Source organism: Trachypithecus francoisi, unplaced genomic scaffold, assembly GCF_009764315.1.
Source record: "Trachypithecus francoisi isolate TF-2019V2 unplaced genomic scaffold, Tfra_2.0 Lachesis_group9, whole genome shotgun sequence".
Taxonomy (NCBI): domain Eukaryota; kingdom Metazoa; phylum Chordata; class Mammalia; order Primates; family Cercopithecidae; genus Trachypithecus; species Trachypithecus francoisi.
In genome coordinates, this window is record NW_022681474.1 from 1,746,786 (window position 1) to 1,818,158 (window position 71,373).

The window sequence follows — 71,373 nt, forward strand, 5'->3', positions numbered from 1 at the left end:
GGAAAGGAGATGAAATGCCTGTTGGTAGACTGGCCCCAACTCACTATGGCTTTGTTTGGCTTTAGCTATGACAAATGCCAAAGATGAAAGGCTTGATGAATATTATTTCAGAGGATAGTATCAAATGAACCATCATTGCTGTCAAATTATGTTTAAATATGCTCTGTTTACAAAATCAATTATGCCATACAGAAAGTAAATAATGTCCCGAGTGGGCAAAGCTAAAAGTAATCATCCAATCAATTATTAATAAAAATTCTTCAAGTACGGAATCTCTAAATATGGCCCCTTGGATGCTAACAATAAGGTCTCATGTTTATAAAGCACTATACGTTTGTGTATATATATATATGTGTGCATATATACACATATATACATACACTATACGTGTGTGTGTATATATATACACGTGTGTGTATATATATAGTGTGTGCATATATATATACGTGTGTGTGTGTATATGTTGTGGAGGTTGCAGTGAGCCAAGATTGCACTACCACATTCCAGCCTGGGCGACAGAGGGAGACCCTGTCTCAAACCACAACAACAGCAAACAAAACAATGAAATGACAAATGCTTATCTGTCAAAGGTCTTGTATCCAGAATATACAAAGAACACCAAAACGCAGCAGTAAGAAACTATACCTGTGTGTGTGTATATATATCTATTCCTAAGGGTCGGGGAGAGGGTATCAAGTACTGCGCTCTCTCCTTACTTCACAGGGAGGTTTTCAGAATTGCCGCTGGAATCCAAGGTGGGCTTCAGGGACTATGGCTCTCATCTCTGTCTTTATGTAACCCTTCTCAGGCAATTGTCAAGATCAGATGAAAGAGGGTCTTTTTCCTTAAGCCACAAAGCATGGTGCACTTACAGAGCTTTTCTGATATGAGATGTATCCTGCCTGCCATCCAAACTTCTGCAACACAGAGAATGTGGGAATTTTACAGCTACTGTTTATTGGGCACTTACTTTGAGATTCCCATGTGCTGAGCATTTATATACAACATGTGACGTGGCCATCACTGCCACACTAAGCACACAGGCTGTTCAATACGAAGGCCCTGTGTGCCATGGTGTGGAACAACTGGATACCTAGATGCAAGAAAAAGAAAACTCTCCACCCAGTCCCTGCACAATAAACAACAATAAATAAACAATAAATAAAAAATAAATAAACCCAAAATGGATCATAGACTGAAATGTGAAACCCACAGCTATAAATCTTCCTGGAGAATGTATGAGATGATTTTTACAAGCTTGGGTTAGGCAAGGGATCTTAGAGGTAACGTGAAACAAAACACTCCTTGATGGAATTTTATCAAAATTAAAAGTTTTGCTTTTCAAAATACATTTCTAAGCTGGGCATGGTGGCTCACACCTGAAATCCCAGCACTTTGGGAGGCTGAGGTGGGCAGATCACTTGAGGTCAGGAGTTCGAGACCAGCCTGATCAACATGCCAAAACCCTGTCTCTACTAAAATTATAAAAATTAGCCAGGCTTGTTGGCGGGCGCCTGTAGTTCCAGCTACTCGGGAGGCTGAGGCAGGAGAATCGCTGAACCTGGGAGGCAGAGCTTGCAGTGAGCTGAGATTGAGCCATTGCACTCCAGCCTGGGCAACAGAGGGAGACCCTGTCTCAAACCACAACAGCAAACAAAATAATGAAATGACAAGTGCTTATCTGTCTAAGGGCTTCGGTCCAGAATACACAAAGAACACCAAAACTCGACAGTAAGAAAACAAAAGCCCCATTTTAAAATTGGGCCAGAAATTTGGACAGACCCTTCACTAAAGCGAATGTCCAGATGGTAAATAAGCACATAGAAAAAAAAATGCTGCGCGTCATTAGTCATCAGGAAAATGCAAATAACAGCTGCATGAAAACATCACGTCACACCTACTGAAAAGGCTAAAAAGGATATAAAACAACACCCACAGACAATGCGGCCCGCCCCAGGCCGGCACTGGCAGGTGCCTCATGAACCCCAGCTGCAGGTGCTGCCGAGCTGGGCCCTGGGTGGCCCAGGTGTGACTGTGGGAACCTGGCTATCGAAGCTCTCGCATCACTGGTGGGAACGCAATATGGTGCGGCAGCCAAGGCAGAAAAGCAGTGTGGGGGTTTCTCATACAGTTAAACACACTCTTGCCCAATGATCCAGCAATGGCTCTATGGGGCGTTCACCCAAGGGAAATGGAAACTCAGGTTCACACAAAGACCTCCCTGTGAATGTTTCTAGTAACTTTATTGATAATTGCCCCAACGTGGAGACCATCCAGATATCCACCAACTGGCAAATGGATAAAGAAAGTGGGATACTTTCCTGCAACGGGAAACGTTCGAGGCATGAATTGCGGGAATAATCCCCAGGGGCCTTATTCTAAGGGCAAAAAGCTGGGCTCAGAAGGCTGAGTCCTGCATGATTCTATTTCCATCACATTCTAGAAAAGGCAACACTCCAGGGAGGGGAACAGATGCGGGGCTTCCAGGGGCTGCGCAGCGGGCACAGGAGTGGAGTTTTGGGGATCATGGACCTGGTCTATTGATTGTGTTGTTGGTTACATGACTTTATACACTTGCCCAAACTTATAGAGCCACACGCCAAATAGTATGTTTTACTGTAGTTTCAAACAAACAAGCAAACAAACAACAGATGAACAGACAATAAACCAACAAGCCTCCAACTGGGCAGAGGCTCACCTGTGTGGATTCTGCTCCCATCTCTGTCCGGTCCCAGTGGCCCTCTCAGGTCCTGAGTTAGTGGGTTTGCCCTTGGAGTGCTGGGGTCTTCCTTACATTTGGGGTGAAGCAGAGTGGCTGGGGTGCGGTGTGGTGGGGGAAGCAGGCAGCATCTCAGAGCCACGTGTCCGGCATCCTTTGGCCTCCGGCAGCCTCTGGTTTGCCCAGGACCATGGCACAAAGCACGTTTGTTCCTGCCTTTTGTGCACACGCTGTTTGCAGGTCAGTCTCCCCCTCAGGACTGGGAGCAGCTCTCCCCTCAGCAGGAACCTCTGTCACCTAGAACCCCAATGCCTCATGCAATCCGGGCAGTGTGGGGAATGAATGAGCTAGGACTTTTCTCCTGTACGACACTTTCCTTTTGCTTTCCTCACATTTCCAGGGACACTGTAAGGTAGACGCAGCCTGTGCTCTAATTCCAGTCCCAAGAACAGGTGTCCCCTCGTGCTGGACACCTCATGCTGGAGACTGGTGGGTGTTGGCATTCAGACCAACCGGCCATGATCATTTCACATCATGCGACAGGGGCTGGAGCTGCCGCCCGACTCACAGACGATGGCCTCGCGGGAGGGTGTTGCTGCCTCTGTCTTAGGCCCATCCTCACTGCAGTTTGGATGGTTTGATGTTCATTCATCTGGAACAGTCTCAGAAAGAGAAAGGAGTGACTCCCTGGATCCTGGGGGGCACAAAGCTGAAGTGAGTAAATAAAAGTGACTTTCGTAAGTGAAATTTATGCTGATGGTTTTTAATCGCCCAGTGTGGCAGCCTAGGATAACTCTGTTCCCAGGGTTTTGCCTGCACCGTGGTGACCTTTCCCAGGTATCACTTGGCCTGCATTTTATTTGCTTTAAAAAGATCAAATCAGTATTGTACACACGAAATGTGGCCATTCCCAAATCGTACATCATTCAGACTTTTCCAAAGGTAAGGCCTTACATCTTTGGGATGGAGTCGAGTCACTGGTTCTGCTTGTTGAAATCCGTGGGGTGGGGCCATCAGGGCACTGGTGATGGTAGCTTGGCAGTGTGAGCTAGGAGGGGCAGCGTGCCACCACTGGACTGCTGTCCTGGTGGGCAGGTCCCAAGGGGCGTCACTGAGAACAGCCTGGGGGCCAGGAAAGCACACGTTCTCAGATGCACCTGCAGAGAGAGTCCTCCTGCTCGGGAGTTACCCATGTGGGCCTCCTCCAGCCAGAGGGAGAGGCCCAGGGACTGCCTGTTCGCTGGTGAGAGAAGGGGTTGACAGAGTCTGCATCCATGTCTCTACCCACATCTCATGTTGAAATGTCATCCCCAGTGTTGGAGGTTGTCTCTACCCACATCTCATGTTGAAATGTCATCCCCAGTGTTGGAGGTGACGCCTGGTGGGAGATGTTTGGGTCACGGGGTGGGTCCTCAGGCCTCGGTGCTGTTTTTACAACAGTGAGTGAGTTCTCTTGAGAGGTGGTGGTTTAAAGTGTGCAGCACCTCCCCCTTCTCTCTCTTGCTCCCGTTCTGGTCACGTGATGCACCTGCTTCCCCTTCACCTTCACCAGCACCGAAATCTTCCTGCAGCCTCCCCAGAAGCCAGGCAGATGCCAGCTTCCTGCACAGCCTGCAGAATGTGAGCCAATTAAACCTCTCTTCTTTATAAATTACCCAGTCTCAAGTATTCTTTACAGCATTTTGGGAACAGCCTAACAGGGGCTGTGGCTCAGATATGATAAACAAACTCACCTGTCCAAACCCAAAAAATGGACTCAGAGACCCAGAGAACAGCGAAAGTGAGACTTTTAAAGACGGTTTTGCAAGATCGGGTGTCTGGTGGGCAGGCACACCCAGCAGGGTTACAACAAGCCCTTTAACCCCTATTGTGCAGGTCCTGCCCCAGTTCCTCATAGGCTGAGTACTGTGGGGTCACAGTCTTCTCCGACTTTGCCTATTGGTTGTCGGGTAGGGGCTGTAGGGTGCAGGTCCCTCCCCCAGATCCTCATAGGCTGAGTACTATGGGGGGGCTCACAACCTTCCTGGACTTTGCCTATTGGTTGTTGGGTAGGGGCTGTAGGGTGCAGGTCCCTCCCCTGGTTCCTCATAGGCTGAGTACTGTGGGGGTCACAGTCTTCCTGGACGTCGCCTATTGGTTGTTGGGCAGGGGCTGTAAGTGTTTTCCTTAGGGTTGTCCTGCTGCATTTTGTTGCGGCCCACAATGCATTGCAATCCCAGTCAGCTCAGGGGCTCTTCAGGTTTTTGACTTATGACCTAAGTAGCTGGGCAGGCTGATAAGAACAGACAAAACAAGATATTTTTAGGCTAGTAAACTTTCATCTTAGACTAAATCTCTTTGGTTCGGGTGAGGGCAACTAAGGGGTGGGGGGTGCCTAGAAGCAGGCATTGGCTATCCAAGCAGGGGCCTAGTACATCCTGTTTCTTCTGTAGTTTGCTGACCTAAGCCAATTCAAGGCACTTTGTCCTGGAAATGGACCACTGTATACATTATTTCCTTCATCAGAAACAGGAAGCCTGCATGGGGCCTCTGCGCCGCTCTCGCAGGCATCCATTCATTTCCTCATTCTTTGCCTCAGCACGTGTTCACCGAGGGCCCACTGTGAATGCAAGTGTGCGGTGCCCATCCCTCACCTCCCGCCTCGCATCCACAATGGGGCGCCGTGCCGTGCCGCTGCTGCTGGGGAACGGGTTCCGCGGTTTGGCCGTGGTGGCCCTGCCTGCAGGCTCTGTCACTCGGGTGCAGCAGGGAGACCGGGCCACAGTGAAGGGGGGGATGGGGGTGACCCCTTCCTTCTGCCTGTTGCATCGGCATCACCCAGAGGTGGCTCCTCTCTGGCAGTGACTGGGACCCCATTTCTCCTGTACCTTTGGAGCCACCGACCAGCATAGTCCTGCCAAGACCCTCCTCTGCAGCCTGAATCTTACTCCTCGGGGATGCCTCTCTGAGCTCCTGGGTTCTGGGAACCCCAACTTCTCTCCTTTGTTTTCCGGTTGCTGGGGTAGAAGCTGCTTCCTGCAGTGTGTTGTGTCTTCAGTCCTCTGACACCATTGAACCAATCCCCTGTGTTACATTCACTCTGTTAGAACAGCTAGGGTGGCTTCTGCTCTCTGGACTGGACCCTGAGACCCACGGTTTTAGGGATGCAACACTGAAGTCAGAGGGTAACAACACTATGGGGTGATAGGAGGAAAGACTTGGAGGTTCCAGGAAGGTGTGTGGGGAGGGGCCGGGAAGATCAAGGTCATCCCAGGCTGCCTGGGAATGGTTGATCAAGGCAGGGGCCACCAAGAGAACAGCACGACAGGGAGATGGTGGCTACCGGGGGCTGAGTGCCTCTAACACCCGGTGGAAATTCTGCCAAGGGTCCTGGGTCTGGGACTCAGGAGGGGGGAGTCATTTGCATTTGGGCTAACTGGAGCCCTGGGAGTTGGGTCAGAAAGCAGCTGTGGGTGGAATCTTTCATGGGCTGAAAAGGGTCCCTCCAAATGTATAGGTGGAACACCTACTCCCAGCACCCGAGTGTGATTGCATTTGGAAGCAGTGTCTTTAAAATGGCAATGAAGGTTAAATGTCAGTAGACAGGGCCCTAATCCTGTAGGACTGGTATGCCCGTAAGAAGCGATGAGGTCCCAGGTATGCACAAAGAAAAGGCGCTGTAAGGACACAGGGAGGAGATGCTGTCTATAGGCCCAGGACAGGGGCCTTGGGAGGAGCCAGTCCTGCCCATATCTTGATCTTGGACCTCCGGCCTCCAGAGCTGTGAGGACATAAAGTCCTGTTGTTTAAGCCACCCGGTCTGTGGTGCTGTCATGGCAGCCGGAGCCAGTGTTCAGGATCCTAGGAAGGAGCGAGGAAGAGTCCACCCAGGAGTGTGGCCCAAGTGCCTGGGAGGGGAGCAAGCAGGAGTCCGAGGCCTCCTGGGGTCGCTGACACACATGGCAGGTCTGAGAAGAGGAGGACAGGGAGGGACCATACTGTGGAGCTGGGGGTGAGGGCGGCGAGGAAGAGGGGGGCTCAGTGGGGACCCCCACTCGTGTCTCTGTCTTCAGCCCTCTGACACTGTTGAACCAATCCCCTGTGTTAAATTCTCTCTGTTAAAATAGCTGGGGTGCCTTCCGCTCTCTGGACTGGGCCCTGAGACTCACGGTTTTAGGGATGCAACACTGAAGTCAGAGGGTAACAACACCATGGTGTGATAGAGGAGAGACGTGGAGGCTCCAGGAAGGTGTGTGGGGAGGGTGGCACAGCCACCCTCGAGAGGTGAGACCTGGCAGGTGGAGGCAAGTGAGGGTTTCCCTGCTTTCACAATATTCTTTTAATAGTATTAAATCTTTAAAAAATTGAATGTATGATGTGTGCACGCAGTAACACACACCTGAACAGCATCAGAAGGCACACAGTGAAAAGTGGAGACCGTACCTCATTCACATTCACGTGTCTGCTCTGGCCCCACTTCCCGCCTGAAATTCCAGACACATGTAAGTATTTTTCTGTGTGTGCGTATCCTTTTAGCTCAGATGGGTAAATGGTAGTGTATTATTTATATTGTTCTGCTCTTTGGTCTTTTAACTTATGAAATATTTAAAGTATATAAACATACAGAATACTGTGCCAAACACCTACATGCCCCCGGCTGGGCGTCAGAAGTGGAGCCTGACCAGTGACCCTGAAGTCCGCACGAAGCCCACCCTCCCCGCAGAGGAGCCCAGATTCTGAATTTGGCCCCCGTTATTCCCATGCACAGGTACAAACACTGTAAATAATGTGTGTGTATTCATAAACAGCATGGAGATTTGTTTAGCATTTTTTCTGAAGTTTATATGCCCATCATCCTACAACTGGCTTCTTTTGCTCAGTGTCCACTCTGTTTCTGAGACCCATGCATGCCGTCTGTGTCTCTCTGTGCTGGTGTTGTTTCTGAGACCTGTCTGTGGCTCTGCCTCACTGAATTCACTGGCTGTGTATAGTTCCAGGGCAGGAAATGCACCACTCGTGGCCTGTGTCTCCTGTTGTACACTCAGGTTGGTTATTTTTCCACCCACTGCAAATTCTGCCTCCAGGATGTTAGGATGCCTGTGATCCCAGCTTCCATGAACAATTCACTTTTGCCAGAGGTTGCAGCTTTTCTTATGGTAATCTTCTCTGCAGAATGATTCTCATCTACACACAGACACATGGTCTCATGGTGCTATTTGTAAAGACAGCTGCGTGCTGGGCAGGAGGAGTTGAGATTTGTCCTCCCCAGATCAAAAAATCCAACTTATCCCACACTGAGCCTGTGTGCTGTACTGAGCCTGCACAGTGTACTGAGCCTGCATGCTGTACTGAGCCTGTGCAGTGTACTGAGCCTGTGCAGTGTACTGAGCCTGTGCACTGTACTGACCCTGTGCAGTGCACTGAGCCTGTGCGCTGTACTGAGCCTGTGCGCTATACTGAGCCTGTGCAGTGTACTGAGCCTGTGTGCTGTACTGAGCCTGTGCGCTGTACTGAGCCTGTGCGCCATACTGAGCCTGCACAGTGTACTGAGCCTGTGCGCTGTACTGAGCCTGCACAGTGTACTGAGCCTGCATGCTGTACTGAGCCTGTGCGCTGTACTGAGCCTGTGCGCTATACTGAGCCTGTGCAGTCACACTCTTCCTGGACACCACCAAGGTGTTTTCCACACTACAACTCAGACTTTTTGAGAATGTCATGTAAATGACGCCCTGCAGGGTCTCATTCCACGGGCCGGCTTCCAGGTCCATCTGAGGTGATGCATGTGTCCACACAGGTTCCCCTTGATTGCCAGTGGTGTCCTCATGCAGAGGCACCTCAATTTGTCCATCCATTCACCTGGGGAGGGCTTTGGGTTGCTTCCACTTTGGCCGTCGTGAGCTGTGCTGCTGTGAGCCCTCATGCAGTTTCCTGGGAAAATGGGCCTTCACTTCTCCGGAAGGAATCTCCAGGAGTGGGGTTGCTGCCTCATGTGCGAAGTGTGTGTTTCTCCTACAGGAAACTGACAGACCATTCTCTGGAGAAGCTGCACCTGCCCCGAAGCCGCTTGCTTGCTCGCCAGACACCTGGAGGCTTCAGCACCCAGGAGAATGCAAGGACAGATGTGTGATCAACCTGGGCCAGGGCCGCCACCCTCCACAGGGCACAGGGATGCTGGGGCCGGGCTGGTCTGGTGTCCCAGAGCCACAGGCTTCCCAGGGCCATTCACGCTCTGACAGCAGGCATCTCTGGGGCACCTACTGGGAGGAGGGCTGGGTGGGCCTCTCTATCCCCTCTCATTTGTAGGACAGCAGATGGGAAATCCCTGATAATGGCTGAGGTTGACTCTTCAGCCAGCCTGGTAGGGTGGGGCTCTGAGCCAGACGTAACTTAAAGTAGGAAAGTAAAGTAATTCCACACTCTGAGCACACCTGGGTTTGTGGCTGTGAGTTCCCAGGTCTGCCCATGCACCAGCAGCCACCGGGCGAGGGGGTGGGACATCACCACAGTGATCCGGGTGAGGGGGTGGGACACCATTGCAGTGATCACCTGACATCCCCTGATAGGATTATTTGGTACATAGACTTTATTTTTAGGACAGTTCTGGGGAAATTGGAGGCAGGCACAGCGATTTCCTACACAGGTCCTGCTGCACAGATGCACAGCCTGGCATTGTCAGGTCCTGCCACACAGATGCATAGCCTGGCATGGTCAGGTCCTGCCACACAGATGCACAGCCTGGCATGGTCAGGTCCTGCCACACAGATGCACAGCCTGGCATGGTCAGGTCCTGCCGCACAGATGCACAGCCTGGCATTGTCAGGTCCTGCCAGACAGAGGCACGGCCTGGTGTTGTCAACATCCCCACCCACAGGGGGCCATTTGATGTAACTATGAACTCACATTGACCCAGCCTCACCCACAGTCCACAGTTCACACTGGGGTCCACTCTTGCTGTTGGGTGCTCCGTGGGTTCGGACAAATGTGTCCACCACACAGAGCAGCTTCCATGGACCCCCAAATCCTCTGTGCTCCAACTACCATCCCTTCCTCCCCTCAACTCCTGAAACCCACAGATGTTTTGCTATCTATCACCATAATTTTGCCTTTTAGAGAATGTCACAGAATTGGAATCCTACAGTCTGTAGCCATTTCAGATCGGCTTCTTTTGCTTAGTAATATGCACTTAAGTTTCCTCCATGCCTTTGCATAGCTTGACATCTCATTTATTTATTTACTTATTCTTAGAGATAGGGTCTTGCTCTGTCGCCCAGGCCAGAGTGCAGTGTCACAACCATAGCTCACTGCAGCCTCAAACTCCTGGGCTCAAGTGATCCTCCCAACTCAACCTCCCAAGTAGTTGAGATGACAGGTGTATGTTGCAGTACCAAAAAACAAGTATTCTGTTTCTATATAAACATTTTACTTACAACAATGACATCACACTTGGCTGACTTTTAAACATTTTCTGTCAGAGGCGGGGTCTCACTTTTTTGTCCAGGCTGGTCTTGAACTTCTGGGCTCAAGCAGCCCTCCTGCCTCAGCCTCCCAAAGTGTCGGAATTACAGGTGTGAGCCACAGGCAGAGAGCTCATTTCTTGTTAGTGTGGAATAATCTTCCAATATTGGGATATACCACAGTTCATTTATCTGTTCACCCACTGTAGGGCATCTCAGTTGCTTCCAAGTTTTGGCAGCTATGAGAAGGTCTGCATAAACATCTGCCTGTGGGTTTTGGTGCAGATGTGCCACATAGGATTTTTATGAAAGGCAGTAAGTGTTGTAGGTAATTTTAGGCTAAATATGGGGCAGTAAGCATTGCAGGTAATTTTAGGCTAAATACGGCCCCATACTTAACATCCAAGATGGCTGCGAATAGGAACAGCTCCAGTTTGCAGCTCCCAGAGAGAACGATGCAGAAGACGGGTGATTTCTGCGTTTCCAACTGAGGTACATGGTTCATCTCATTGGGACTGGTTGGACAGTGGGTGCAGCCCATGGAAGGTGAGTGAAGCAGGATGGGGCATCACCTCACCTGAGAAGCACAAGGGGTCGGGGGATTTCCCTTTCCTAGCCAAGGGAAGCCGTGACAGACTACCTGGAAAAACGGGGCACTCCCCCCAAATACTGTGCTTTTCCTAAGGTCTTAGCAACCAGCAGACAGGGTGATTCTCTCCTCCGCCTGGCTCGGTGGGTCCCACACCCATGGAGCCTTGCTCACTGCTGGCGCGGCAGTCTGAGATCGACTTGCAAGGTGGCAGCCTGGCTGGGGGAGGGGCATTTGCCATTGCTGAGCCTTGAGTAGGTAAACAAAGTGGTCAGGAAGCTCGAATTGGGCAGAGCCCACAGCAACTCAACAAGACCTGCTGCCTCTAAACTCCACCTCATGGGCAGGGCATAGCTGAACAAAAGGCAGCAGACAGCCTCTGCAGACTTAAATGTCTCTGTCTGACAGCTCTGAAGAGAGCAGTGGTTTTCCCAGCATGGCATTTGAGCTCTGAGAATGGACAGACTGCCTCTCCAAGTGGGTCCCTGATCCCTGTGTAGGCAGCTGGGAGACACCTCCCAGTAGGGGCTGACAGACACCTCGTATAGGTGGCTGCCTGTCTGGGATGATGCTTCCAGAGGAAGGATCAGGCAGCAATATTTGCTGTTCTGCAAAATTTGCTGTTCTGCAGCCTCAGATGGTGATACCCAGGCAAACATGGTCTGGAATGGAACTCCAGAAAACTTCAACAGACCTGCAGCTTAGGGACCTGACTGTCAGAAGGAAAATTAACATACAAAAAGGAATAGTATCAACATCAACAAAAAGGTCATCTACACCAAAACCCCATCTGTAGGTCACCAACATCACAGTCCAAAGGTAGACAAAACCACAAAGATAGGGAGAAACGAGAGCAGAAAAACGGAAAATTCTACAAATCAGAGCACCTCTTCTCCTTCAAAGGATTGCAGCTCCTCACCAGCAATGGAACAAAGCTGGATGGAGAATGACTTTCATGAGTTGACAGAAGTAGGCTTCAGGAGGTTGGTAACAACAAACTTCTGCAAACTAAAGGAGGATATTCGAACCCATCGCAAAGAAGCTAAAAACCTTGAAAAAAGATTAGACGAATGGCTAACTAGAATAAACAGTGTAGAGAAGACCTTAAGTGACCTGATGGAGCTGAAAACCATGGCATGAAAACTTCGTGATGCATGCACAAGCTTCAACAGCCGATTTGATCAAATGGAGGAAAGGGTATCAGTGATTGAAGATCAAATTAATGAAATAAAGTGAGAAGAGTTTAGCGAAGAAAGAGTAAAAAGAAATGAACAAAGTCTCCAAGACATATGGGACTATGTGAAAAGACCAAATCTACGTTTGATTGGTGTACCTGAAAGTGATGGGGAACCAAGTTGGAGAACACTCTTTAGGATGTTATCCAGGAGAACTTCCCCAACCTAGCAAGGGAGGCCAACATTCAAATTCAGGAAATAGAGAACACCACAAAGATACTCCTCGAGAAGAGCAACCCCAAGACACATAATTGTCAGATTCACCAAGGTCGAAATGAAGGAAAAAGTGTTAAGGGGCAGTGGAGAGAAAGGTCGGGTTACCCACAAAGGGAAGCCCATCAGACTAACAGCAGACCTCTCAGCAGAAACCCCACAAACCAGAAGAGAGTGGGGGCCAATATTCAACATTCTTTTTTTTTTTTTTTTTTTTAGAGACGGAGTCTCGCTCTGTCACCCGGGCTGGAGTGCAGTGGCCGGATCTCAGCTCACTGCAAGCTCCGCCTCCCGGGTTCACGCCATTCTCCTGCCTCAGCCTCCCAAGTAGCTGGGACTACAGGCAGCCGCCCCCTCGCCCGGCTAGTTTTTTGTATTTTTTAGTAGAGACGGGGTTTCACCATGTTAGCCAGGATGGTCTTGATCTCCTGACCTCGTGATCTGCCCGTCTCGGCCTCCCAAAGTGCTGGGATTACAGGCTTGAGCCACCGCGCCCGGCCTCAACATTCTTAAAGAAAAGAATTTCCAAACCAGAATTTCATCTCCAGCCAAACTAAGCTTCATAAGTGAGGGAGAACTAAAATCCTTTACAGACAAGCAAATGCTGAGAGATTTTGTCACCACCAGACCTTTCTTACAAACACTCCTAAAGGAAGTACTAAATGTGGAAAGAAAGAACTGGTACCAGCCACTGCAAAAACATGCCAAATTGTAAAGACCATCGATGCTATGAAGAAACTACGTCAATTAACAGGCAAGATAACCAGCAAACATCAGAATGACAGGATCAAATTCACACATAATAATATTAACCTTAAATGTAAATGGACTAAATGCCCGAATTAAAAGATACAGACTGGCAAATTGGATAAAGAGTCAAGACCTATCAGTGTGCTGCATTCAGCTAACGGTCTATCAATTTTGTTGATCTTTTCAAAAAACCAGCTCCTGGATTCATTGATTTTGTGAAGGGTTTTTCATGTCTCTGTCTCTTTCAGTTCTACCCTGATGTTAGTTATTTCTTGCCTTCTGCTAGCTTTTGAATGTGTTTGCTCTTGCTTCTCTAGTTCTTTTAATTGTGATGTTAGGGTGTCGAATCTAGATCTTTACTGCTTTCTCTTGTGGGCATTTAGTGCTATAAATTTCCCTCTACACACTGCTTTAAATGTGTCCCAGAGATTCTGGTACATTGTGTCTTTGTTCTCATTGGTTTCAAAGAACATCTTTATTTTTGCCTTCATTTCATTATTTACCCAGTAGTCATTCAGGTGCCTATTGAGGGGTGGGGGCCTGGGGGAGGGATAGCGTTAGGAGAAATACCTAATGTAAATGATGAGTTGATGGGTGCAGCAAACCAACATGGCACATGTATATCTATGTATCAAACCTGAACGTTGTGCACACGTACCCTAGAACTTAAAGTAAAATAAAAAAAAAAAAAAAGCCCCTGACTTCATCACTTCACCTCCAAGTGCATTTCCCTACTCCTGTCCTGGTTACAGTTTAAATGCAAACACGTATTCCTGGAGTAGGCAGAATTCAGCTACTTCTGTGGGAAATGCTTTTGTAGGTTATGCAGAAATGGAATGGAGGGACATTTTTTTGTTAGTAAGCATAACTTGTGCCTGCAGAAGAAAAACAGGATGTGGGAAGAAGCCTGTGACTTGGGGATTCTGTCTCCTCCTGCTGCAGCTGAGGAAACCTGCAGGCCTGGGAGCTCATGTGTCTGGCACATGAATGGAGGGGAGAGGATGCCCTTCCCTCCTGTTCCGATGGAGGAGCAAGGGCAGGAGGGGGAGGTGCACATAGAGCACTGGGTCCTGGTCCTTAGAGCTGTGCTTCATAGAGCATCGTGGATACCCAGTGAATAGAAAAAGGCAGCCACACCCGTGCATGCTTCAAGTTGGGCTGCCATGCTGGAAGAGCAACGAGATGTCTCCGGAACTTGTCCTGGAGGCCCAGCACAGGCTGGGGCCGGGAGCCCTGTCTGCAGAGCCATCAGGAGAGGCTGCAGTGGAGCCTAGTGATGCCCCCAGTGGGCTCAGCTTCCTGGTCAAGCTTCCACTGTATCAGTGGACATTTTTATTTGGGAGCAACTTGCCTTACAAACCGGCCATCAGGGGATGTGCAAAGAAACATCTTTAAGAAAACCTTCTGTGACACCTACTCAAAGAGATCGATGCTTTCTGTTTGCTTTAGGATCAGACCTATTTTTATTTGCTTGAGGGGCCAGTCACCTGGGGAGAGGATTGGAACGCTGAACTGGGCGTAGGAAGCCATCCAGAGAGCTGGCAGCTCTGATGCATAGTTCATGTTTCTCCACTGATTAAAAAAAATCCATACTAATATTAAAAATAGAACCAAAAAGGATGTTAAATTCAGTGACTTCATTTGTGGAATACATTGTATAGTTATTTACCTTAAAGTAAACTATTTTTGTGACTATTTATAGAATTTATTCTTTCAGGGAACACATTCATACATTCAGACATTTCAAAAAAGATGAGCTTCAAATGATTAAAAACTCAAAGGATCGCAAGTTCCAATGGAATCGTTGAAAGTTACCCTCCAGTTCTGAGAACTCTGGGTCTCTGTCTCCCGAGTCAGAGTCATGCAGAGCGGGTGCTGGAGGAAACGTCCCACTAAAACATTCCCAGCAAGTACAAAGGGACGCGGCTGGCTCTCCGTACACACTTCGGGGCTGCCTCGTAATAAGACTAGAGGGGAATCTCTGCCCCAAAGTGTTGGAATCTTTCATTAAGGGTTCCAGCCCTATGTGCACACACACCAGTAACCTGAATTCTGATATCTAGCACAGGGTGAAGAACACAGCTGTTTTCTAATGTTTGACATGCTGATGTAATCACAACGTCCACTGTTTGATTTTGTTTTTCTAGTGTCATTAACATTGTGTGTTTCTTTTCTCCCTGGAATGTGTCTGGAGAAACTGAATAAAATCCAGGGAGGCTACCTTAGAGTGGCTTCAGCTCAGCCGAGCAGGTCTGATCGACTGTGTCCCCTAAGCTTGCGGAATGGGACTGGAAACCTGGCACGTGGTCTGTGGGTGGGGTCTGATGGTGGAAGTGGTCTAGGAAAGGCAGGAAAGCTGCTGAAGGAAGAGGCCAAGGAGCAACAGGGGGCAAGTGAAGGCCCTTGATGCCATGTGTGCTGCGTTCGTGTCTGGGGACACAGGAGTAGGGGGACCTCACTGCTGGCTCCCCTCTCCCTCTGCTCCTGAGGACAGGGGCCCTCAGCCACACAGCCCAGCCTGTCATCCCTGATCAAAGGCTCCGGCTCCCTGCTGGTCCACAGGGTGATTCACAGCAGCTCACTCCATCCCTCCACAGGGCCCACGGGCACCACCTTCTTGTTCCTGCACCATCCACCCCCGCAGCCCTGCAGCTCACTCTGTCCTGAGAGCTTCCTCCCCGTGACCCTGTGTGGCCTGAGGTTTCCTCCCCTGGGTGGTGAGCCCGTGGGACTGAGAAATTGCTGCCCCCTCGTCTGTCAAGTGCTGGGCACCCTGTGTCTGGCCATCCCTCGAGCCCTAGGTGGGAATCCCTTCCTTACCAGCCCCGTGAAGAGAACTCGGCTAAAACACAAGTTGCCTCCCACGTTGCCCTCTGAGCTCTGCCAGAGCCCTGGGCGGGAATACCCTACTCATACTTCCTCCTCCTCAGGAGGTCCTCACTGGCCTCTCGGGGCTTCGTCTGGCCTGCACAGGTCTCTGGGGCACACACTCTCGCTTCCTGGGCAGTCCTTTGGGTGCAAATGACAGATGGCACCTGTGGGCCACTTGCCTCCCACTGCTAGCAGAGGAGCCTCCCAGGCAGCCACCAGTCTAGCCACTGTCCACCCGTGGCCCGAGGGTTCTCTCCCAACCCATGGCTCCCCTCTTCACCCTGGAGGCTGAGCTGTCTGGGCTAAAGCCACCACAGGCAAGACCTCAGTGGCCTTGTTGGGCTCAGTAGGGAGAAAGGGAGGGAGCTGAGTGACGCGGGGGCTTGACTCCTTCAGCTCCTGCCCTGCCCAGCAGTGCAGGTGGCTCCCTATCTGGGGGATGCGTCTGCTGAGGGGGTGCAGGCAGACTCCCTATCTGGCAGTTCCCCTGGGCTCCACTTTGCTGGCCGCTCCCTCCACCTGCGTGATAGGAGCCATTGCCAGCCCAGGCACCGCGCTGACCTCGCCCTGGGGGCCCCACCCGCTGCCCTACTCTCACCTGCACAGAGTAGTCTCTGGATCACTATGTATTGGCTGTGTTCATTTGCCTCAGACTGAAGCCTGATCTTCCCTTCTGGCTGGGCGCAAAGGGAGGATATATGAGGGTTGATTTGGAGAAGGCCCGAGCTCGGTCCTTTCATCAAGGGAAATGGAGATTAGTACTTCAAATAAGCTTGGAAGCCTGGGTGGAGAAGGCCCATTTCTGTGCAGATCTGAGCTTGCAGATCCACGTTACCAGCTCCTTGTTCCTGGGAAGACCTGTTTGGGGTCTGTGGGCTCCACGTGGCTGCTCCAGCCTCCTCTCCAGTGCCCGGCTGCTGTGCCTCTGGCCATGATGGACCGTTTATCATTTCTTGCCACTTCTGGGCCCTGCACCTGCAGGCAGTCCTGAGCTGGAAGAATTTTTCTAGATCCCTATCTCCCCTTCTCTGACCAAGGCCTGCTGGTTTCTCCTGACGACCCCAGCTGCTCTGGCTCTGGGAAGGGTGACCTCGTCCCCGCTGACTGTCTGTGGAGATGGCTGTGTCCCTCGTAGCTCAGACTTTCCTCCATCGTGAATTTCTTTGGGCTTCATACCCTAGCATCTGGTCTCCTCTCTGTAGGAGGCCTCGAGGGCAGGGGCTGTGTTCCTTTCATCCTGAGTCCTGGCCCCAGTCCCTGCACCCTCTGCTGCCTGGCAAAGGGGCTTCCTGGACGCTGGAGATGGGCGTGGTAGGGCGCACACGCTCCTGTGCACACCATCGCCACTCTTCTGTCTCTCTCCAGCAAAATACCGGACATGTCCAAGGCCATAGAATGGACCCATTCAACCCTTCCAGTCTGGCGAAAAGGACAACTTTGCAGACTCTTTTGGGAAGTCTTGCTCATGCAACATGACTTTCAACTCTGAAAGAAGTCCCGAGAGGCCGCCTGGAGCACTGAGAACTCGACAGCCTTGCTGTGGGTGTTTCCGCTCGTGGACTGTCCACGTGGTTACTCCCAACCTGATGACTTTACCCACATGGGTAGAGGTCAGAAATATTGATTGATTCTTGTTGAATTTTGAAATCTGTGTGACCTAGAGTTTCTTTTCTTAAACTTTTTTTTTTGAGACAGGGTCTCGCTCTGTGCTCACTGCAGGTAGGAGACACCACTAGCTTGGCCCAGGATGTATGATGTGGGCTGGGGGTTTGCCTCTGACACCTCCCGCAGTCTAACCCACCATCCCCGAGGGGTGTGGGGCCGCTGGCTCGCTTTCTGAGCATCCATGTGCCCCACGCTGCCCACATCTCTAGCTTCTAGTATTGCTGCCGTGAAATTCATTTGGTTTCATATATCTGCATAAATAATTTAATTTAAATGACTTTCATCACTGAGACCTGCCTGTTACTGTGAAATTTACAAAGATTAATCTACCTCCTTAGAATATTGATGAGCATGGTAGAAATTTTTTTTTTTTAAAGACTTAACAGTGGCATAATTGTGGCTAGGGAAAAAAAATCTAGTGAACTCTAAGCAAAATGGCTTCAGATAATTCCCAGGGTTCTGACTGCTAACATGAACCACTTAAAAAGTGTCAGAAAGGAGACTTTTAAATAATGGAGTAAAGTGAAGGTACCAGCTGCCTTTTACTGCTGCAACAAATGATCACAAACTTAAAAAAACACTCATTTATTCTTTGATAGTTCTGGGAGTCAGAAGTCTGAAATGGGTCTTACTGGGCTAAAATCAAGGTATTGGCAGGGCTGGTTCCTTCCGGAGGCTCCAGGGAGGATTAGTTCCCTCACTTTCTCTGGCTTCCACAGGCCACCCTGTGCCTTGGCTCACAGCCGCTCCCTGCATCTTCAAGGCCAGCCTCTCTCCTGCCCTGACCCTCCTGCCTCTCTGGCATAAGGCCCCTTACAATGCCAAGGACCCATCCAGCAAGCCCAGGGGACTCTTCCTGTCTCAAAACCTTCAATTTAATCCCCTCTGCAAAGCCCCCTTTGCCCCATAAAATAATATATTCCTTCCTTTCAGGGTTGAGACATGGACACATTTTTTGGGGCAGAGTTATCCTGAGGACCACAGGCTGGGTGTTCAGATCCATCAGGAATCATCACTTTTGAGACAGTCTCTGTCTCAAAAGAGACATATAAATTATTTTCCTATGGGTGGAAAATGAGGCAGATGGAAGGAATGTGGGGTGCACGCCTTCCTTGTGATGCCATCCAGCCCGGTTTCTTTAGAGAACATTTCTAATTAGGAACATATTTATTGAAATCTTTGCAACCTAGAGATTTGTTGTTGTTGTTGTTGTTATTTAAATTAATGGCATCCCCAGCGACCTGGATGGGACTGGAGACTATGATTCTAAGGTAAGTAACTCAGGAATGGAACACCAAACATCATGTGTTCTCACTCATAAGTGGGAGCTAAGCTATAAGGATGACACAATGGACTTTGGGGACTCAGGGGTAAGGGGTAGGAAGCGGGTGGGAGGTGAAATACTACGAACTGGGTGCAGTGTGTACTGCTTGGGTGACGGGTGCACCAAAATCTCACAAATCACCACTAAAGAACTTACTCATGTAAGCAAACACCACCTGTTCCCGAATAATTTAAAAAATTCTTAACGTTTTTTTTTTGGGGGGGACAGTCTCCCTCTATCAGCCAGGCTGGAGTGCAGTGGCATGATTATGGCTCACTGCAGCCTGGACCTCCTGGGCTCAAGTGATCCTCCCTGCTCAGCCTCCGGAGTAGCTGGCTTACAGGTGTGAGCCACTGCACTGGACCCTTTTAAAAAACTTTTTATTTGGACATAATTGTAGGTTTATATGCAGTTGTAAGAAATGATAGAGAGAGACCCTGTGAGCCCTTCACCCAGTTCCCCCACGGAGCATCTTGCCAAACTCCAGTCCAGGGTCACAGCCCTTCCTTCACCCAGTTCCCTCATGGAGCATCTTGCTGAACTCCAGTCCAGGGTCACAGCCCTTCACCCAGTTCCCCCATGGAGCATCTTGCCGAACTCCAGTCCAGGGTCACAGCCCTTCCTTCACCCAGTTCCCCCACGGAGCATCTTGCCGAACTCCAGTCCAGGGTCACAACCCTTCACCCAGTTCCCCCATGGAGCATCTTGCTGAACTCCAGTCCAGGGTCACAACCCTTCACCCAGTTCCCCCATGGAGCATCTTGCCGAACTCCAGTCCAGGGTCACAACCCTTCACCCAGTTCCCCCATGGAGCATCTTGTGGAACTCCAGTCCGGGGTCGCAGCTGGGAAGTTGGCTTGATGAAGGCCAGCATGCTCATGTGATTTCACCAGTTTTATGTGCATCTGCACAATTTTATCACAAGTGCACAGTCATGTAACCACCGCCACAGTCAGGTACACAGCAGTTCCACCACACAGACCTACCCCCCACCCGTTACGACCATAGCCACCCCCGCAGCACACCCAGCACCGTCCTTTGATGCAGGCTGCTTCTGGGGAAACCTGAGTTGGCCCATGAGTGGAGGTAGCGCTGCCTGGTGGGCTGCGCCTGCAGAACCTGGGGTCAGTTGTGATCGTTCTGCCCCTTGGCCTTGCACCCTCCATGGGGGACATGTGGTCACAGCGGATTTAACCCACGAACCCCTGCTGTGACGCCACGCGGCCTGAAAGAGAGAGTCCTGCCATGTGGAGACGCCGTGCAGAGGGCAGTGTAGAAATCTGGCACACATTCAATTGCAGAGGGGGCCGCACGACTCTGTGGCTCTTGCTCTGGTGTCCAGTGGTTTTTGTTTTTAGAGGACTAGACCCTCTTTAGTGGAAAGCTGGTTGAAAAGGAAGAGCCACCAGCCTGGGGCTCCTGGAGCGTGAGGTCACTGCTCCGTCCCGGGTCTGGCTCCAAAAGGGTGTGGTCACTGCTCTGCTCCTGGGTCTGGCTCCAGAAAGCCGATATTGAGAAGGTTTGGGTGGTGTCACCTGAGCTGGTGCTGCCAAAGGTGTTTCATTCCGAATATAACCTGGGGGGACCATCCTGCCTCCTCTTTGCTTGGTGCCAGGATGTTGTTCCTTTGAAGGCTCTCGGTCGTCCATGGAGGGTGGAGTGCCAGGTGCATCCCGTGGTCTGGGGCTGGGGCGTGTGAGCAGCTGACCCCTGCAGTGTTCCTGCGGTTGTGATGCATGCATGAAGTTTCATACAGAGACCCCAGAGCTCTCAGGAACTCACCTTTTTGCCCAGCCCCAGCCTCCTCACATCTGGCATCTGCAGGTGAATTAGCCCAGGATCCAAACTGTTTAATCCCTACACACTGTGTTCTCCAAAGGGAATGGAAAGGGACTGTCTTCACTGTTGCTTTCTTCACACTGGAGTTCTCGGAAAGTGTGGTAGAGAGGCCATGTGATCAAGCACCTGATGGAGGACAGCCTGGTTCATGCCAGAGGGCGTCGGGGTCTCCTGGCACCTAGGCCACTCTCCCCCGGCTTGTTGTACTCCCACGGTGGGGCTCTGCACCAGCCTCTTTCCCTCTGTGGGTTTGCGTATGCTGTTCCCTCTGCTTGGCATGCTGTTCCTGCCACACTTCACCTGGCCTGTGCCTGTGTGTCCTTGGAGTTCCTGCCCGAATGCTCATGGGAGACCTTTCCCAGGTGCACCACATCTGAAGTCATCCTCCTGGTCATTCTCTACTTCAGCTCCTTGCTAGTTTCTATCCAACCAAGCAATTACTTAATTCATGGACTTTGAGGGTGGTTTCTCCCACTAGACACACACACTGTTGGGGAGACGGCATCCTCTCTGCACACTGCGGCAGACAAGAGGCGAATAAACAAGCAAAGGGAGGGATGCACACCCTCCCCACCCTACCACACACCGGAGGGATACATAGCAAGAAAGTCACTTCGCTGACCCTCCAGACTGCAGGGGAGCAGAGCTGGCCAGAGGCACCCGAGGCAGGCAGGAGTCCGTGTCCTCTATGGTCAGAGCACCTGGCCGAGGGTCCAGCCAGCATCTCAGCTGGGGGCCCTGCCTCTTCTGCTGTTCTCCATCTGCCCCTCTATCTTTATCTTACTCACCTTCCTTCTTCCTGCTCCCCTTGCTTCCTTTCTTCCTGCTTGCCTGGCCTGAGCCCCTCAGGGAGGGGTGGGAACGGCCTGGCCAGGTGCTCTGTTCAGTTTCATAAACTTCAAGGCAGAGGGTGCATAGTGGGAAGTGAGCGGTCTCCACCAGCCCGTCTGCAAAATGTGCATTAGTATGGACAACAGAAATCAACGCATGGATCAGTTGTGCATCTGTTGGACATGTAGGATTTGGGTCTTTTCCCACTGAATTACATAGCGGCAAAGCTGCTCTGTTCCTAACAAAAAACACCTTTTTGACAGATTCCGGCTTTATCAGCAGGGATGTTTTGTAGAAGCCGAATCAGTTTTATAACTCGTGCATCTGCGAGGAAAACTCAGCTTCAGGTGACTTCCGGTCTTCCCCCTTTCCTCCCATCTGCTCATTTCCTTGTCCCAAATGCACACATACGCACACACTCAGACACGCTTGTGCATAAACACACACACAGATAAACACATGGACACACCATCCTCCCCTGTGGTCAGACACACTCCCCCACACCCCCACACTCACTCTCTAACCCCCTCCATCTCTGAGTCACCACGTGGACATCTTCTGATGAAGATTTGCACAAGTGAGAGCTTCACTTTAAGGGCTGACATCCACTGGGATGTGGGAGTTGTTGGTTTTTGCAGCTTAGCTGGTGTTTTCCTGCATGATGCCCACCCACACTCCCTGCATCTTTGACCTGGCATGCTTGTGTCTGCCTTGCACACCCAGGACTGTGGGAGATCCCACAACTGGTAGCAAGGAGCACCGGGTAAGAGGATGATTTATGAGACACTCGTGTGAAGGAACCACTGTCTGTGAAGATGTCCTTTACTAAAAACAGAAAGAGAGAGAGAGAGCGCTCAAGAGTGTGCCAACTGGAAACAGCCAAGCATAGCTCTGTCTTGAACTGTGAGTAGCCTTCAGGGGCTGCAGTTTCTGGACTAACGGACATGGTCAAGAGGTCACTCCTGACCCCCTTGTTTGTGAGCTTGGAGTGATGCTCCCGACGATGACCAGGCATTGCTTCAGCTGAGACTAACGTGAGCCGTGCTGGTCGTCTGTCTTAAACTTTTGTGTGTACCTAGTCACACCCTCAACCCATCTTTCTGATTACCATCATCCGTCTTTGCCAGCCTGTAGCCCACAGAAACATCTTCAGTGTGTCCCTTCACTTTGTTTCCTGTCTTTGGCATGTTTCTCATCCAGCGAAAATTCCTCTCACTCCTGAGGCCTCAATGTTGAGCCGCTTTATCTTTTCCTTTAATCACCAGGGATAGAAAGTGCCCAGTGGATCATTTATTCCAATTGACATCTGAGTTTTCCCTGCCCTGTAGGGCTGGGTGATCCTCACAGGACAGCAGTGAGGGACCTGGTGATGCCCCCACCCGGACCCCTCAAGGAAGGACCTGTTCCTGGTTGTGGGTAGATGGGAGTCCCCCCGCTCCCCATGTGTGGTGTGCAGGTCTCTGCCTACTTTGGCCCAAAGTGGGACGACTCCGGTGGCCATGGCCCTGTCAGCCCCAGAGCTCCGGGGGTGACTGGCTGCTGTTGGGGTTTGGGGCGCAGCTTCTCTCCTCCCTCTGCTGACTGCATTCTTCCCTCCCTTCCCGGGAGCTTCCTCACAAACATCCCGGCACCTGACCCCACCACAGCGTCCGCTTCCCAGAGAACCCGACCTGCAGCCAGGGATGACCGTTGAAGCAGTGGTGGGCGTGCGTGCCTGTTGGACATCTGTGGGGTCCAGGCGCTCTGCAGGGCACTTGGAACACGTCACCGGCTTAGTGCTTCATCCCAGTAATCACACTAACCTTAGGAACTATTTCCACCCCTGTGTTTTGATGAGAAGTGAAAGTTTAGGAACGGGTGAGGCCGCATGGCGGGGCCAGGGCCATGGGGAGCAAGGTTGGCTCCCCGGCTCCAAGGCCCTGCTGTTAGGGGATGGGCCAGCAACCGCTTCTTCCTGTTGATGCATCCTCTGCCTCTCCACGGGTGCTGCTGCCCCATCTCCCCCTGCCCCATGGGCTCTCTGACATCCTGGCCCCTTCTCGTGGGTGACTCTCATGCCTGTAACATCAGTGGACGCCCCTCCCTGGCTCATTCCTGGCCTGCTGCTGCCCAGACCCCTCCTGGTGCTCCTGGGCTCTGCTCACTTCTCTCCCACGTGCTCACTCATCTTGGCCACCCCATCCCATCTCGGAATTAGGGGGCATCTCCTGTGGATGCCTGGGGCTCTTCATCCCCGTTCTTTCTAAAATTAAAAATAAATTATAAAATACATCAAACAGGAAGAGAGTGTGAAAATGTGTAGGTTCACTTCAAGAAAAATAATAAAATGAAGGGCCATGTAGCCACCGCTCATCCTGAGGAAGAGAACACCCTGGGAAGCCTGGGCCCCTGTCCCATGGCAGCTCCCTCCCTCTCTTCTCACCCCCGAGGAAACGCTACCTCCAGTTTCCTGATGATTCTTCCTTGTTTCTCTGTACAGTTTGTTGCATCTCCGTGTTTCTTTAAAGAACGAATGGTTCTGCTTTGTTTGCTGCTGGCCGCGTGTGTGTGTATCTGTGTGTGTGTGTGTGTCTGTGTGTGTGTGTGTTTGTGTCTGCCCCCGAGTTTCTGTGTTTGCTGACACTGGATTCTGAGATTCATCCCTGGTGAGGGCGTTGCCAGGCTCCCCTGGCCCCATGCAGGACTGTGCCATTTCACTTGGGTGGTGGTGAGGGGGCTGCCTCCAGCCTGTGGCTACGGTGGCCATTTGCCTGATGTCCACGTGCACAATTGCCTCAGCACCATGGGGTGGCAAACGGTGTCGCTCCACCTGCCTCTGGGCAACAAGTTTAATTGGAGAGGGGTCGCACCCACCCACTTCACATTGTCAACTGCTAGGCGTGGCAGAGACCACATGGACTCAAAAGCGTAAATGATGACCTGGCCCTGTAGAGAAGTTGCTGACCCAGCTCCTGCTGACGTGACTTAGCAGGGAAACGCAGGGCCCAGCACTTGTGTGTGCTCCGCGCAGGGGAAGGGGCCTGCGCCTTGCAAATAGGGCACTGGCAGTGATGCTGAGCCCCCGTCTGTGCCTAGGATTTGCTGACCTTTACACTTTGCCAGCCTGATGCTGTGGAACAATTTCTCACTTTGTTTTAAACGTTCTATCTCCTGATTACACAAGAGGCCAGGCAGCTTTTTACAGACATGTTGGCCATTCTTGTCCCCTCCTTGGTGAAACGACTCTTCGAGTCTTTGCCATTTTCACATTGTGTCATTTGTCTTTTTCTTACTGGTTTGTGCCTTCCTTAAGTATTCGGAATACTGACTGACTGTTCACTGGTTTTACAAGTTCCTGCTTTACATCTTTGTAATCACATCCAGAGCTCAGATCCTGTGACTTCAGGTCCGGATGTGGCATTTATGTGCCTGTGAGTGTCTGCTCAGTGTTTGTGTGTAGGTTTGTAGGTAGCCATACTCTACTCATTTCCAAAATATCTGAAGTCTCTTAGTATAATGCATAGAAGTAGAAAAGCATAATGACAAATAAAAATAAAGTGGCACAGAGAAACCATTTACATCCTGAAGAAAGTAAGAGTGCAGATGCAGGATGCAGAGGGCTTTTGAGATTGAGAACATGTGTTTCCTAGGGACCCACATGAAAAGGGCAACGTGATCAGCTACATGATCTAATCTGTCCATAAAGAAACAGCAAAGCTCATTTTACACCATTTGTTTGAAGGGAGTAGTGGGTGTGCGTGAAGTGGGGGTGAAGGTTGACGTGGCATCTGGGGAGCAAACACAGCAGAAACTTCAGATTTCTTCCACTGATTTATCTTGAAAACTGAAAATGTGTCAGTAAAGACCCTCTCCATGGGCCAATCCCAGAAGCAGGACAACACCTGCCTGTCTCTGATCTTGTGTCCTGAGCCGCTGCCATCCATGTCACGTTCTCTGAGGTGGTTTTGCCATCTCACCTGGCCTGGGGCAGAGGTGGGATTCCTCTGAAGAAGGAGACAGGGGTTAACTTTGGGCAATCCGTGCTTTCTTCATAATTTTCTGGTTTGAGGCTGCTTTATTTTAAAAGTTACAATCTTGCTGCTACTTGAGATGACTCTTCCATTTCCAAATACAAGCCAGAGCATACAGGGCAGGAGGACGTGCGCTGTACATCACTGAAATAAACAGGAGCAGATTCTGCGACAGGGACTGCATGTAAGCACGTTTTTCAGGAGCCAGTTCCAGGAAATAGCAGTGGGGGAGTGGAGGGGGGACGTGGGCTGGGGAGAATGCAGTCAACCAAAGGCTCAGGACCTAGCGGGTTCCCAGTGCTGGCAACTGGGGCTCCATCCTCCTGGGGGATTCTGAGACTGGGCAGAACATGCCTCTCAAAGGCCTCCCCATCCTGAGGAGGTGGGGGCTAGGGACGTTACCCACTACTCCCATCCCCAAGGGTGGATGGCCACGCCTGGCACTTTCCGGCTGCCATATGCGTGGGCAGAGCAGGCTCTGCTGCCAGAGACAGTCCTTGGCAGAGGCGCTCAGGGCTGCCTGAGAGGTGGGGCCCGCAGGCCTCCAGGTGGCTCCCGCTAAGCAGCCTGGGAAGTGCTGGTGGTGTCTATGAAGGGCACAGTCTCAGGGAGATCGGGGCAATGACATTGCTTTTTCAAATTATTTGGAGATTTACCTCCAATTGTTTCATCCGAGCCTTTAATAAATTAAATGTATTACTTATATGAGTCTTAATGAAGCTGGGAATGATTATTATATGGGTCTTGATTAAGTTGGAAGTAATTATTCATAATTAAGATTCTGATAACCTCCACTATGTAGAAAATACATTTCAAAATAAAACCAAACAAATGTAAAGGCGTGACCATTATCGCATGATGGTAGGGTTCCCACATGGATGGTGGGGTTCCCACATGGATGGTAGGGTTCCCACATGGACGGTGGGGTTCCCACATGGACGGTAGGGTTCCCACATGGACAGTGGGGTTCCCACATGGACGGTGGGGTTCCCACATGGATGGTGGGGTTCCCACTTGGATGGTGGGGTTCTCACATGATTGTTTATGCTGCTTCAGGGTCTATGTTAATGGCAAGGCCACCCTCCCACGCCACCTCGGCTGTGCCCTCTGACCTCCCCTTCCACCTACCAGGGCAAGGTCCCAGTCATCACCAGGACTTTTCTGATGGTTGGCTGATGGTCACCTCTGCAGGTGGCAGTGTTGAATCTGCTGGGCATGTCTGTCCTGATATGCTTGGCCATTCGTTTCTTCTGGGAAATTCATGTCCAGTCTTGAGTTACAGCCCAAGTTCCCCTGGATCCCTGTAAGAACCCATAGAGGGCCACTGGTGCAGGGCGTCGGTTGGGGGGGCGGCCCCTCAGACCTCATCTCCCCCACCTGCCAGCCCACCCTGGCCCCCAGATCACTCCTCTGTGGCTCAGCATCATTCTGAGATCCTGAGATGCCAAGAGCCAGGCTCCTGGAGCATCGGTCCCAGCAGCCAACGATTCTGTCACTATTTTTAGATACTTTGCAATTAAAATGCTGTCAACAATTTCCCAATGCCCTAGTGACAGAACCCAGATTCATCTTTTTTTTTTTTTTTAGATGGAGTCTCGCTGTGTCGCCCAGGCTGGAGTGCAGTGGCACGATGTCGGCTCACTGCAAGCTCCGCCTCGTGGGTTCACAACATTCTCCTGCCTCAGCCTCCGAGTAGCTGGGACTACAGGTGCCCGGCACTGCGCCTGGTTAATTTTTTGTATTTTTAGTAGAGACAGGGTTTCACCCTGTTAGCCAGGATGGTCTCGATCTCCTGACCTCGTGATCTGTCTGCCTCGGCCTCCCAACCATCTTATTTTAATATAAAACCCACCTTTGGGCATTTTGCAACTTCTAGCTCACCTTTCTAAACAGACAGAAGACAAGCAGTACCGCGAGGGAGAATGCAAGGCCACCCCATCCTCAGAATCAGGAGGGATGTCGGCTCTGAGGTGTCAGGAGGCCCCGGGTACCCATCAGACAAGGCGCGCCTGCCCAAGAGCTGCTGGCCATGGTCCCTGAAGCACAGCTGTGCTCTGAGCCCATCCTGCAGATCTCTGCTGCCTGGTCACTCTGCAGGCGCAGGCAGGGCGTATGATGAACTTGGCAAGCGGACAGCGATCTACAGGGCTGGGGGGAGCTGAACCTTGGGGATCCCAGAGGTGGTCTGGGCCACACATCCTTGCTGAAAATCCTCCCCCTTGAGCTTTTTCACAGTCCTAGAATCCCACGGGTGCCCCGACTGGGCTGGGAGGTGGCGTCTCCCAGCCACCTGCTCTGCTGGTGTGCAGCCTTCCCATATGTGCCCTCCATCCTGGAAGGACCCCTGAGTCCCTGCTGGTCTCAGAGTGGCCTCTGCCTCAGACACCAGGAACTGGAGTGGCTTCTCCACCATGCTGGACCCGTCTGGATGGTCCCCGAACCTTGCCACGTGCAGCTGTACCCAGGAGGCTTTGCTGAGGATCTGATGGACAGGGTGGGAGGAAGGCCCTGGGCCAGGGGTTCCTCTGGGTCTTTGGAGCCAGCAGCTCACCTGTGAGGTTGATGCCATCGTGGGGTTCAGTAGCAAGGCCGCCAGAAGGCAGGCGGAGGGCCCGGGGGGCCAGAGTCCTCCTGCAGTCGTGTGACCGGCCAGCTCTTCCAGTTGCTTCAGTCCAGTGGGTCTGGGTTGGCTGAGTGCACCACTCTCCCCAGGGGAGATGGGGGATCCAGTGCTTGGCTGCCATCAGCAGGGGATATCTGGGAGAGTTCTGCACGCTCCTGAGAGCCCTGAGGAATGAGCCCCTCGGCACACAGCAGCCATTGCACAGCACAGCCTCACACTATGCTCCCTCTGCCCCTGAAAACTCACCTGCCCCTCACTCCTACTTCCTGCATCACCTCCCTAGAAGCTACCTACACCCCAGTCCCTGCTGAAAGTGTGCATTGGGGGATTCAACTGAAACAGACCCCAGCAGCAGCAGCAACAGGGTCCCAGAGCCATGTGGGGAGGCCTTGCTCAGGCCAAATTTTGCCCAACATGGGTGAAATTCAAGGGCCTCTTTACTCAGGACATTCTGAGGACACAGGTGGGGCCCGGGTGTGCCACTGACCGAGTGGTTTATTCTCAGTGAACGCAGCTCCCTGTGGTCCTGTGACCCAGGACGACACACACCTGTGCAGGCATGTACAGCTTACAGCCACGCCACCCATGCCACTGCTGTGCTGTCTGCCTCCCAGGGCCTTTGCCATCACCCTCCACCGTCCCCTTCCCTGAAACTCATAGTGGTCTGAGCCCGCTGTGGTTTTGGGGACCGCCACTCCTCCATCGTCCTCCTTCTCCTCCTGCCTGTCTTGTCTTTCTCTGAGGGGAACAGGAAGCCAGGCCCTGGTGCCAGCAGGCCTGGGTGCTGAGTGAGGATTTGCAGTCTCTGCAGGTGCCGCCCCTGAAAAGCTGTGGCTCCCTCCTGTGCAGGGCAGACACACCACACCTGTCAGGAAATGACGCCACAGTTCTCCTCCTCATCTGAGGGCGCCTATTGAAAATTCGTTTGATGTGCAGATTCCTTGGAAAACAGAGAAAATCTAGCTAGTTGGTGCTTTCTAGGTGAAAGCAAAGGCAAATATGAAACGCTGTCCCAAACCAGACTGTGAGCTCTTTGATGGTGGAGGCGTCTGTCTTTTACTGAGTGCCTGGAAGGTCTGTTGCCCAGGCCCAGCAAGATGTTGCTTAATTATAAAATGTGCTTGGCCATGGGGAAGACGGCATTTGTTGAATAAGCAGATGCTTTAACCAATGCTTCCAAGCATATTCTGTGCCAGGAACTCTTGCTGGGAACCGGCAAGGCACAAGGCAGAGGGTAGCTCCCCTCAGAGGGCACATCTTCCAGTGGGCTGTTGGTGAGGGTGCGACCATAAATACATGTTGGGGAGGGGGACGAAGAAAAGGCAGAGGGAAGGGAAGTGAAGGTTGACATGAGCTGGTTGCACTGATGGATCATTTGAAACGGGGAAGAAAAACACATTTTGTCATGGGAGCAAATCTTTTCAACCTGGCTTGGTTTTCAGAGACTGGTGGTGCTTCCTGGATCTCCTGGGCACTGGGGGTGAATGACAGATGGAGGCTCCCCAGATCTCCTGGGCACTGGGAATGAATGGTGGATGGGGGTCCTCTGGATCTCCTGGGCACTGGGGGTGAATGGCAGATGGAGGCTCCCCGGGTCTCCTGAGCCCTGAGAATACTGGGAATGAGTGGTAGATGGAGGCTCCCCAGGTCTCCTGAGCCCTGAGAATACTGGGAATGAGTGGTAGATGGAGGCTCCCCAGGTCTCCTGGGCACTGGGAATGATTGGTGGATGGAGGCTCTCTGGATCTCCTGGGCACTGGGGGTGAATTGTGGATGGAGGCTTCCCTGATCTCCTGAGCCCTGAGAATACTGGGAATGAATGGTGGATGGAGGCTCCCTGGATCTCCTGGGCACTGGAATGAATGTTGGATGGAGGCTCCCTGGATCTCCTGGGCACTGGGAATGAATGGTGGATGGAGGCTCCCTGGATCTCCTGGGCACTGGGAATGAATGGTGGATGGAGGCTCCTGGATCTCCTGGGCACTGGAATGAATGGTGGATGGAGGCTCCCTGATTTCCTGGGCACTGGGAATGATTGGTGGATGGAGGCTCTCTAGATCTCCTGGGCACTGGGGGTGAATGGCAGATGGAGGATCCCCGGGTCTCCTGAGCCCTGAGAATACTGGGAATGAGTGGCAGATGGAGGCTCCCTGGATCTCTGGGCACTGGGAATGAATGGTGGATGGAGGCTCCTGGATTTCCTGGGCACTGGAATGAATGGTGGATGGAGGCTCCCTGGATTTCCTGGGCACTGGGAATGAATGGAGGATGAAGACTCCCTGGATTTCCTGGGCACTGGAATGAATGATGGATGGAGGCTCCCTGGATTTCCTGGGCACTGGAATGAATGGAGGATGAAGGCTCCCTGGATTTCCTGGGCACTGGAATGAATGGTGGATGGAGGCTCCTGGATTTCCTGGCACTGGGAATGAATGAAGGATGAAGGCTCCTGGATTTCCTGGGCACTGGAATGAATGTTGGATGGAGTCTCCCTGGATCTCCTGGCACTGGAATGAATGTTGGATGGAGGCTCCCTGGATCTCCTGGGCACTGGGAATGAATGGTGGATGGAGGCTCCCTGGATCTCCTGGGCACTGGGAATGAATGGTGGATGGAGGCTCCCTGGATCTCCTGGGCACTGGAATGAATGGTGGATGGAGGCTCCCTGGATTTCCTGGGCACTGGGAATGATTGGTGGATGGAGGCTCTCTAGATCTCCTGGGCACTGGGGGTGAATGGCAGATGGAGGATCCCCGGGTCTCCTGAGCCCTGAGAATACTGGGAATGAGTGGCAGATGGAGGCTCCCCAGGTCTCCTGGGCACTGGGAATGAATGGTGGATAGAGGCTTCCTGGATTTCCTGGGCACTGGAATGAATGGTGGATGGAGGCTCCCTGGATTTCCTGGGCACTGGGAATGAATGGAGGATGAAGACTCCCTGGATTTCCTGGGCACTGGAATGAATGATGGATGGAGGCTCCCTGGATTTCCTGGGCACTGGGAATGAATGGAGGATGAAGGCTCCCTGGATTTCCTGGGCACTGGAATGAATGGTGGATGGAGGCTCCCTGGATTTCCTGGGCACTGGGAATGAATGAAGGATGAAGGCTCCCTGGATTTCCTGGGCACTGGAATGAATGTTGGATGGAGGCTCCCTGGATCTCTGGGCACTGGGAATGAATGGTGGATGGAGGCTCCCTGGATTTCCTGGGCACTGGGAATGAATGGTGGATGGAGGCTCCCTGGATCTCCTGGGCACTGGAATGAATGGCGGATGGAGGCTCCCTGGATCTCCTGGGCACTGGGGGTGAATGGCAGATGGAAGCTCCCCAGATCTCCTGAGCCCTGAGAATACTGGGAATGAATAGCAGATGGAGGCTCCCCAGGTCTCCTGGGCACTGGGAATGAATGGCAGATGGAGGCTCCCTGGATTTCCTGGGCACTGGAATGAATGGTGGATGAAGCCTCCCCCGATCTCCTGGGCACTGGAATGAATGGAGGATGGAGTCTCCCTGTCATAGTCTGAATTATGTACCCTCAGAAAGACGTGTCCAAGTCCTAAACCCCAGGATCTGTGACCTTTTATGGAAACCCTGCAGGGTCTGTCAGATGGAATTAGCTAAGACGAGGTCACGCTGGATCAGGGTGGCCCTAGTCCAGTGCTGGTAGACTTAGAATAGCTCCTTTTAAAGAGACGGTGATTTGGAGACACAGAGGCACAGATAGAGGGAGGATGGTCACAGAAAGACAGCATGGAGACTGGAGAGACACAGCTGGGAAGTTAAGGGGGTGGTGACTGCTGGGAGCTGCCAGGATGTGTAGGAGGCAGGGAAGTGCTCCTCTGGAATTTCTGGTTGGAGTGCAGCTCTGCTGATGCCGTCATTTCAGACTTCTGGCCTCCAGAACTGGGAGAGTGTAAAAGTCTGTTGTTTCAGATCCCTTAGTCTGTGGTTATTTGGCAACCCCAGGACGGGATGTGAATAGACTCCCTGGCCCTTTGCTCTCTAAGGCTGGGCACAGATCTCGGGCAATGCCCAGGGAAGAGCCACTGGCTGCAGGCAGGTGAGGCTGGTGTGGAAGCTCCATTGGCTGCAGACAGGTGAGGCTGATGTGGAAGGTCCCTTGGGTGCAGACAGGTGAAGCTGGTTTGGACGATCCATTGGCTGCAGGCAGGTGAGGCTGATGTGGAAGGGCCATTGGGTGCAGGCAGGTGAAGCTGGTTTGGAAGATCCATTGGCTGCAGACAAGTGAGCCTGGTGTGGAAGAGCCATTGGCTGCAGGCAGGTGAGTCTGGTGTGGAAGGTCCATTCGGTGGAGGCAGCTGAGTCTGGTGTGGAAGGTCCATTGGCTGCAGGCAGCTGAGTCTGGTGTGGAAGGTCCATTCGGTGGAGGCAGGTGAGTCTGGTGTGGAAGAGCCATTGGCTGCAGGCAGGTGAGTCTGGTGTGGAAGGTCCATTTTCTGCAGGCAGGTGAGTCTGGTGTGGAGAGTCTGTTGGCTGCAGGTAGGAGAGTCTGGTGTGGCACATGTGGTTATTTGTCTCCTCTTTCTTCCTGGCTGAACCTCAAGTGTGTCGAGGCATCAAAATGCTCATTAAATACCCCCTTTCCAGACAGTCCTGCAGCTGGAGTTGGCCAGCCCGGAGCTGGCCTGAGACAGATCCGTGGTCTCATCTTTCCCTCCTCTCCCTTATCCGTTTCTGGAAACTGGGCCTGATGCCTCCACCACCTCCCAGCCAACAGACTGATGTTGCGTGCTATGCATTAGGATTTGTGTTCTCCATTTCACTGGTGGAGAAACGGAGGCCTGGAGAGCTCTGTTCATCTGTGTCAGCTCACACAGGGTGGATGGCATGGCTCTGTCCTCTGCCTGCTGCACTGGCTTTCTCTCGCCCACATGGGTTTGCCAGGCCACTCTGGGCGAGAGGACAGCACCCTACTCTCGATTTCCAAGACAGTTTTGGAGACCAGGCTGCTGAAGCTGCACACTTCTGTGGCTACAGTGTGTCATACGCCCTGCGTTTTCCAAGACACCTCAGGAGAGCAGAAATCAATGCCGGATGGTTGCTCTAAACGTCTGTCTCTCGCTCAGAAGCACTTTGTCTGGACACCTTCCCCTTTGCTGTCAACGCAATTTGTCGTCGACACTGTGGGCTGTGAGTCATTTTGAAAACATAAAGGGCAGCTGCAGGCCATGAGGCCCCGGCTTCTCGTGTCCTCTGTCTGTGCTATTTCGGGAAGGTTGGCAGGTCTCTGAAGGCCCAGCCCACGTGTCAGAGGTGGCCGAGCAGAACCTTGATGGTGGAGTCACAGCCGGAGAGCACGGAAGGCTGCGCTGACTGCCTAACATACCAGCATCCACAGCAAGACCAATTCATCCAAAGCATCAGGCTTAGGTCAGCAAGCAACACACTCCTTGGCCTGTGGACAAATTGCCCTTCAAAGGAAAAGAGCTAAACACCGTATTTTCCGTCTCTTTCCAGCTCTGCGCAGTGTCTCTGCGGGCAGGAGGGTGAGCTTAGACTTCCCTTTGGTCTCACGTGGTGGTTTTCACAAAGCATTTTGCCTCTGGCACCAGCTTTGTAGTTCTGCTGTTACTTTAAGGTAGAAAAGGTGGGGGTGGGGGCACATCAGGATTAACAACAACCAGCTCCACCTGCGGGGCAGAGAGGCCCCAGAGTGGGGGCTCAGGGACAACCCTGGTGTCAGGCCTACAATCCCCGACGGCCGCCTTGCCCGTCAGCGCTCACTGCAACCGGGGGTGCAGAGACGTCTTGCGGAGTGGGGGCAGCTCTAGGGGGTGTCCGGTTCCTTGGTGGGGACAGGTGCTGGGGGAGGGGTCCTGCGGTTTGTGGGTTTCCTGGGAGAAGGTCGCAAAAAGGATTTGTGTCATGGCGGTGTTGCTTCCTGCGCGGGTCAGTGGTGTGGTCATCGCAGGGCACTCGTGGGGTGTGGGGTCCCCATCTGGGAGATGGGGCAGGGTCCCTGTTGTGCCGGGCAGGTGTGAGGACTGCCTGGCCTGTGTATTGCTCATGAACTGCTGGGGATGTGTGGACTGCGTGTGTCTCCTGCACACTGAGCTCCAATCAATGCCCAGTGAAAGAATGGATGGGTGAGGGAAAGAGGGGGTGCTGGATCCGTGCTCCTATCACCCCCACTCCTCTTGCCCTGGCAGGGTGCCCTCGGCCCAGCACACACCCGGTCGGTCATACGTCATAGCCCTGTGGCCATCAGTACGTTCCCACTCACGCAGAGCAACTTCTGCTGTATGAGAAAACGGATGTAAAGGTGAATATCACATTAAAAGGCCATATGAGACCCTGAAGCCAATGACATTTTTCACTAAGGCCTATTTTGTTTATTTTTATTTTTTGACAGAATTTCAAACTCAAGTTTCCCCTTTTGTTTTCTAATCAGCACTGAGCTCTCCTCTTTGGAGAAGGAAGCTTTGTTATTCAGAGACAGCCACGGGAAAAGGAATAAAATTAACATGAAAGTCCAGGTGATTCGATGAATATTCATATGAACAATTTAATCAGTGTCTGTTCATTATCCACATTTCCATGAGAAGCAGGTTCCTAGAATATAAATAAAGATTGCAGAGCAATTGTATTGACTTTCATTTTGCTCTGAGATACTCAAGTCTCTATCTGCAGCTTCAGGACGTGGGCTCTGTGTAACCGGAGAGAGAGGCAATGTGGAAACCTCAGGATTCATTACCTGAGGAGTGAATACCCTGAGAATTCCAGTTGCAGCTTGCAGGTACCCGGTATTCTTATCTTGTTACATTTAAGTGGGTGAGACAGCACCATTTTCCAGAAAGTTGTCCTTAATAATAACAAAAAAGTCCAAAGTGGTGTGGGTGGTTGGAAACACGACTTTGGAGACCTGCGACCTGCGCGGGGCCCGTGGGACCTCGGCACTCACTTCTGTGATCCTTGGCCCCGGCTTCCGGGACTCCCGGTGACAGCTGTGAGGGTGACGATGAGTGTCCTGTAAGTGGTAGCCTTGGTGACGGCTGTTTCCTGGCTGACGGAGACGAGCGGGGCCACGATAAGGAGGGCTCCGTCACAGAGAGGAGAGAGGAGCTGAGAACTTGACTGAGGTGCTTGTGCTTCATCTCCTCCAGCTCCTAAGGGCTTACCTTGAACTAGGCCTGAGCCAAAGACACACAGACATACACATGAGGAAATGCTTGACTTCAGTGGCAGTCAAACACGACGCGAAAGGATGTAATGGTGACCATCATGACACAGGAGAAACCCCAGGATGGGTGAGAGGCTGCGGCCACGTGGCAGTGGTGGTGCTTCTAGAGGGCAAAGTGTCAGCATCATTGTCAGAAATGTAAACAGGGCTCAGACCCCCTAACCCATCGGGCCACTTCCAGAAATTGATCCTGGAGGCAGTATCGGAAATAATTTTTGTATAAGATGTTAATTAAAAGACTTAATGATAATGAGAATTAGGAACATCGTAATGTTAGCACTGGGAGATTGGTTAAGCACTAGTACGATCTCTCAAAAGATGAGCTAACCGTGCAGACATTCAAAATCACGCTAAGCCTTTCTGGCAGGACCGGTGAATATCCGAAGGGTGGAGTCTGACTCAGCAGTTCTAATTTTAGGTGCCTATTCGACAGCTTTGTGGTTTACTGTGGAAGGGGCGGGGAGGTTGGGTATGGATGTGAAAACAGCAGCAGGCAGAAAGCCCACCACAGCCAGCCACAGGGCAGGGTACACGTGGTCTGGCTTAGCCTCCGTGTCCGGGGAGCACAGGTGAAGGGACAAGTCCGGGGGCTTTGGGGGCCTGGAAATGCTAAGGGGGGATCCACAGACAGCAGGTGGGCTGACTCGGCCCCAGGCGAGTTTGCTAACCCTGCACTGGAAGGCAGGTGCCCTGTGGTGGCAGGCCAGGTCTCGCTAACGCAGGCCTCCATGACAACTGTCCCAGCACTGGCTGGGTAACTAGGTTAAACATCAAAAGCTGAAAGAGCTAGTGCCTTTATACAAGGGCTGGAATGTAACAAAAGCCCACCAAGAGTTTTGCCTAGGCTTTTCCTGGGCCTTGAAGCATGACAAGATAACAAAAGAATTCTTAACAGGACCCTTTCAGGATTAAACAAGTCGCATTGGGGGTCTGAAGAAACTCCCCAGGGCTCCACAGACAAGTTTTTTGGGGTCTAAAGGAACTCCCCAAACCTTTATGATTTAGCGGGAGACAAAGGCAATCCCCCAGCACCTGGAGCCATCTAGCTGAAGTAAACTTACTGAGGTTCCAGAGGAAGGTCTTCAGGACTCAGACCCCAGTTATAGATTAGAAGAAATTCATCACTTCTGTCTTTAGGTGAATGCACTCTTACATGTAGACACGTAGCTCAGAAGGATACAAGCTCTGGAAGACTTGTAATTTTGAGTCGGTCTGGTGATAATTTCCAGGCCTTCTCCCTGTAACCAGTTGCAGAAATAAACACTCTCTTCCTCCTCAATTCATCTGCATCTTGTTATTGGGCTGCGAGAAATAGCAAAATGACCCTCAGTTTGTTCCAGGAACAAAATAAGCCTTTAGAGATTTTGCCATCTTCTTTGGACTCTTCTGATTCTTTGGGGGTTTCTCCAATGAGCATTGTTCCCTTTTGTAATCCCAGGATACATACAATAAATGTTCTATTAAAGAAACAGCCTTAGTGCTTTTCTCTTTCCTTTCTTCTGTTTGTCTCTTCCATGTGCTGTGCTGCTCTGGCCCCACTCCAGGCTCCTCTGCGCTGAGGCATCTTCCAGCTGCCTCTAGGGTGCAGCCTGCGTGCCTGACCACCTTCAGAGTGTCACATCCAAGCTGTATCGTCTTTACCTTGCCTGAACTGGCCCCTCCTGGCTTTAAGAAAGATGAAGCCCTCTTGGAGCCCGTGCATTGGAGATTATAAAAGAGTAATGATTCAGTGACTTAAAAGATTTAGTAGCCAGGTTGTTACAGTCTTAGAGCAGAAAGAAGATTAATGAGGTACTAGCTTAACATATGTCTCAGAGAAGGAACAGTCATTTAATTTCTAACTTTGTAGAACTTGTATCTGCTCCCATTTTGCAGGAATAGAAATTTTGCAACATGATTTTTTTGCTCTCAAATTAGCTGGTTAAAAGAAACCAATGAAATTATGCCAGGGTTAAAGAAGGTGGCTCAGAGACAGTGTCCTGGTTTCTGGAAGGGCCTGGAAACCCAGGTGTCTGCCTCCAGGGCTGGACACTTGGCACTTAGCTGGAAGTGGGGCCCTCCCCTAGGCGCCTGTTGGATGTCTTCCTCCTCACTGTGGACAAGGTCAGTTTCCTTGGGCGATGATTTTAAACTATGCCCACAAAGCCATTGAGGCTCCTTCCTTCAGAAGGTGGAGCCTCATTCAACACACCTTGACCGCGATGGGCTTAGTGACTGCTTCAAAACCAAAAGGATGTGGTGACCTGTGGGTCCTTCTCACCTTCTCTTATAGAGGCCTGTAGGTGATGATTTTTCCTTCAAGAAGGGAAGCCCCATCTCTTTACCTTAGGAGGCACCACCCAGAGGCACCCCCGAGTGCTCTCAGAGCAGTTTACCCATTCACGCCCCCACAGCAGCCTACGGAGCCTCAAGCCCCACTTTCGAGCCATCAGTGGATACTGACACTTGCTTCAGTTCTGGCCAAACTTATGGGCGTGAAATGATATCTTACTGTTTTGATGTGCGTTTCCCTAGTGTTTTGTTGTTGTTTGTTGGATGGTCAGTCTGTCTTTTCTGTGAACAGCCTCAACAGAGCCTTGGTGCATTTTATCCGTTGGGCTCTTTGTCTTTCCTTACGGGTTTGTAGGAAAATCATGCTTTCTAGCTGACAATCATTTATGGGTTACATAAATTGCAAATAATTTCTTCCAGTCTGTGCTTTAGTCATTTAAATTTGTTTATGGTGTCTGCTGGTATACGAAAGCTTTAAATTTTGTTCTAGTCATATTTGTGATGCTTTTCCTTCAAGATGTACGTTTTTATCCCTTGTCCACCACCACAGTTCATTAGAATACTTTTGTACATTTTTTTTTTCTAATTTGTTTTTGACCGTGTGATCTTTGATCCATTTAGAATTCACAGTTTACTCTTGTTGAGAAGGAAGGGTCTACGATTTTCCCAATGCAGCAAGCACTGAATAGTCATTCTACTCTCTCTGACCTGCAATGCTTCCTCTATTAAATGACAAAGTCCTCCGCGCATGTAGATGTGTGGTCTATGGGTCTGTATCCGTGGATACAGAGAGGCCTGTGGGGCTTTCTCCTCTGTTCTATTGACCTGGTTGCTCATCCTGGACCCTGAAAACACGCATCTAAATTCCCGGAGCTCATACGAAGCCTGGTTAATCTCGGAAGGAAAGTCCCCCTGCTGTCCTCTTGTTTCCCAGAATTTCTTGACTACTCTTGGACTTTCATATGAATTTTAAAATGTGTCTTACGGCCGGGCACGGTGGCTCACGCCTGTAATCCCAGCACTTTGGGAGGCGGAGGCGGGTGGATCGCCTGAGGTCAGGAGTTTGAGACCAGCCTGATGAATGTAGTGAAACACTGTCTCTGCTAAAAAATACAAAAAATTAGCCGGGCGTGGGGGCAGGAGCCTGTAATCCTAGCTACTCGGGAAGCTGAAGCAGGAGAATCGCTTGAACCTGGGAGGCGGAGGTTGCAGTGAGCTGAAATTGCGCCATTGCACTCCAGGCTGGGCAACGAGTGAAACTCCGTCTCAAAAAAAAAAAAAAAAGTCTTACAAGTTCTACAAAAATAATCTCTTTGGTATTTTGATTGGAATTGCTTTGAATTTACAGATTAACTCAAAGAGCGTCAACATCTGCATGAACTTAGGTCTTCTTACTCACCTGCTTCCCCACTCGCTCACTGTTTTCATGTCCTTGAGTAATATTTATAGCTTTCTCTATCAGTATCTTGGACATCTTGTGTTATGTTAGATTTAGTTTTAGATACCTTATGGTTTATTTTTTCTCCTCCCGTTGCGAATGGGATCTTTTATAAATCACATTTTGTAATCAGTTATTGGTGATGTGTAACAATGCTTTGATTTTTGTGTGTTGAGCTTGTGAGCAGTAGCCTTGCTGAACTTTATTAGTTCTAATTGTAAATGTTCTTTCATCTATTTTTGCATGCAGCTATAAAGATCTGTTAATAATTACCTTATCTTTTATAATCCGTATGCTTCATTTTTCTCAAATTAACATACTGCCTCGGCAGGAACTCTGGCAATGCAGTGCTGACTGGTGTGGGAGGTATCAAGCATCCTTGCCTCATTCCCTGGGTAAACCCTACTTAGTGGCCATTGAAAACACTTCTGGCTGGGTCTTAAGGAATAGCAGAGTTTACCAGTCAACGGAAGAAGAATAAAAAGGAAAATGTTCTATGCAAAGTAATTGGTATATAGAGGACACGGAAGCAGGAAGCACATGGATATAAGGATTTGGAAGTGTTTATTACAGCTGCAATATAGGGTGTGCTATTTTGGGGAGGGAAGAGATTGAAGAGATTGCACCCAGAGATGAAGTTGGAGAGATAACCAGGGTCCAGATCATGTAGGGCCGTGACTTTCTCACAGGCCATGGGGGGCCATTACAGGGTTTTTAGTTGCGAGTGGCAAGTTAAGTTTGTTTGTTTGTTTATTTATTTGTTTGTTATTTATTTATTTATTTTTGTGACTGATTCTCACTCTGTTGCCCAGGTTGAAGTGCAGTGGCGTGATCTCAGCTCACTGAAACCTCTGCTTCCCGGGTTCCAGTGATTCTCATGCCTCAGCATTCCGAGTAGCTGGGATTTAGTAGAGGTGGGGTTTCACCATGTTGGCCAGGCTGGTCTCAAACTCCTGACCTCAAGTGGTCCACCTGCCCCAGCCTCCCAAAGTGCTGGCATTAATGCCTGGCCAAGGGAACTATGTTTAAATCAGCCTTATTAAGGCAACATTTCCATGAATAAAATCCACAGATTTAAAGTGTACAATTCAACGAGTTCCAACAACTGTGCACAGTTGTGCAGCCCTCCCCACAATCAAGCCACAGACCAGTTCCGCAACCCCAAGGTGCTGCTGAGTAATTTTGCTGTTAGCTTCTTGATGCTCTAGCAGCCCCTGGAATTTTGCCTTTTTTAGACTTTCTTCTAAATGGAATTCTATTGTATGTAGTCTTTTATGTCTGGCTTCTTCCACCTAACATGATACTTTTGGGGTTAACCCATGTTGTTGCCTGTATCCATCATTCATTCCTTTTTCTTGCTGAGTAGTATTCCATCATATGGACATACCACAATTTATTTAGGTACTCACCAGTTGATGAGAGTTTGGGTTACTTTCAGTTTTTGATGATGGCAAATAAAGCCATTATGGCCATTTGCAAGTCCATCTTCCTGGGGACTCATGTTTCATCTCTCTTGGGTAAATACCTAGGAATGAGATGGCTGAATTACTTGTCAAGTGGATGTTCAACTTTATAAAAACCTGCCAAGCTATTTTCTGAAGTACCTATGTCATATCGCATTCCCCGGTGGTGTATTTGAGTTCCAGTTGGTGCAAGTTCTGACTGACACTTGGTATTGTCAGTCTTTTTTCTTTTTTTTTGAGATGGAGTCTCGCTCTGTCGCCCAGGTTGGAGTGAGTGGCGTGATCTCAGCTCACTGCAACCTCCACCTCCCGGTTTACGCCATTCTCCTGCCTCAGCCTCCCGAGCAGCTGGAACTACAGGTGCCCGCCACCACGCCCGGCTAATTTTTTTGTATTTTTAGTAGAGACGGGGTTTTTTAGTAGGTGTGTAGTGGTATCTTATTGCAGTTTTAACTTGCATTTCCCTAATGACGAATACTGTTGAGCATCTTTTCATACTCTATTGACTATTTGTACGTGTTATTTTGTGAAGTATCTGTTTAACTCTTTTGTTTTGCACAACTAAAACTTTTTTTTTCTTATTTTTGAGCTATACTCTATTTTATATATTCTGGTTACAAGTCTTTATTAGACACATATTTTACAAATAGTTTCTCCCAGTCTGTGGCTTGCCTGTTAGTTTTCTTATTGTAGTTTTTAAGAAGTAAAAGTTTAAAATTTTTATAAGTCCACTTTGTCAATTATTTCTTTTATGGTTGTACTTTTTGTGTCCTATCTAAGAAATATTTACTAACCCAAGATCATACATATTTTTCTATGCGTTTTATAATTTTAGCTCTTACATTTAGGTCTATGGTTCTTTTTGAGTTAGTTTTTGTATATGGGAAGGAGATAGGGGTTGAGATTCTTTTAATACCCCCTCATTGATCTTCAATTGTTGTGGCATTGTTTGTTGTACATTAACCCTTATTTTGGGTCTTTTTTTTTTTTTTATCTCTTTCTGCTTTAGTTTAGATTGTCCATATTTCTAGTGCTCAAGTTCACTGACCATTTCTTCTGCAGTGTCTAATCTGCTGTTGATCCCATCTAGTGTACCTTTAAAATAAATTGGTAATTTTAGACCATCTAGTGTACTTTTAAAATGGTGATTTTAGAGTAGTTTTAGATTGATAGAATTATTGCAAAGATAGTACAGAGGGTTTCCACCTACCCAACACTCCGTTTCCCCTCTTACTAGCATGTTATGTTCGTATGACACATTTGTCCCAATAAAATGCACCAATATTAATAGGTGATTAATTAAAGCCCACATTCTGCTCAGATTTCCTCAGCATTTCCTTAATATCTTAGAATTTTTGATAGGGGCTTTCATCTACATTCATAACTGAGATTGGGTTGTCATCTTTCTGCTTTGTATGGTTTCGGTGTCAATACATGTGGTGTTTCCCCTCCTTTTCTGCTCTGAAATACTGTATACATGTGGCAACATCTGTCCCTCTGTCTAGAACGCCTTTCCTCTTGAGTTTGGACCAGATGGTCTCTCCTTGGCATTCAAGCTTCAGTTGATGATCACACACTATGACTGCCCGGCGGAGGTCACTGCCTGGCAACTATCACAGCATCCCATTGGTGTTTTTGTGTTCAGTGGTCTCTAAGAGAAGAAAATGGTGGCTAGGAAGGAGAGGCACATCTCTCCTGCTTCCTTCCCTCAGAATGTTTTCTAGAGGAGAATATTCTCTTTAATAGCATATGTTAATTTCTTATTGTCAAAACTCAAGTTCTGTGAAATGGGGTTCTGAAGACTCAGCCCTTGGGTTGACTACAGGCCAGTGAGGATGTGGGTGCACACTGTTTGCTTTAGGATCTGGGGAGCCAAAGCACACCGGTGGAGCTTCAGGATCCAGTGCAGAGAGGTCTGGCCCCTGGGAGAGGTGTTCTCTCCATTCTGATCTGCCTTAGATCATATGGTCAGAGTATGTTTAGTTTTGTAACCCACTGAAAAATTGTCTTCCCTGCTGTGGAACTCTGGGGCCAGCGGCTGAGAGTGTGGGAATGACAGAGACCTCAATGAAGAACATGTATCTGGTGGGTGTCAGCGCAGAGATGGGGCACAGGACAGTACTTCCTTTTCCTATAGTCCTCAGAGGCTCTGTGGTGCGGTAGGGCTGAGTCTCAGTGGGATGGAGCTAAGACCCGGACTTGGGGGGATTCAGGCTGTCATGCTGGTGTAACCCTTTGTGTTAAAACTGCAACACTGGTTCCACTTTCCAAGGAAAGTCCTGGTACAGGACCTATGAAAGGCTTCAGGTTCTTTCAAATGAAATATTATTATTTCCTCAAAAACAAAATCAGCCGTATCTACTCTTTATGTAATTCCATGGCATTTCTGAAATTGTATGTTACTCAAAAGGACTAACTAAGACAAGTTAATTTTAAAAAGGGAAATACAATAAGAGAAAACTCCCACTGAAAGCATGGTGGTCAGGAACAAGGCAAAGATGTTCCCTCTCACCAGTGCTTTTCAATGCTATGCTGAAATCTCAGCTAACTCAGTAAGACGAGAAAAGGAAATAAAAGGTGTATACATTGGGAAGGAAGAAGCAAAACTGCCTTTATTTGTGGATGGCATTCTCATCTAAGTAGAAAATCCAGAAGAACTGACAAACTGGAACTAATGAGAAATTCTAGAAAGGCTTCAGGGTACAAGGCTAATATATAAAAGTCAATCACTTTTCTATACGCCAGTAATAAACAAGTGAACTTTGAGATTTGAGACACATTATTACTTATGCTAGCACTCAAGAAACAAAATATTTAGATATAAATATGAGAAAATATGTACAAATATATGAGGAAAACTGCCAAAGTGATGAAAGATATTACAGAATAACTAAATGAATTAAAGGATATTCCACGTTCATGGATAGCAAGACTCAATGTTGTCAAGATATCAGTTCTTCCCAACTTTTTCTATAAATTCAATACAATTCCAATCAAAACTTCAGCAAGTTGTTTTGTGGATGTCAACAAACTGGTTCTAAAGTTTATATAGAAAGGCAAAAAACACATAACAGCTAACATAATACCCAGGAAGAATAAAGCTGAGGACTGACGCTCCCTGACTTCAAGACTTACTATAAAGCTGTGATAGTCAAGACCATGTGGTATTGGTGGAATAGTAGACAAATAAATAAATGGAACAGAATACAAAGCCCAGAAATAGGCCCACACAAATATCCTGAATGAATCTTTGACAAAATAACAAAAGCAATTAAATGGAAAAGGATAGTCTTCTCAACACATGGTGTTGGAACAATTGAATATCTACATAAAAAATGAATCTAGACACAGACTTTACACCCTTCACAGATATTAATTCAAAATGGATCAGAGACCCAAACATAAATGCAAAAGTATGAAATTGTTAGAAGATAACACAGGACAAAATTAAATGACCTTCAGTATAGTGATGACTTTTAGATATAACATCAAAGTCACAATCCTTGAAAGAAATAATTGATAAACTGAATTTCATTAAAATTAAAAACTTCTACTCTGTGAAAGACAATGTCAAGAGAATGAGGAGAGAAGCCACAGATGGGGAGAAAATATTTGCAAAAGATGCATCTGATAATGGACTAGTATCTGAAATATAGAAAGACCTTTTAAAACTCAACAATAAGAAAACAAGCAACACAATTAAAAAATGGGCCAAATATATGAACAGACATTTCACCGTAGAAGAAAACAGATGGCAAATAGGCACATGGACATATGGAGAGACCCTCTGCATTGTGTGGCATCATGGAAAGGAACATAGAAACAGCAGTGAGATATCACTACACACCTATCAGAATGGTCAAAGTCCAAAGTGCTGATAATATTAAATGGGGTAGCAGGAGCCCTTCCTCATTCACTGCTGGTGGGAACGCACAATGGTATGGCTTTTTTGGAAGACAGTTTGGCAGTGGGTTACAAAACTAAACATACTCTGACCATATGATCCAGTGCTGTGGTTTGGATGTGGTTTGTTCCCACCAAAATGCATGTTGAAATTGGATCCCCCACGTGGCAATGTTGTCATGGGAGTGGATCCCTCATGACTAGATTAATGCCCTTCCATGGTGGTGAGTGAGTCCTCACTCTCACAGGAATAGATTAATTCCCAAGGGAGCAGGTTGTTATTAAGAGTGGCTTCCTTGGTTTTCCTCTCTCACTTCCTCTCTTAACATGTAATCTCTTTGCACACACCGTCTCTCCTTCTGCTTTCTCCCATGTGTTGAAGCACTGTGAGGCCCTTACCAGGAACAACTGCCCAATCTTGAACCTTCCAGCCATGAGAATTGTGAGCCAAATAAACCTCTTTTTTAAAAAAATAAATTATCGAGCCTCAGGTATTCTGTTACAGCAACACTAAATGAACCAAGATATTCAGCAATCACACCTCTTGGTATTTATCCAAGGGAGTTAAAGACTCAGGTCCACACAGAAAACCTGCACATGGATGTTTATAGTAGCTTTACTGACAGTTGCCAGAACTTGAAAACAACCAAAATGTCCTTTACTAGATAAATTTATAAATAATTTGTGGCACATCCAGACACTGGAACATTATTTAGCACTAAAAGGAAATGAGCAATCAAGCCACGAGAAGACATGGAGGAACCTTAAATGAATATTACCAGTAAAAGAAGCCAATTGGAAAAGGCTAGAGACTGAATGAATCCAACCATATGACATTCTGGACAAAACAAAACTATGGAGAGAGTAAAAAGATCAATGGTTGCCAGGGGTTAGGGGGTAGGAAGGATGAATAGGTGGAGCACAGGGAGTTTTTAGGACAGTGAAATGATTCTGTATGACGTTATAGTGGTGGATGCACGCTTTTCTGCATTTGCCAAAACCCATAGAATGTGCAACACCAAGAGAGGTCCCTAATGTACACTGTGGATGTTGAGTGACGATGGCGCGTCAATGTAGCCTAATCAGTTTTAATAAGTGCAACACTGTGGCCAGGGATGTTGATAGTGGAGGAGGCTCTGAGTGTGTGGGGCTGGGAGGTACATGGGCACTCTTGGTACTTTCTGCTCAATTTTGCTGTAAACCTAAAATTGTTTCAAATGTTAAACTTTAGAAAGTCTCAGAAAAAGCATGCTGAATTTTTAGATTGGATAATATTGTAAAATAACTTAAAAAATCACCCATATTTAAGCAATTGTTCTCTAATAGCTATTTCTGGGAGTGTTTTGTCTAGCCCACTTCTTCTCCTAGTGGAAAGGTCTTCCTCCCATAAATCTGCATAGACGGATAGTGAGTTAACTGAGTCGCTTTATTTTTACTCTCATTTTCACTTGATGACTGCCCTGTATATTTTTTTAGAACTCCTGAAATAATACGGACAAATTAATGAAGATGACAAGTTGAGTATGAATATTACATTTCCTTTTTAGTATCATGATTTGGAGAGACTGTAATTTGAATTTACTGCATTTTAATCCCTAAAATACCTATTCAGTCTTTGGGGCGAGGAGAAAAGAATGTTTTTGGGACACATTTTGCTTTAGGCAAATGGACCTTCTGTCTTGGTAGAGGCTCCCAAGGAGCGTGGGGAGGAAACCTCTAGATGCACCCAGGTGCTCAGCAGCTCCAACTCATGCAACTACCGTGCCTTCTCTTTGCTGGTTCCTGAGCTTGGCCACCCCTTCCTACAAGAAAAAAATGTGACAGAGCAGTCAGCCTTCAGGCCTGACACAGACCTGGCCCCCAACCCAGGGCCTCCAGAAGGCGAAGGGGCATCATCAAATGCTTTTTCAGGTTTCAACAAGAGTCATGGAAATGATTTCTTTCCACCAGGGAACTCAGAGGTCATGGTGTTTTCAGTGAAGTTTGTCTGGAATAAAAGGTGTGAAGAGGGAAAAGGATCCTTTTGCTGTAGGAGCTTTTGAGGCTCACGTGCATTTACTTCTATCTTTTTTCATAGAGATGACGTCCAAACACCATCTAAAGGCAATCGTCAGATGGTGAGGTTAAGATGAAGATATTTCCTTGCTACAGTTCTACCCAAGGGACAAGATGAATTTTATTCTCTGCGTCCTTGCCCCATCTTGTCCAGGATGTCCAGCTGGGCTAAACTAATAAAATCAAACCCGGCATCTGGCCAGAATCAGCCTTGAGTGAATGACCTCATCCAGTGACGATGTCCTGGGTGGGGAGCGGCTCTCAAAACATGCACCACTGCAGGGCGCGGTGGCTCAAGCCTGTCATCCCAGCACTTTGGGAGGCCGAGGCAGGCAGATCACCTGAGGTCGGGAGTTCGAGACCAGCCTGACCAACACGGAGAGACCCCAACTCTGCTAAAAGTACAAAATTGGCCCGGCATGGTGGTGCACGCCTGTAATCCCAGCTACTCAGGAGGTTGAGGCAGGAGAGTCACTTGGACCCGGCAGGCGGAGGTTGTGGTGTGCTGAGATTGCACCACTGCACCCCAGCCTGGGCAACAAGAGTGAAACTCCTTCTCAAAACAAACAAAAACAAAAACAAAATCAAAAAACAAAACCATGCACCAGCTTTCTCCTGTTATCACCACCTCCCAATCCTCCTCTGATCCAACAGACCAAGTTGGGTCCCTGCTCATGCTGCCCTGCAGCTGTGCACACCTTCATCTGCTCATGCTTTCAAGTAGAGAGTGCTTTGGTGATGTGGCGGGCAGCCCCGCAGGCTTAGGTGAACCTGAGGGGACGTGGTCAGCAGCTCCGCTGGCTTAGGTGTCCCTGGGGCAGGGGCTGATTCTTGCTCGTCACTGACCCCAGTACCCAGGCCCGCTTGCTCAAGGAGGGGTGCTGGGCATCATGGCCAGAGGGCTGCAGGCCTGCCCAGCTGCTCCTTATCACAGTCTCTGGGCTCCTGGCTTCTTCGGAAATTTCTGTTTTGGTTTTCAAAGCATATCCCTTCTTGCTGACAAGCGGTTGTTTTTTTTTAAAAATCACAGACATGGCAAGAGTCGAAAGTCCTCCAGGGTGAGAGTGAACACAGATTGTGAAGGTCAACATGCTGGCAGCACGTCCAAGGGGGCCCTCAGGATGTCCCCCGATGCAATGATGTCCCCCGTCATTTGTGCCCAGCAACTTCCACGTGTCTCCCCGGTTCTCCTCGTGTTCTACCCCTCTCAGGCCCTGGATGCTGACCAGAGGGGCTACATCTGTGAGCCTCCTTCCCCTCTGGCTTCTGCTGAGTTTGGCCAAAGGGACCTAGGCAGGGCTGTGGAGAGAGAGAACGCAGAGCGCTCAGAGCCTTTATTCTCCGCTCCCTCTCCTGGGGCAGGCTGGAGCTGGCTGTGCCCCTCCCATAAGGGCTTGGCTCCTGTTGGGTGGTCCTCTGCTCTGGGGCTCACCTCAGGACCCCCAGTTTCCCGTCCCCAGTGGTGGTGACAGAGCCTTGCTGTGATTCCCGGGTGTGGCCTCCCTGACTGTCCCTACACCTCTGTACTGACCCCCTTTTGGGACTTTCTGAGAGTTGTCCAATTCAGTTGAGTGTGCTGTCCTCTGTGCAGGCTGGGATGGAGTTGAGAAGGACCTGTTCAACCCTCATTCAAATCCTGCTTGCTGATAGGTCCTCCGCTCTTTGGCACTGTGGCCACCCAGGACCAGCTCTCCCTCACCTTATCCCTGCACCCAGTGCTACCCAGATGCTTTTCCTGCTGCGGCCACAGAATCTGAATGGCCAGAGTCCTGCCAGCTAGATATTAGGGTGCGCTTTCTGGTGTTTGTCTGGGAGCAGTGTGGAGATGTGGATTATTAAAAACCATGTTCTACCAGCAGATCTTGGCTTCAAAGAGTACCTTCTGTTGTGTAAATGGAATTGAAAAAGCTCATCATGGAAAACAAGAAGCATTTTCAGCTCCTAAATTAGAGAATTTATGGTAATAAATCAAGAGAGTCTGCTCTAATAATCACAGGAAAAAACATGATAATATGATTTAATCTTAAAATATTTCTAACATAATATTAGAAAAATTATATTTCACCTAATGTCTGGTTAGCCTGTTGTGAATGTATGCAAATATCTCAGGAAATATTAATATATACTGCCAGCTTTAGCTAATTAAAGAAATAGTTTTAGGAATAACGGCCTCCTGATAATTTAATCACTGTTCAGTCTTTGCAAATAATTGTGGTATTTGTTATTAAGTTCTCTGATTTTCCAAGGAATGAGAAATCTCATATAATCTTTTACTACATTAGCCAAAAATTAAATTTTATTTAATTTTGAAAATTATTGTGATCTGAGGATTTTAGAGCCTAGTTCCAGAAACGTTTCTTTCTTCTAGAACTGCCCAGTGTTGCATTTTACAACACTTGAACTCTGGGTTGCTGAGGAAGTGAACAGCTCTATGGCCAATAAAAGGTAATTAGGCTGAGATAAATTGTTGTAGAACAAATGATCTCATAGGAAGGTTTCCTTATGCTTACACCTTATGAATAATTTTCTCACAAAGACTTTTTGAGGTATAATTTTAAAAATGATATTAATCATAGCATTTAAAAAAAAAAAGTGAAATGATCCAAAGTGCTTAATGATAATTAGGTGGCCCAATAAATAACTTGCACTTATGTAATCCACATTAAAGGAAATATGATTCAGTGTTTAAAATTAAATTTTCAGAGTTCTTAAGACTGTTGTAGTTATAAATTTAAGTGAGAAAAAGAGAAAATTATTTAAATTGGCATGACCAAAAAAACTATAGAAAAAAAACTGAAAGGAAATATATAAAAAATATTAAGTAGGTCCCCCAGAGTGGTGAAATTATACAGGTTGAGCATCTTGAATCTAAAAATCTGACATCTGAAATGCTCCAAAATCAGAAACTTTCTGAGTGTTGACATAATGCTCAAAAGAAATGCTCATTGGAGCATTTTGGATTTTAGACTTTTGGATTCAAAATGCTCAACCAGTAAGTGTTAGGTAAATATTCCAAAATCCAAAATTCAAAGCATTTCTGGTCCCAGGCATTTTGAATAAGAGATAACCTGTATGAGATTTTCATTTTCTTATTTTCTACTTCTGTTTATTCTCCACATTGTGTACCAGGCACATAAAAGATGTTCAGTAACTAAGTATTGTTGAGTGAATAATCAGGGTAAGAACTCAATACTTTTTAGTCTTTTGTGGTAACTTAGGTTACCAGTGTTGTGAAAGGCACCGCTCTCTCTGACTCTTGGCAGGAGAAAGAGAAGTTGACTGCCTGTCTGCCAACAATGCCAGTCCCTTGTTAGGATACAAGGATGACTGTGCCTGGTGCCCTCGCTACTGGAGCTCCAGTCCAGAGCTGGTGATGGGTCAGTGGACAAAGGACCATGATAAAAGAAAGAATGGAGCAAGGACAGTAATGAAGTTCTCAGGGTGATTTGCTCACTGAACATCCCTGCCCCACTGAAGCAGGCAAAGCCAGGGAACTTGCCTTGGCCGATGAAATTGGAGTACAAGTGTCATGTGGCAGTAAGGCCATGTGACTTGCCTTGGCCAAAGAAATGTGAGCAGAAGTGTCATGGGGATCTCCTGGGCAGAAGCTAAGAGCCAGCATTTGTTCACCATGTGCTCATTTTCTGTCTCTCTGACAGGCTGCCATGCTTCAGTTTGTGGATGTCCATCTACCTGTGAAGGGCTGAGCCAAGCCCTGGGCATGTGGTGAGTGACAGGCAGATCTTCGTGGTGGGAAGGCTCTGTGATTGCAGGACGTTTGTTACTTGGTATAACTCAGCCTGTTCTAACTGACAGGGAACACAGCTCTGATTTACAGATAACACTGTACTAATGAGTCTATCATGTGCGTCTTGATTGACATCCTTGAATGCCGTTGTAGGTTGGGGAGTGGGGTCTGAGTTCTGGTCCTTTTTCCCCAGGCTTCATCTCCTGTGTCAATTCAGGCAAGAGGAAGAGAGAGGAGGAAGCTTCCAGATCCAAGCCAGAGGAGGTGGATGCAGCATCCATCGCCCACAGCTTTGGGACCTGGCCCAGCCTCCACCTGGCCGAGACACCCAATCCCAACCCCACCCACATGGCATGCAGAAGAGTCTGAGATGGTGCACGCTGACCCACGGCAGAGTTACAGGTGACGTTTGTTTTGTTTCTACATCCTCAACCTTTCTACAGTAGATGAACGTGTTGTAACAGGACTTTTGCTGCTAGTTAGAAATGCACATTGCTGACGCACCCTCTGCAAGACCTTCTGGTGCCGTGGTCCTCAGCCTTTTTGGCACCAGGGACGTTTTGTGGAAGACAATTTTTCCACAGACTGGGGGTGGGGGGATGGTTTGGGGATGAAACTGTTCCATCTCAGATCATCAGGTATTAAGTTCTCATAAGGAGTGGGCAACCGAGATCCCTTGAAAGCACAGTTCACAATGGGGATTGTGTTCCTATGAGAATCTAATGCCATAGCTGATCTGACAGGAGGGTGAGCTTGGGCGCCAATCCTCCTCAGCCTGCTGCTCACCTGCTGTGTGGCCTGGCTCTTAACAGGCCACAGACTGGTACTGGTTCATGGCTGGGAGTTGGGCACCCCTACCCTGCTGGACAGGGAGCCTCTAAGGTGTCATGGCTGCCAGTGCAAAGCCTGCCTCCCTATGCCTCCCCTGTACCTCCCCTGCACCTCCCTGCACCTTTCTCTAGCCCTACTCCAGTGCCCTTCTTGGTGATGATGAGGCAATTGAGGTCGGGGCTTATTACTTCCCCAGTTGCCACTGGCAATGGGGTTCCTCTGTGTGCTGGATTGGCGAGGGGACTAGCCCCCAAATTCTATCCTGAAAGTCTGCTTTCTAGAGCTTTCAGGTTTGGTATCAGTGGTCTTGGATGGAGCTTCTCCAGCAGAGCTAGGGACAAAGACTTGAGTTCAGGCTGTTTCCTTGGGCAGGGGTCTCAGGGCTCAGGTGAGCAGGAGTGAGGAGAGCGAGGGAGGGAAGGAGTGAACGAGAATACCGGATGGCTTATCCAATCAATAGCTGCTTGGGGTGACTGGTGCTGGGCCCTCTGAGACCTTCTGAGGCCCTTTATGAAATGCATCTCAGCACAGTCCCCTTGGGACAGTAAAGGAAAGAGAATTTGTTATCTGCTTCTGTCCTGGCCAGTGGAGGCTCTGTGTTGGTGACCTGCATACCTGTGATTGCTGAGCAGCCTCCTGGAAGGTGGCCCTTCCCAGGGCCAAGGCAGGAAGTAAGAGGTGAGCAGGTCTCCGAGCCCAGGTGGTGTCAGGTGACACCTGTGCAAAGCTGATCGGAGCCTGGGAGGTGCTGGGTGAAGTGTTGAGGTGAGGCTGGGAGGGTTTTCATGTGGGGTATAAAAGGTATCCCATAGAATTACCTTACATAATGAGGTTTTGCACATGAGACGGGGCACACTCCTCGCTGTTCTGCACCCTGGATAATCCCTGGAGTGTGGGGGAAGGGAACATTTTATAGAACAGGACTGGTGGGAAGGTTTCCTGTAGGGGACAGTCAAGGAGAAAGAAAGAAAGATTTTGCAAAACACCAGGCTGAAGTTTAGCCGTACTCTGCAGCTTTGGCTGCCTGACCCCAGAGCACGTGCTGGTCCTGTGAACTTTGACACCGCTGAGCTTTCCCTCATGCAGTTCCCTGCTTCGAATATGTGTCTTTCACATTGGGGATGCGGTTACACTTCTCTTTCCTCAGCTGAAATGGCAACTTTTCCTCCCTGCCACCCCTCAAGTCAGACAGAAGAAAGTGCTTCTTTCTCTTGCTCCCGCAGTGCCTTCGGATGGACACTTGTCACATTAGATTATAATTTAGATTATAATTCTTTTTTTTTTGAGATGGAGTCTCACTCTGTCGCCCAGGCTGGAGTGCAGTGGCGCGATGTCCGCTCAGTCACCCAGGCTGGAGTGCAGTGGTGCGATCTCGGCTCACTGCAAGCTCCGCCGCCTCCTGGGTTTACGCCGTTCTCCTGCCTCAGCCTCCTGAGAAGCTGGGATTACAGGCGCCCGCTACCACGCCTGGCTAATTTTTTTTTTGTATTTTTAGTAGAGACGGGGTTTCACCATGTTTGCCAGGATGGTCTCGATCTCCTGACCTCATGATCTGCCTGCCTCGGCCTCCCAAAGTGCTGGGATTACAGGCGTGAGCCACCACGCCCGGCCCAGATTATAATTCTTATATATGTGTATATACATCTGCTCATTCTCCTTGCCAGGCTATGGGCCTTCTGAAGGCAGAAATCATATCTTAATTTTCTGAGTGTTCAGCACCCAGCCCAGTGACCAGTCCAGCCATGTGATAAATAACTATTGCATGGAATTAAATTATCTTGTACAATAATTATATATAAATATGTTTTATATGAATAAGTACAAAAATATATAAATAATTATTTATGTTTTATATACGCATATATAAAACACATATATCTCCTATATATTTACCTTTTCATATTATAACGACCAAATGGAATCAGGGTGCGCTTAGTTTGACTTCTCAGAAAACTCACAGTAGCTTATAGCTACTGGTTCCTTTTCACTGTGATTAGAGCCTTTTAATTTGCAACCATCTCAGTGAGATCGATTTCTAGGTATTTTCTTTAAAGCAAGTGTCTTCATTCTGTACTATGTTCCTTCACATTTGCCTGTGGAACTTTGTGAATGTGCATGCATGTTCATTTTCCCAGGGAGATTCTCCCAAATTTTATCAGGTTTTCAAAAGCATCCATAAGTTCACATATTTTACCATCTTCCCCTAAATAGATGAGAACAATGTGTTCATTGCTACCTCTACCAAAACACGGTTGTAGTGTGAACTTCACTTTTTGGAACATGACTTGTGACACTGTTACCACCACCTGGTGGCAGCATATTTTAATCACATACTTGGTTTTTGAAATAGTGAATAAATTAGAATAAAAAAAGAGTCAAGTCAATAAATTCGAATCTATATACTGCTGGCAATAGATGTCACTTCAGTCAAAACCCAGTGTAATTGTTTTTTTTTTTCCACTGAGTTGGCCAGAGCTTTTAGGTGGCACAGGAAAAGGCGAGCCCAGCTCCAAGGACTCTACGGTGTGCACTGACAACACTGTTACCTTAGCCTCCTTGGCCTGGGAACATAAGTTCCAGAAGTTTGCCTGTGCATAACCAAAGCTCCCAGCCAACAAGCACTTAAACTCAGAACTGCCAGGATCCTCAGAACAGAACAACTCTCCATGCCTCTTCTTGCAGCAGGTCATAACTCAATGGAACCGGTTCCACTGTGATCAGTGATCTAGGACATTCAGACTTGTACAGACTTGTGTATTTTCTATTGAAAAATATAATCTTTTGAAAAAATTCAATGTTATCCTTAAAATGTTGACACTTATATCTTAAAGACATGGCATTTACAGTGATGTTTCTTAGGCCCATTTTTCTTTGTCAGGCGCACACACGTACCCATTAGTTCCTGTGTAGGATGATAAATGCAGTGAGAGCTTGATGAAGATTTTGTGAATCAGCACAGAACCCTTCTCCTTGGCCAAGTGGGTCTGATACACAACAAAGGACCTGACTTCTTCCATTTAGCACCACTGGGGAATCAGTTTGTTGAAGCTTCAGTGGGGCTATAGAGCCACATAATTCTTTCTTGAGAAAGCGCCTCTTGCTCAGGATTGATCTTAAAAAGCAAGAATTAGGGGAAAAAAGAAGGGGACTAACCTTTGCTGAATTTTGGGAAATGGGGATAGCAATGCTAGAAGCAAAGGGTAGGCAAGGGCCTGTCAGCCACCCTGCAAGGGAGTTGGGCGGCCAGAGGAGCCCAGTCCACCCTGAGCAGAGCCGTGGGCTGTGAACGCGCAGGTGATAGAAGGGAAGGCGCTCATGGTGGCCTGGCTCCTGCCTGATGTGCAGAAGCAAAGAGCACAGCAGCTCTCTGTTCCCTAGGGCAGCTCTGCAGGGTCAACCTGATGAGCTCTGATGCTCACCTTTCTCCTCATTTCAACTGTCGCTGCTTTTGTGTAACGTTGGCCCAGCATCCCTGTAGGAGTTGGGGGGACTGGCTTTGGGGTAACACCCAGGCTGGGAGCTGGTTCTGCCATTTATTCTCTGGGTCATGTCCAGCAAGTTGCTTCTCTGCGTCTCATGTTTTTCTTCTGTTAAATGGGGATAACAATGGTGTCTGCCTCATGGATGGCAGTGAGAATAAAACCAGGTAATTGATGCAAAAGGCCCAGGGGCGTGTCTGGTGCATAGTAGGTGGTCAATGAATAGTAAATAGGTTTTTGAAGTTGCTTATTTCAGTTTTCTTTTGAGTAGTAGCCAGTAGAAGCCAGATGGCTTCTGAATTATCACAATTGATTTTCTATATGATCTTGGGTATAAAGTTTCTGCTGAATTCCGTGAGCCACAAGGTGTCACTGAGAAGAAACAGGCTGTGGTAGCATCAGTGGCCTTTTGGGGGATTGAGTCCAGCCCTGGGCCTTGGAGGAAGGAGTCAGGAGTGCCGTGGGGAGTGTCTCAGCTGGCCAATGGCAGGGGAAGGGGAAAGTCTACAGAGCAGGACTGCTGGGCAGTTTCTACTGCTGTAGGGGAGAACCAAGGAGAAATTTTGCAAGTTTAGCTGAAGTTTAGCTGCACTCTGTGGCTTTGGTGACCCCAACTCAGAGTGCTAGCTGTTCCCGGGAAGGCGTGGAGCAGGAAGCAAGGGGCCTCTTGGCTCGGGCCAGGGTGTCCGGTTCCAGGCCAGGGTCAGTATGCACAGAGGCTGTGACTGTGGGCAAGTCACCCAACCTCGCTGGGTCACGGCTGCTGCATCTGTAAATGGCAGTCACAGCGATGACAACCTCCAGTTGTTGTGAGAAGACACCATTTATGACACTTAGAGCCACATTGGGCCCAGAGTCAGCCCCGCAAAGGCAGGAGGAATCATCAGTCATGTTGACGCGGACGTGGAGGGACGGTTGATGCCGACGTGGAGGGACGGGTCCCTCCATTGCACGTGGTGAGGGGAGGAGCCAGAGGTGATGATGGAGTGTCCACTCTGCACAGGATGGGAGGCCAAGAGGAGAGACTGGCTTGGAGGTGGGGGGAGGGGAGCTCCTCTGGCCTGCTGGGGTTGAGACTGGGGGCCTCTGTCTGACATGGCAGGATTGACTAGACGTAGTATGCAAATGGGTCCCACTGAGGAAGTCTATAGTGGCCAGCCACACTGTGGCAAGGGCAAGGCTGGGGTCCCATGGGCAGGGGCACTGTCCACTTCAGCAGTCAGAGACATGTGACCAGCTGTTGCACCAACAACCTCTGACTCTCAGTGGCTCCAGGCACAAGGTCTGTTTTATTTCTGAAGATGTCAGACAATAGTGGGTGGTCATGACACTGAGATGGGCGCACATCATGGGATGACGAATTTCATGCTTCAACTTGACTGGGTCGTGTGCCCAGACATTTTTTTGGGTGTGTCTGTGAGTATGTGTCCGGATGGGGCCAGCATTGGAATCTGTAGACTGAGTAGGGCGGATGGTGCTCCCTGGTTAGGGTGGCCCCTGCAATCAGGCAAAGGCCTGAGTAGAACGAAAGTGTGGGCCTCCTGCTTTCCTGCAGTCTAATCACCTTGAGCGGGGACATTAGTTTTTTGCTGCTTTTGGACTAGAACTGAAACATGAGCCTTTTTCTGGTCTTGAACCTGCTGGATTTTGGACTGGAACTTACACTGTTGGGTCTCCTGGGTCTCCAGCTTGCAAATGGCAGAGCTGGGACTTGTCAGCCTCCATAACTGTGTGAGCAACTCCTTACAATGAATCTCTCTCTCTCTCTCTCATCAGGAAGTGCGGGAATCCTCAGTCCTTTGTCATCTTGGGAGAAAGAATTTGGCCAAGAGACAGTTTATGGAGTTTATTCTGTTATCCAAGAAGATAATTTATGGTAGGAAAATTGGAAGCAGAGGGTTTATTTAAAGGGACAGTGCACTCTGAAAGATGAGACAGAGGGGGCAGCTGAAGGAGAATGAACTACAGCCCCTGAGGGTTCTACACTGGGTTTTTGTGATTTTGAATTTTTTCCTGAAGTTCCCACCTCTGTCTTAAGGCTCTGCCTTCTTTTGGGGGGATCTAGTTTTCTCATTCTTGTCTTAAGTCCCCACCTTCTCCTCACCCAGTTCTCACCCTGGGCTTCTGGGACCCTCCCTTACTATTAGGTGGTACCCATGCCAGGCTGGTGTTGGATGCAAATTCTACCTAATGGCTGCATTGCTCATTACCTCCACTCAGGAAGGTTGTACCATGGCCAGATCTGCACTTACTGCGACTGCTTGTCTCTGAATTTCTCCTTTGCTTTCTTTCCTCTTTATCGGCACACAGCTAGCTCTGCTCTGACAGGTTGACTGTGGAGAGTGTGATGACTGGGTGTCTCTAAGGGGTGTTCCTTCCTGCATCGATATTTCTCCTCCTCTGCTCATTTCCAGCATGCATGTTTCAGGTGGTCCCTGGAGTGTGAGACTTTTCCAGACCTCCCTTTTCTCAGGGGCTCCCTCTCCTGCTCATGTCTAGCCATCTGCCCTTTATTTTATTTTATTTTATAGAGATGGGGTTTCACCGTGTTGGCCAGGCTGGTCTCAAACTTCTGACCTCAAGTGATCTGCCCGCCTTGGCCTCCCAAAGAGCTGATATTACAGGCATGAGCCATTCCACCTGGCCATTATCTGCCTATTCTAACATATCTATCTCTACCTATCTATTGATTATCTATTATCTATGTGTATTTGTTCATTCTCATGCTGCTATAAAGAACTGCCCGAGACTAGGTAATTTATAAAGGAAAGAGGGTTGACTCACAGTTCCGCATTGCTAGGGAGGCCCCAGGAAACTTACAATAATGGTGGAAGGCAAAGGAGAAGCAGGCACCTGTTCACAGGGTGGCAGGAGAGAGAATGAGAACCAGCAGGGGAAATACCAGGTGCTTATAAAACCATCAGATCTTGTGAGACTCACTCACTATCATGAGAACAGCATTGGGGAAACTGCCCCTGAGATCCAATTCCTGCCACCTGGTCCCACCCTTGATAAATGGGGATTATGGGGGTTATAATTCAAGATGAGATTTTGGGTGGGGACACAGCCAAACAATATCACTGTCTATCTACCTATCTATTGATTATCTATCTATTGATCTATCTATTTTCTGTCTACCCATCTATTGATTATCTGTCTATCTAATCTATCCTATTGGTTCTGTTTCTCTGGAGGACTCAGAGTAACACAGACCTGAAGAAGCAGTGCACATGGTAACCTGTGTTCTCAGTGTCCTTACGGGGTGAGGCTCATGGGGAAGGGCTGCTTTCCTCTCCTGTTCCCCACCCCCAATACAGACAGATATTCACGATCTGGCAGCCCCTTTTCCCAATTTAGGGTTCAGGAGGAGGACAAGGAACCAGATTAGGGATGTGTTGTAGGAAAGTTGGAGGAGAGTTGGGCGGGCACAATGTCACTGTAGCCAAGAGGCTTTAGGAGGAAAGAAGGATACCAGTATTACTATTTCCTCTAAGAGTGCTGAGAAAAGGTCACCGAGTTTCTTACTTGATGAGACTCCTCCAAGAATCTGACGTTCATCAATACGTATTTCTTCCACACTGGGAAAATGAATGTACACACTGGCCATTTAGATTAAACTCAAATTCTCCGCAGGAAAAACGACAGCTATTGTTTTCAGTTCTAGAAATAGCTGCATCACTACCCTGTGATTATAGATGAAAAAGTAAAGCACAAAAAGTGTTGGTTTGGCAAATACAAGAGAAAGATGAATAATGAAACTGTCTTGTCCCCCCAAGCAAATACTTCCAAGTCTTCAGAAACAAACAGCACAGCAAAGACTTCCATCACTCACTTCTATGTGGGACTGAGGTCACCTCTAGAGAGTGAGTTGTCCCATTCCTGATGGCTAAGCCCCATCAGAGCTGGAGGACACCGTGGCTTAGGAAGAACAGGCAGGAATGCTGGGCCCGAGACAGAGTGTCACAGCACAGAAACATGCAGAAATGTCACACCACTGAGACAGAGGCCATAGCTACTCACACCAACTCACAGTTCACAGGCCAAACATGTGGTTCCCAATGAACTCCAGCACCTGGGCTGGTGCCTAGACACTTGGAGACAAAACCTTGGACAAGATCAAACTGGGTAGTTTTTTGTCCGTGGGTAATTAGTTCTCTTTCACTTTAGTACACTCTTCCTATATCACCTAAAGCCATGTGTCTACATGAAGAATCCATTCATACCTGAGATCAAAGAGAGGCATGTGTCTGGGACCACTCTGGGTAGAAGTGTAACATCTTTTGAAGTCCTTCAAACTCTTCAAAGCCATCAGGGGCTGCTGGACCTCTGCCTTGGAATTTGGACATTATAGTTTTCGTTTGTTTGTATCTTGAACACCCAACCAAGCCAGCAGCTCCTAGCAGCTGGAGACCTTTTTAGCTCACCTCCATCTCCAAGAAAGGCTGAGTTTCAGGGCTTCTTTGAAAAGGAGTCTGTTGAATATGTGTGGAAGGGGGGTGGAGCAACAATTCGGCCATGTTAGTCTTGTCTCTATCCAAGGGCATGGTCAAAATGGACATCCAGGGCGCTTCCTGCCCTGCCACTTCCCTTCCTTCTGGTGACCACGCTCACTCATAGGCAGCCCTGTCCCCCAGATGCCTGTGTCTCTCTGTTGTGTCTGCTACTGAAGGCCCCTGAGCAGGACAGCTGGGATCGCTGGACCCCACCCTCTGAACCCTTCCTGGTCCAGAGGGCCCACAAAAATGTCTGATGTATGGTGTCTACTCAGTCCAATTCAGTGGCACGATTCTGCCCCTAGGAGACATCGGGCATGCCTCTGGGTGGTTTTGGCTGTTACTAGTCAGGGGTGCTCTGGCCATGTGGTGGATGCAGCCAGAGATGCCACTCAACAGTGCGAGGACAGCTCTCCCGGAGCAGAACAATGCGGTCCAAATGTCAGTAGTTCTGACATTGGCTGATTCCGCTTGGATTTTAACCTGAGCCTGTGGACAACTGGGATCCACTGCTCTGGGGACAGCGTACTCCCCTGGGCAGGACAAAAGTCATACATGGGATTTGGACTTGGAGACAATTCTCTCTAAAGAGGACAAGGTCAACTGAGATTGGCTGGTCCAGGTCATTACTTCCTGGGGAAGGCGTCTCCTCATCCCCTGGATGAACAGGGCCAGGATTCAGGTCTCTAGAGAGTGAGTTTTGGGAAGAACTCACCAGCCAGTCCTAGTTTCAGTTCTTCCCAGTGTCCGAGGTAGTGGGTTATGCACAAAGAGACACAAGTGGCTCTGACGTTAATGGCGAGGCTATTTGGACACGAGGATATTTAGTGGGTTAGGTGGCGGTAGGAGACTCATCTGTGAAGTCGCAAGTTCTATAACAAGCTGTTTGGGAAATTGATTTGGTCTCTTCCTGCTGAATTAATTGGCTCCATTCGCTCCTTGGGAAGTCAAAGATGGTGCACTCAGCACACTGAAAGGTGGACTAATTAGCAAGGAACGCACGGGTCTTTGTTCTGTGGACACTGCCTGGCTCTGAATGAGCCACGGATTCGGGGCTGTGGCTGTGATGCTCAGCAGCTGCAAGGGTGTCTTTGGCCCCAGCTCCGGCTTTTTGATTGAGGCTGGAGGAGTGAGGTTGCTGGAAGTGGTGTGTGTGAGTGGGTGTGTATGGTGGGGGACCAGGGGTGACCCCCTCATGCTTTGGGATTAGTTCGGGGTCCCTCAGCCTTGACCCAGGAGAGATGGGATAGGACCTGCTAAGGTGACCCACTGTCCCATTGCCTGGGACTGTCTCCGTTTTTGCACTGTGGGTCTGGAGTCCTGGGAAGCCCCTCAGGGCCTCTGGAACTTGGGTGGTTGGTTGGTCACTCCCTGGAGCACAGCTCCCTGTCCCCGACCCTCCCACTTAGGGAAGACCATCTGGGTCCTGGGTGCTGTCCGGGTGTCTGGGCCTCCCTGGACATCCTTATGGGGAAGCTGTGGCTCCACTGAGGCTGCAGTGGCCACCCAGAGTGTTGTCCTGGTGAGTGAGCTGCGTGCTGTGGGGAGGCCCCTCCACCAGGTAGAACGTGAAGCCCCCACAGAGAACCTCGGTGGATTCAGCAGAAGGGCAGCCAAGAGCACTTGGGCTGTGCTTCTAGGTGGTCAGCGGAGAGCCCCAGGAGCCCTCTGTGCTGGGGACAGTGATGGTGACAGTTGTGGAGATGGAGAGGCCTTGGGAGCTGGTGGAGGGCCGGGGCGTCGCAGGGAGAGCTCAGCTCCAAGAGCAGCTCTGGGGCTGCTGAGGTAGCCCCATTTATAACCCCCCAGAATAACGGCATCTTCTCATTATTTTAAATAAAACGTGTATGGTTGCTTGTCAGTACACGAAGTGTATCTCGTTCTGGGGAGGGAGGGGGTAGGGGAGGAAAAGGAGGCGGCCAATGGAGGGTGAATGCATGAGGGTGAAGATAACAAGGCTGGCCAGGCTTCCCAGGACCCTGTGGGCCAGTGGGCATCCGGCTCCTCCAGGCTAATGGAGGAGCAAAGGACTGTCCCCTTCCCACCTCATGGAGACACAGAATTTGCATGCATGCATGCATTCATTCATTCATTCATTCATACACTCCAGGATTTTGGTTGCCTCTTCTCTACAGTCTAGCAATAGAACTTAGGTGTTTGGCATTCTCATCCCAGAGTTTTTGTAGAAATTCCTGGATATTTATAACAGTGACTCTCAGGAGGAGACAAAAATAGAAACCAAACAAAACCAAACAGCAACAGGAAGGCAGCGATCCCTGGGAGAAGATACACTGGTCAGGATTCCTGACCTGAATGACTCTCAGCTCTGGAGGCTCTGCGGTTTCACAGAAGCTTTGCCTTTGTAGGACCCGTGGTGCCCTCTTGCCTGCCCTGTTGAAGGGTCAGGTGGTGGAGGACAAGTGGAGCAGAGGTCAGGAGGCTGAAGCTGGACGCCAGGCACTCCCACAGGCCTTGGGCCCGTCCTGCAGGCTGAGCCGCGTGTGCTCTCTGTGGGGTAAGGCAGGAGCAGGGCTGGAGTCAGGAACTTCTTAGCAAGGACTTCAGTGTCTTGCTGTCCTCCTCACCAGGTTTGGTTTTGTGTCTCAGATCCGAGGCTGAAGCACCTCCACTGCCGGTGTGGTTGGGGCAGCCCGTCCCAGAGAAAACTGGAATCTCCAGGGACGACTGGGTCTGAAATTGAATGCCAGAATTGTCAGGAAGAAATGTCGCTGTGTAGAAACCCTCACCAGGGTAGCAGGCAGGCTGGGACTGAGAGGGCAGCTGCTGCTCCCCAGCGGTGATCTGTCCCCTCCTCTGTACTCCACCACGAGCTGCGTTGGCCCCCACTGCAGAGCCCCTCTGGTTATTTAAGATGGAAACCTGTGGAAGGCCACACACGCTCTCCCAAATGCGGCAATCATCACACAGCCTGGGGCCACCAGCCTAGGGGCAAGCGTGTCTCTCTTGTCTCTCACAGAGGGCCCACTGCTGGCAACCAGGAGCCCATTGGTAACTTACACAAAGGAGGAGACCGCTGGCTTCACAAGTGGGGTCCCATAGACTCAGAGATGACCGGGTTGGGGTTCAGAGAGTCAGAAGAGGAACTTGTCTCCCTCCATCTCTCCTCCCTGCCCACTCTGGACTTGCCACTGGGCAGCAAAGGTACCTCCTGGAGGAAGGAAGCCCACTGTCTATGGTACCCAGCCAAGAAAGTCAGCCAAATATCTACAACAGCCAGCCCAGGAAGCCAGCACACAGGAAACCAGTCTGCCTTCTGCACTAATCAGCCCAGGAGACCAGTCCACCATCTACACTAACCAGCCAAGGTAGCCAGTCCACCATCTACCTTAACCACCCCATGAAGCCAGCCTGCCATCTACACTAACCAGCCCAGGAAGCCAGTCTACCATCTACACTAACCAGCCCAGTGTTAAGGACAATACATTCCTCTTCAAAGACTCCTTGGTCCCCTTTCTGCTTGATCTGTAACAAGCCCTTGTTCCTCAGCTTGATCTATAACTAGGAAACCTCTTATTCTATAAACAACCCTTTACCGCACCTGGACATGCCCAGACATGCCTTGAACTTACTCCATAGACAACACTTCCCACCTTAGCAACAGACAGTCTCTCCCTCTCCTCCCCTCTTAGCAAGCTGTGTGTTTACCATATTTAGAAAAGTGAAAGTCTTAGTCATATTTGGAAATGTTTAAGTCTTAGCCAATCTGGTTAGTTTGGATTGTGTGGTCTGACCCCAGCAAATGGAGAAAGGACACAGAAACAGGAACTGCGTTAGGGATAAAAACCAATCTCTCCTTTGTTCATTGTGCTCTTGCAATTGTGGCTGATGAGGCAGCATCCTTCTGCAGAAGTAAATTGCCTTGCTGAGAAAACTTTTTGTCTGAGTGCAGATTCTTCTTTGCAGCACCAAGCACTTGTTTCCAACACCGGGAAGCCAGCCTGCCATCTATACTAACCAAAGCAGGAAGTCAGCCTGCTGTCTGTGGTGATCAGCCCAGGAGCCCGCCTGCTACACACCAATCAGTCTGGTAGAAAGTCAGACCAATGTCTCTAACACCCAGTGCAGGAAGCTAAACAGTGTCTTCTGTGATAGTAGGCTCAAAATGGCCAGGTCTTGATCAATAACTGACAAGTTCTGTAGTCTCTGCTTCCACCTTGGGACCAACTAGAAAAAGCCCCTTGTGTCCCCCTAGCTGGTCAGATGGAGGTTTGTTTGTTTTCCACTCTCCTGCCTTCTGGCCATCAGCCTTTCTCCGTCCATACCTGAGACCTTCCTGTGTCTCCACTGTGAGGCTCTCCCAGTCCTCTGCTGCCCTGAGTCTCCATCAAACCCACTTCTTGCTAGCTGGCTCTGAACAAATAGGATTTGTCTGTTCTCATTTGCGGGGGGTGGGGTCTTTGTTTCCAGACCATCTCTGTCCCTGCCCCCAGCCCTCTCCCATCCTGTCTTGGCCTCTCTCAAGTGTCCCCTCACAGGGGTCTTTGTGCTGGAGTGGCTCTCGTGGAACCGGAGCGTGCGAGGTCTGAGGGAGCTCGTATGTTCCATGCCTGTGAGTCCCGCGGAGGAAGAGCTGTGCTGTGTCACAGGAGAGGCCTAAGAATCCACGAGAAATGCAGTTGCATGGGCAGCTTCTGCAGGGCTGGCATGAATGTGGGCGCTGGGGAGCGTGTGCTTCATGACACCTCTGCTCAGGTGTGATTCCCCTTCCCTCTCTAAGGGCATAATGTCAGGTATTTGTGATGTTTATGCCTTTGTTTTTGAGACAAATCAATAAATAAAATGCAGGGGAAATCCTATCAGTACAGCTCTTGTCATCCGCCTTCAGATAAGGCTGGCATGTGTTCCTGGTTATTTTTATTCTCCTACGTATCTGTCTATGATTGCTTTTTGCATTCTAGTTATGGAACAATCCGAATGACTGAATTACAGCACCACAGTAATGATTCCTAAACATTGAACTTGACTGTCCTGAGGAAATCACAACTGCCATCTCAAGAAAGCCTGTCTGCAGCAACCGTCCCCTCCTCATTCCATTGTCCTCAAAGACACAGCCACTGGTGAGGCTGGTTTCAAATCACCCCCAACTCTGGCTGGAGAGAGCTGAGGAGGGAGGCAGCGGCCAGGGCTGAGTGGGAAGTGCCTGCACTGGAGGGTTGGTGGCCACTGTGCTAGAGGCAGGAACAGGAGGCTCCTGGAATTGTCGTCTTCTGCTGGATCCTCACCGCGCAGCAGCCCAGCCAGCACCCAGAAGGAAGTGGGTGCCCGTGGGACCCTCGCCTCTCTGCGGAGGGGCCTGTGGAATGCAGCCTGCACCCTGGGCCAGCCCTGCTCCTAGGAAGGTCCTGCTGCATCATTTGCTCTCTCTTCTTCCTTCTCCTCTCCACTCCTAGCTTTTTTTCTAGCAACCTTGAACCCTCGTTTTCACCCAGTCCCATCGAGAAGCCAAGTGCTCCCTCCTGAAGCCAGAGCTCCCAGCTGCAGACACAGGTTCAGCCCCCAGCTGAGCGAGGAGCGGCTTTCATGCTGGTGCCTGCTGCTCCGCCGCTCTCCACAGGTCCTTTGCTGCTGTGTCCTGGTCCTGAGGTGGTGACACAGAAGCCCACATCCCCTTCCTTTCTGCTTACCTCTTTGTAGGTGGGACCAGGCTTCATGTCTGCCCATCCCCAGAAGGCAAGGCCTTTAGGTCCTCTCTCTGCTGACCCAGACACAAAAAGGTTTTCTTTCCTAGTTTTGGAATCTGAGCGGAAGGGCAGAGATCGTATTCTCCTAGCCTCTCGGTTGCTCACGTGGGAGTACGTAGGTGCTGTGGGCACCTTGTCCTTAAACCATTAAAGACTTGGTGAGTTTTATTGAGCCTGCTGCCCACCCTGTGATATCTTCTCCTGGTTTGCTTCTCCACAAGCAGACCCCAGACAAGGAGCTGTGTTTGTGGGGTGGTCTCAGGAACACCTGGTTGGGAGTGGTGGTGAAACAGAAAAGGCAAGAATCCCAGGCTGGGAGTAAGCCCTACAGGGGCCACTGAGCTCAGCCCACTGGGGCGTTGAGGAGTGCGTGTGCTTCTGCCTTCATGACACCTGGGGCCGCGGGAGCGAGCTCAGGGAGGCCCCACGGAGTGTGGGGGCCACAGGCTGGTCCTCTTTTCTTCACTGACCGCTGAGGCTGGGGCCTCCTTCTGCTTCTGTGCTGTGCTTTGCGTCGCCAGAGAGAACCCCCAGCAGGAGTGATTCAGGGGGCAGGCGCTGCCACTTCCTGACTGGTGAGCTCTTGAGGTTGGGGAGACACTGGAGGATTTGCACTGATTCTTTCAGTTCACTGCAGCGGGTTCTGGCGGTGGGGGGGTTGCTGTGGGAGGAGACTTGCTTTGCTGCCACAGCTATTTTAAAGCCAGTGGAGCGGCAGAAGCCTGCTGATCTTCTCGTCGTCGAGGTGGAAAAATAGACCGGGGTGCGAATGGCTTTTGGAGCCCTCCCATGTGTCTGACCCCAGTTTAACTTTGCCTCTCATCCCAACCCACGGTGATGGGGGCAGGGGAGGGAGGGAATCAATAGCTAAAATCATAACTCTGCAGCCGACTTCCGCAGGGACAGAACGAGCCACTGAGAGCACACCGAGAGAGAACTACACGGCAATATTCATTTCAAGGGAAGTTATTAAAATATTGACATTTCATCTGCACAGCTTATCCCTCAGACATCCTCAGAACAGCCCCCAGACAGGGCTAATTTAATTATGCTCCACCCCAAATGTGCCCTGTGCCAGTCAGATTCTTCCAGAAGCACCAGACACAGACACATCCAGTTCCGGAGGCATTCCTGGAATTTATCTCAAACTTCCAACAGGCTTAAAAAATTCTTTTTCCTAAAAAAATGAAGTTGAATGTTGATGTTTTTACAGTGCTGGGAGTCACGCATGTATATCTCCTCCTGCAGCAGAGAACCTCCTGGAAAAACAGAGGTCTTGGGTCCTGATGCCTGAGCCGGCGACAGCTCTGAGTACACTGTGAAGGGCGACTGTATATTTTTCTTCTTTCTCAAACAATGATGCAATCATTGGGATCTCTTGTCCTCCTGGGACGGGTTTGTGCGAAACTGGTGTCTTCCAAAAAACACAATCCTAAGGGAGTTGAGATGCTGTACCAGGTATAAGAAGGCACAGGTGAGCCACTTGACAAATTAGGTGAAGGCAGTCAGCCTGCCTGCCAGGTATGTGGTCAAATATGGGCGAAGCCAAGGTTGGGGTGTGAAAGTATGCAACATTCACGCCTGCGTGGGCGTCTGTGCACGTGTGCCTGTGCCTGTGAGCTGCCTATGTGCATTTGCAGAAAGCAGGCATTCTTCATGGGTAAACAAAAACCTCACGTTTTAGGTTCCAGGGTGATGCCAGTGAGTTCTGTTTCTGAGAGAAGAAGGAAGCCGTCCTTCCAAGTTTCCACTTGGAGCAGTGCTTCCCTGCGTGGGTCCTGGCAGCAGGAGATGCCCAGGCTGCGGTGGCAGAATGGTGAGCAGCATGGCCGGCTTCCACTCACGTGAGGCCAGCAGCAACCCATCCCCAGGGATGACAACCAAAGGGCGTCCTCCAGACACTGCCAGATGTCCCCGGGTGGGGAATCGTCTTTGGCTGAGAATCACTGCTTTAGACGGATGATGATCTTTTGAGTGGACGGTGCTGTCCCTGGCTCTGAGCAGTCAGTTCCCTCCCTCCCTCCATCCCTCCCTGTTTACCTACAAAACAGCCGCATCCCCGGGATTACTAGTGAGCCGGCGGAGGTGTGACCAAAGAGATGCCATGGTTCGCTTTTCTCTGTGATCAATACATGGAATGATTTAGGGGCCTGTGTTAAAATTATAAATCTTCTGTAGAAGATTTTGGCAGTAAAAAAAATCAAAAAAGTCTATGAAATAAACAGAGATGGCACAGTCAGAGGCTCCAAATCACAGAGAAGGTACCTGCATCCACAGTAGCTTTTGCCTTCCTCCTCTGCCGCCGTTTTGACTCATTGATCTTTGGGTCTGGTGGATTTTTTGTGATGGGGAGAGAGAAGGGAAGATGCAGGAGGGCCATTCTCATGGCAAGGTGAGGTCCCAGGGGCTGGGCTGGGAGTTAGGGGGCACTGGGGTTCCACCCAGGTGGCGAGACCAGGCAGGTCATGGCACCTGCTACGGTCATGCTGAAGTCCTGGAGGCAACAACCATTGTTACTTCAAGACGACACCAAGAAGGGCAAGAACACATCCTTTCAACTTGTCCTTAAGGAGATCTTTAAGGCAGGTTGGAAGAATTTGAAGTCCTTCTGCCTTAGCATGAACAAACATGTGAAGGGGATTTTTAAAACTCAGGTTTGATCTTTACAGTAACCAGATGGATTTTATTTCAACGTGCCAGAGTTTTCACATCACGCCACCCCTGCACGTCAACGTGCTGTTCTTGAGGCTCTTTAAAGTTCAGCCTTGGCATCTAACATGGGGCGTCTGTTTTAACTCCAGGCGTGGGGGTTCCTGGGGAAACGATGACTTTCTGATGTGTGACCACCCCCAGGCTGATGCCCTCCCCCTGCCCAGGGCTGAGGCTGGACCGAGGGCACTTCCTTTTAATGGCTTCTCTCTTCCTAACACAGCAATCATGTTACTCGACAGCTGTATAAAATAACTGCCCTAAAATCACAAATTAAAAGAAAATCAGCAGCCAGAGTTCCTTCCTGATATTTTGCAAGTCTGGGTTTCGTGAGTGAGTCTTCTACTGAGGGAGCCAGTTGGGGTTTCAAAGGCCTTTGGCTTTGTGGAAAACAGCTTTGCGGTGTCTAGAGCTGTGCGGGTGCCTCTGGCAAGCACCTGCACCACAGAGGCCCTGAGTAAGCCCACGCATCCCTGTGCCCTCCACACCTGGCACTCAGGCCCAGCCTCCTTCACTCAGGCCTGGGGGCTGGCCAGGCTGAGGCATGTGGCCTGGCCTCCTCTCAGCCCCTTTCCCACCCACCCACTGCTGTTCCCATGGCTGGTGCAGCCCTTGCACGGGGGGGACTTTTGTGAGGCCTGGATAGATGCAGGCGGGTTCATCTGTGTCCTCCCTGTTCTGGGGGACCAGGCTCTGTGCACCCCCTGCACCTGCCCCAAGGCCCTTGCTGACCTTCCTTCTGTGTCCGTTTGGCCTTGCAGGTTCCTGCTGGGCACGATTTCCAGCCCGTGGGGTGAGCACTGAGGAGGCAGCAGGATGCTGAACTGGCTGCCAACCCACCTGCTGCCCCACCCACTCTGGTTCTGGCTCAGATGGCACCAGCGGCTCCCGCCCCGGGGACACCCTGCTCTTGGGCCTCACCAGGTCCAGACTGGCTCCGGCTCTCATGCCACTTCAGCAACATACTTGTCATTGCACCTGTCACTACACCCATCACCACATCTATCCCAGGGTCTGACCTGCATCCCTGCAGAGTGGAGCACGGTGGGTACCTGTGTCCCTGCTCATGCCCACGCCCTCGGGGTTAGGATCTCAGCCCAGAAACAGCCTTCCTGAGATACACGCAGGCCTTCCCAGCTGTCCCCGGCGCTGTCCATGTCAGAAAATCTGGGCTGCAGGCCTCTGCCCCTGCGGCTCTGGGTTCATTCTTCCAGTTTCTGCAGCTGAGCTCTCCGAGGGCCTCCAGTGGAGTCATGTGGGGCTACACAGTCCCCCAGATCACACCTGCTCCATGGCAGAGCTCCAGAAGGAGCCAAGGGGCAGAATGACAGCACGGTCCAGGCCAGGCCACAACTCTCCCTCCAGAGCCCATCCCTCACACCAGTTAAAGTGGAATTTCCAAATGAGTGCCACACCCAGGCGACATCCAGGTGGGGCCAGCTCTGCCCAGTTGCAGAGCAAGGCGGTGGTGACCTCCCTGCACCATCACCAGTTCCTGGGCTTCCTGGTAGCCAGGGGAGACAGGGGACCCACGGCTTGCGGCTGAGGCCAGCTCCCCAGTAAGTGGGGCCTGGGACCCTCCAGACTTCCAGAAGCCCCAGGCTCAGCTCCAGGGAGAAATCAGTCAGTCTCCAGCTCAGTGGTCCCTGAAGCCTTGGGACCCGATAAGCCCCAGTCCCCCATAGACTGTGGCCTCCACGCCAGCTCCAGGTGCTTTGGACCCTGCCAAGGAGCTACCTGGGAAGGGTGGTTGGGTGCCCAGCCCCTCTCCTACCCCCGGCCCCACCTCTCCCACACCGCCCCTCCCTGTCCTGTATCTCCCCACTCCTCCCCTCCCCACCCTTCCCCGCCCCACCTCTGTGCTCCCCTGGGCCCTGGTGTCAGCTGTTTACTGCCCTCCTGCCCTGGTCCCCATGTCACCCCAGAGGCCAGCAGCTTTTCCCTGGGCCAGGAGCCCTCTGCTGGCTTCCCCTCTGGGCAGGTGGAGGGGTGGGCTCTACACTCATGGGCCTGGCAGCTGAGGCCCCACAGCTTCACTGTCCCCCATCCCCCTTTCCCCATCCTGCCCCATCCAGTTACTCTATTTCCTGCTTTTCTTCTCCCTGCATGCCTTTTAGATATTGAGTCCTTGGCTTGGCCAGCTTCTAGTATTCAAACCCATAACAAATATTTTCTCCTCTAAAAAGTCTCGTTTGGGACAGCCTGTTCCCTGGGCTGTCACGAGTCTGTCTGTGTTCATGACCATTTTCCACAGCTTATCCTGCACCTCATGGTGACCTCTCCTCTCCCTGCGAGCTCCTGAGGGCAGGGATCTGACCTTGCCAGCCTGGTGCTGAGGGATGGAAAGAGAAAACAATAGTTATGGGAAACAAATTCTAACATTTAAGACCCAAAGCAATGCAGAGCCCATTCTCGTATGGAGGAGAGAACTGTCCATTCAAACGCATGGCAGATGGACTGCGTCAGTAATAACAGGAGAGGGTAAGAATGGTGCCTCTGGAATCCTGTGGACGCCTGCTGCTTTTCCAGGAGCTGCTGGGTCCTCATGTCCCTGGCCCCAGCTGTCTCTGGCTTCCCCCCTAGTCCCTTGCACCACCAGGCATGGTGTCCCCCAAGGGGCTATTATGGATCAGGCCAGCATCATCAGGGAGACAAAAATTATAAGTGTTACTCTGAGTGAAATGGTAATTAGGGTTTTACAGACAAATCATTCATGTCAGCAGATCAATGTGTCCATGGAGCAGAGCCCAGCCAGCAGCCTGGCAAGTATCGACCTGGCTGACTTGGCCAGTGGGCGGCGGCGCTGGACGCTCCGTCAGTTCCAGTGAATTTTTGGAGAGGAGACCGGGATATTATCGTCAACACCAGAAAACTTAGCCCGGGGTGCCTTAGTCAACACACCCATAAAAATTCAGTGAGGCTTTCAGCTTGCTCTAAGTTGAAGTCAATTTTTAATCATGATACTCACCCTGGCGCGCTGTAGATGTTATAGCAACAGTTTCATTAATATTAAGAAACCTTTTTCTCCTCTCATTTTCGTGCATGGAAATGAACCACTTTACACAGGTTCCGGAGCATGTGCCAGAATTGCTTTGGGCCTTCTGAGCCGCCCCGAGGAAGATACAGCCTCTCCCAGGGCGTTTTGTGGAAGCCAGGATGGAACTGCAGCAGGTGCGGGCTTCTCATGCCTCCAGTGCATTTATTACTGGGGTGAGACAAAGTCGTCCATATCCATTTACTTAGAGAAATGAAATGTGTCTGATGAACTTGCTGTGTCAGATGGCAGCAATCAAGTTGAAACACATTGGAAACCAGCCGGCAAAAGGTTTCACATTTTCACCAGAGAGGCTTCCTCTAGCATCAAATAATATTACCAGAGTAAGTTTTTATACAAATAGATTTTACCGTGAGGCTCTGATGATGGTCTCTAAGGGAGAGGTTGTAGAGGAGGTGGGGCTGAGCTCATTTACTTATGTATCATGTGTCATTTACATATGTGCAGGTCATTACATATGCACAGATCATTACACAGATCATTACATATGCACAGTTCATTACATATGCACAGATCATTACGTAGGTTTAGCTCCTATGCAAAGCTGAGCCCCCCTCATGGTATGAAGCAGTAGGGAACTATGATGGGTGCTCACCTCGGCCTTACCTTGTGTGGGGTACTGTCCTTGGCCAAAGGTCTCCTCTGCTTGTCCCCTCTCCAGTGAGACTGGAGTGGCTGACCCTGGGCTCTGAAGTAGGATTAATCTGGGAGGGACACAGGAATCACTCAATAAGCGCATATAAAATAGAATTGACTTCAAAAATGAAATTAAACCAGCCCAATCCCAGGACTGGGGTGAGTTTTCAGTGATGATCAAGGGTGGTCAAGGGTAGTTAAGGGTGGTCAATAATAGTCAAGGTTGTTCAAGGATGGTCCAGAGGGGTCAAGAGTAGTCAAGGGTGGTCAAGTGTAGTTAAGGGCA

At 49.8% G+C, this 71,373-nt stretch overlaps 2 long non-coding RNA genes across 2 annotated transcripts; one reads left to right on the forward strand and one right to left on the reverse strand.

Annotated features, from left to right (window-relative positions):
• The first annotated feature begins 6,569 nt into the window (after positions 1 to 6,569).
• Positions 6,570 to 9,024, forward strand: LOC117082747. The gene is made up of 3 exons (XR_004436756.1): positions 6,570 to 6,664; positions 6,826 to 6,982; positions 8,714 to 9,024. It is a non-coding gene; the product is annotated as an uncharacterized LOC117082747 (long non-coding RNA).
• Positions 9,025 to 22,281: 13,257 nt separating this feature from the next.
• On the reverse strand, positions 22,282 to 45,158 carry LOC117082436. Its single transcript, XR_004436609.1, has 4 exons — positions 45,071 to 45,158; positions 44,116 to 44,121; positions 36,468 to 36,471; positions 22,282 to 22,294 (listed from the first exon to the last, which is right to left on the reverse strand). It is a non-coding gene; the product is annotated as an uncharacterized LOC117082436 (long non-coding RNA).
• Between the last annotated feature and the right edge of the window lie 26,215 nt (positions 45,159 to 71,373).